Here is a 69,418-nt window from a genome sequence, read left to right on the forward strand (position 1 = left end):
TATTTCAGTCTGGCATTGCGATCTGTAAAGCGAACTCAGTAAACTGGACTCTGGTCGTCTAGGTCGTCTAAGGGACCAGCTCCTGGTGTATAATTGTTGGCCGTTAGGGGCCGAGACAACGAGCAGTGTGACAGAAATTCAGTAAAGAACACAGAGCTGAAAGGTGAAGGAACAAACCGTTTCCTCCGCTTCTGAGCCCACATTCTTTGTGCCTCTCCCGTACTGAAAATATCGCCTTCCTCTCCAAGGTGATGACGAGGGGTCAAGCCTTTAAAAACGGTTTCAAAGGTGACTTGTTGGAGCTGGACTGCGTCATGCGAAGGACCAATCAAAGCCAGTCTCCTGTTGTTCCCACATAAACTGAAAATAAGCTAGCATACTGACTGTTTGTGAGCTCCTGGTCGACCTCAGGGCCGCAGTTTACGCTCCACTGGCTTTGTGGCTTCGACATACACCCAAAACTCTGCGAATCAAATTACAGAACAATTCATACGGATTGGAATTTCGGTGCTGCCACACAGCCATAACTCAAACAGACAACCCCTCACAGACCGGCAGGGATGGCGCGGGACACAGTTTACAGTATGTACCTGCCCTGTTTCCTGTGCAATCACAGGAAACGAAGAGGGCTCATCAGCGGTCGGCAAGGCCATGTGTTTCCTGAACTGCTTTTAAATGATGAGCAAACACACATCCTTCTGCAGGCATTTTATCTGCTCCCAGGGCCCAACATGAAGGCCTCCGACTGTCCCCCAAAACAATGGGCTCAGGAATCCCGCTCTCTGCTCGACAAGAAAGCAGGCCGTAATTTAGATAGTTGTATCTCTCCGTCTAGACACACAAGGCACGTCAACGGTATCACTTGGTGAAACAATGCAGCGTTAATTGCTATCTGAGTGACTCCGGGGCAAAACGACAAATACAGAGCAGGGACGGGAATTTGAACATTGTTTAAAGGGGATTAAACCTCTGATTGCTGGTGTTTACTCTCCACTATGTCTGATGATCTCTAACCAGTTGTCTGTGTAGAAGGTGAAACATTTACGTCTTCTAGTGAAAAGAACCCGAGGCAGACAGAGAGAGAAGCAGAAAGGACCAAACTATTCTGGCTTCTGTCATCAGGAGGATTTCTTTTTGGGATCAAATGTATCAGCACTCAAAATCTAGCAGGTCAGGAGTCACCCACGCCATTCCGGCCCCCTCACAGGCAGAACGAAAGTAGTAAATAATGACTTCCTGAGAAAACACAGCGCTACCACTTCCTTCCATTTTCCTTCTCATCCTTCATCTAGATTTGGAAGAATCCCAAGTGGACGATGTTTCAAAAAATCCCAAGCCGAGCCGCGTTTTTTGGGTCATAATTAGTTGAAGGAGACGTTAGACGAGGGGGTGTGGTGGGTGGGGGAGGTCAAAACTGGGCCCTCTGTGAGGAGAGGCTATTTTTGAGTCGTGTTGTGCAGGGTGGGTAATTCTAAGGTTCGCTGCTTTGCTGTAATCTTTTGCAGAGTGAGAACCCCTATGTAGTTAACCACCCATTACCGTCTGCTGCTGCTGACACAAACCGGTCTGCAGAGCAGCAAAGAGAACGTCTGGCCTTTTGGTATAACTTTACATTAGTTACATTTGTACCTTATATGCAGTAAAGCGGGGGGAAGAAAGAGAACTAATTTTGGTGGTTGTTAAGATACGCAAACATATTGAAAGTAAAGGAAAACCAGCGTGAGGTTCTACATGTGCAACCAAGCACGACTCTTCATTTGGTTTCATGCCTGCATAGTAAATATTTTATACGTAAAACAATACAATCAGGTATCCATTAATCACCCACACGCTATATATAGGCGTAGAGTACAGCCAGTTTTCCTGCAGTCATGCAACTTGTTGTTCAGATGGGGACAGCCCTTCAAAACAGCAGGACGACGACGACAACGACGACGACAGAAAACAGTGAAGTCATGGGAAAAAGAAACAAAACACACACACTCACCTCAGAGTGGAGCGGAGCAATGGCAGAGGGGATGCTATTAACGGGTCTGTTCCTTCAGGAGAAAGGCATGCAGGGCCAGGAAAACTTCACTCACGGCTGCGACACTGGAGTTCTCACACAGAAAGAAAACAGCTGTGAGAATGTGAGGCAGAGGCTTTTTTTACGAGGTATTTTAATTTCTACAGTATTTCCGCTTCGTTAGGAAATGAAGGGGAAAGTTGAGAGAGAGAGAGAGAGGTCATTTAAAAAAAAAAGTTCAAGTAAGTTTATAGAATGTGATGTTGCGCAATGGGAAAAAAATAGTTGATGATTTTCTGTCACAATGCGAGATTGGTTGGACTGCAGGGTTATGACCTAAGCCAGTCCAGGGGGGAGTAGAAAAAAAAGCATGTTGTGTTTGAGATGGCCAACGACAGTGTGTAGGAGGGAGCAACGGGTTTCTGCCCATAATGACTATGATGTTTTAGGATTTTTACATTTGACAGATTAGAGATGAATTAAAGATGTAAAAAAACAACCAAAAAAAGCTCACAAATCAACGTGTTACATCGCGTTCTGGAGTAGTCGCAATGCAACCAGGGGAGACTACAGGAAGTAACTGTTTTAAGCCAATAAATAGTCCGGTACATAAACCCCATGGATGTATTAAGGATTATGGATACGCCGTTCCAAAGACAGAGTCCCATTAATTTCTATGAAAGCTGCTAACTGGAAAAAAAAAAAGTCTCTGTGGGTTTCTCACAGTTTCCAATTGTGGACTGAATAGATCAAATCATTTTGGGATGTTTGTGACTCGTAGAAAAAAAACAATCCACATTTTACAGCCGATCATTTTTCAATGATCATGCATGAGAAACGTTGGATTATTTGAAAAAAAAAACAACGTAAACGGGAAGGTAGATTCTGTTACCTTCGGACAGAGCCAGCCTGGCTGTTTCCTGTTTGTTTTTATGCTAAGCTAAGTTAGCCTGCTACTGACTGTAGCTCCATATTTACTGCACAGACATGAAAGTGGTATCTCTTCTTATCATGAAGTGAATGACCGTGTTTCCCAAAATGTCAAACTATTTCTTTGAAGTTGTTATTTGTCCCTGCACTTTTTAGCTCCTGGCGGGGAGCCATGGCTCTGCCCTTTGTTGTTGGTTAACAGGCTAGTCAGTTAGCAGTTTTTGAGAGGGATTGCCATAAATTTATCACTGTCATAACAACACCACCCTACCTCAATTATCTGCAGCTAGCAATAAATGGCTAGCAAAATCCAAGGTAGCATCCAGCAGTTTTGTGGTTGATGGATCCACACACATGAAGGTAGTGAGCCAAACATTACAAATATGATATTAACACATCTTTTTACAGATTTTGTTGCAGTAATACATCACATTATGTTTCCAACAAAGCTTTGTGCAGCTATTAGCTAAATTAGACAATATTAGTGCCTTCTGATGAAAATTAGCTTATCTTGTGACATTTTGCTTATCTCGTGCATTCTTCTTCTTTGAGGTTTATTGGTGGTTGACACACCTCATGCATTGCAGGGTCAACTTCCTGTTTGATGCTTGCCCCACCCACCTACATCATGTCACACCAATGAGGTCATGCTTGAGTTTGTGGTTTCGCAGCTAGGGCTAAAAAAATAAAAGTTTTCATTTACACTGTAGTTCTACAGTCCATTTTGTCCTTACATCCCAATTCATCCCTTAGTTCATTAATATTCTCATCCTTCAGTTGTTGTTAGCCACCTATCTGCCAGGTTAGCCATGTTAGCTTCTTGCTTTATTACTCTTGCAAACTTGTAGGCTATTTTCCGTCTGTGTTTATGATCCCCTCGTCTTCTCTTCAGTTTTCTCCATTTTTTTTATTTGGTTTGTATTTTATTTGAGAGCTAATGTGAAAAATGTCTGATCAATTCTCTGTGTGTGTGTGTGTGTGTGTGTGTGTGTGTGTGTGTGTGTGTGTCTTTATACACATTTACAATATCAAAAAAAATAATCACACATTAATAATCCACACTTTTTGATTGTTCTTTGTCTTGAGATACCGCATATTAACTATTCATATTTGGGTGATTTTACTACAACTTAACTGTAACAGCTACTTCTTTTGGACTGTTCATGTAGATTTCACTAAACAACATCGAGGATGGAATCACTATTATCGAGACACAACAGCTCAAAAAGAACAAGCATGCATTGTCTGCAGGAAACGGGGTTCTCGTGGGAAAAATCTCCAACATGATGGGCAGAGAGGAAATCCATGAAATGGGTGAAACAACAGGAAACTTTGACTTGATAAAGCTGAGTGTTTGGTGGCCTCCTATATATATATGGTTGCTTACATTCTGCTGGTATAACCTGCTGATATTGGCTTATCACAAGATAAGCAGAAGCTCTGAGAGAGAAGTGGTTGTTTTCTGCTTTTTAAAAGGTTCTCACAGCTCATACTTATTTAGCTTTACCCGCGTGCAAACTCTTTAAAAATCATATGACATCGTTCATTGTTTCAAACAAAACTTGAACCACTTATTAACCAGTCCCTCAGAATGGAAAGTGCATTATCTGGAAACACGTCTTGTGTTTCTCTCTCCGGTGTCCTTACATGGCTGCAGGCAAAAGGGCCTTGACACATTTTCACGAGAACACGAACGCAGGCTTAAAGTGTGATGTGAATGTGTTTTGTGGTGTGCAAACACCTGCTCCACCCAGAAAAGCTCAGAAGGGCTCTGTCAAGTTGAATTATTATCATTATAGAGCCATATGGCCTCCACAACTTGCAGAAAGCATTAATACACATCTGTTCTTACATGCAGTATATATGCACATGTGTTATTTTAAAGGGTACAGGGGAATGCAATCGACTGCAATGTCATTGACTTCCTAATTTTTGTTTCAAACCATGCCATTAGCTTTAAAGCTCTGAAGCTAATGCATGAGACTTGGTTAAGTGTCTCTGCATCCATGATTCTGCTGCCTAGTGGCTTTTTAACCCGCTCTGTTTTTCTTTGTGGCCCGAGCAAGTGAAAGCATCGGTAAAGGTACTACACATGCACCTTGACCTACTGGAAAGACCAGGAGTCCCACACTGGGAAATCTGTGGTTGAGGAGGAAACCGGAGCATTAAGGGCTGCAGCATGGCCAGCCACAGCTGCTGCACAGTGTAAATATCTCACCCTTCATCCAAATACTCACCCTTGTTTTTTACTGGTGCAAAGACAAATTGAAAAAAAAAAATCCTCTCTTTGTTTTGCGCCAGAGGCCTTGTCGGCGTCGCTCTCTGCCTTTTCTTTTCGCAGGTGTGCCTGCATTTGACATTTCAGCCCAATATTTGTAACTGTGCTTTTGTCTGTGCTCACCGCTCCGACAGGGACACCAGTTTGTGACTCAGCGGCAATTAATGGAGTCCGTCTGGGAAAAGAAAGTGTCTGCATGCATTTATGTTTGTGTGTGTGTGTGTGTGTGTGTGTGTGTGTGTGTATAGGCTTCTGTGTGAGTCAGACACTTTGGTTTTCATTCTTCAAGACTTGCACCTCACTTGTGCAGATAAAGGGAGAAATGTGTTAACCATTAGTCGTAGGTCTACAACATGGTGTCTTCGTGTCAAGGTGTGAACAAAAAGAAAGTTTCACAAATGGATTATAAATGTGTGAAAGTGATAAGATATGTAACATGAGAAAGAGGTGTTGTTTTATGAAAAAAAAAAAAAACTTTGGAAAACCTGTTTGTTGTGTTTCCTTCCATTTACAGAAATTGCACAGAGAAGGGTAAATAAGTGTAAAACCAAAAAGAACAGAGTAGGGCCACCCTCAGACTCTGGCTGCTGTAGTTTCCTGAGGAAATGCCCATGACACAGCTTGCAAACCTCCCGAAATGTTTGGCCGGTCTGAGACCAGAGGGTTCACTGCTTCCCTCACAGCATCTCTAAACAGAGGAGTTGACAGCTTTCTATAGCTGAAGAGGAAGGGTGGGTTCTTCTCCAGCCGAGGCATTTAAATGTTCCTACTGGCATCATTTCTAAATCCATGTCACATATTAATGTTTGTTTAACTTAGACACCGACAACTGCCAGACCTGTGAATCACAAGGTAGCTCCACCCTAAAGCATACCCTGCTTTATGGTCTGTTTTACTGTAAATGTGTCCATATTTACTAAATGAACATCATGCTGTATTGAAGAAGACTTGAAACTAGAGATTGAGACATAAACTCATGTTTACAATGTTTACTGAGGTAATAAATCAAGAGAGAAGTAGAGTCATTTTCTCATAGACTTCTATACAACCAGACTTCTTTTAGCAACCAGGGGAGTCGCCCCTGATGGCCATTAGAAAGAATGCAGGTTAAAGGCACTTCAGCATTGGCTTCGCTTTTCAGAACAGGAGGTTCTGTTCAACATGTACTCAGAGAAGCGACCACATCAAACCGATCCTTGCTACCCTTCAGTGGTTACCTGTCATTGATTTTTAAGATATTACTGCTTGTTTTTAAGGCCTTGATTAATCTGGCTCCATATCTGTGATCTGCTAACTACCCATGAGCCTGTTCGCTGCTTGAGATCCTCTAGCAAGGCCCTACTAATGGTTACTAAATCCTGACTTGTCAACAAAGTTGATCGGGCCTTTTGTTGTCCGAGCCCTTAATCCATGAACTCCCTGTCTGAGGATTTTAGGTACGGCAAACCCAGTCTTCCTTTAAGACTCTTTATCTTTACCTTTTTTATAACTGTTGGTATATTGTTGTAACTTTTTAAATTATTTTTATCTTGCTTACATGCTTTCACTTTGTAACTTAGATACATGCTTTCACTTTGTAACTTAGATTCTGAATGGTTTTCTATAAATTATCCGAGAGAAAAGCAGTGACGCATCTTTATTACACACTCTCTCACCTACAGTATCATGAGACACTCCGTCACACTGATTTACGGATTTAATGACTACTCTGACAAGCCGCAGTGAACAACATTAATCACCAAGCTGCTCATTTCCTACCACAGATACCGAGTAATATGACAGGAGGAGCATACAAAGTAAGTGCTTCAAATATATTATAGAGCTGGACATTGAGGTGGAGCTCACTGGGGAACCAAAATCTGTGTGTGGGACGCAGTCTTGGGAGAATCAGTGACTGATGACCTGCGTACGTCAAAGACAAGATGTCCTGCCTGGACAGAGCTGGATAGATTTCTCCAGGAGAGGCTACATGTGCCGCCCAGACGCTCTCTGTTGTCGACCACAATACTTAAATGCTAACAACACACACATGGCAGCGGGGGCTTTGACTGACTGAGCCGGTTGGAGGCAGGATCATCTCATTAAAGCCGCGGGTATCCAAACAGATCCCACAACCCAGCACCCCATCCTTCCTGCTCCGCTCAACCATCTCCCTCATGAGCTTTCCAACCAAACCTTGTATTTAAAAAATAAAAAACCCTCCATCTGATCTTTAAACCTCATTGAACTTGAACGCAGCAATGATCTGTTTATACCGATTAAGTGCTGAATCTGCTTAAAACCGGCGAGAGAATCATGCGTAAACATGTGACTCACGGCGAGGACAGCGGCAAAGGGGTTGGGGAATAATTGGATTGAATTGATACAAGACGAGGACACCGGAGCCGTTTTCCAGCAGATCAGACTAAAGAACGTGGAATCTCAAAGGGTAATCATGATGATAGTAACAACAACCATGTGTTCAAATAAATTACCATCTCCAGCATTCACTGTAGACAGCTCATCATAACAATGTAATAGGATGCGACTGTTTCCAAAGAACATAATAAAAAAAAAAAAGTAACGCAATCTGATTCCTCGTAGCTGCTGTGACTCGTCACTGTGAGAGTGTCCAGGTGATGAGGTGGGTTTCGGAGAGTTTCGGCGAAAGCAGAGGCGTGTAGCCGCAAGCGTTTTCATGCGAGTCTACGGTTACTCAGGCCCCGAAAGGGTCCGACGCTCGGCTGGAAATAATACACTCCTTGTCTTCTGGTTGAAGTTTTACAGTGGAATACCTCACATAACTACACAGCCAACAGCAACACAGCACTATGCTCCACACAGCGGGGTGCTCGGGTACCCTGGCTGCCATGTGCCGGGGGGCCCCTATACGGCCCAGAAGTCACACAACATACGGTCATTCACAGCAACTGGGGTCCCGCAACTGTTTCGTACCTACTGCTGGAAGCTATACATCATCAGACAGCGACAGGCCAACAGCCAAGACAGCTGGCCTGATGACAAGGTGTCCTTTTATTCCTGTTCTCTCTAAAAAACTAAAAAAAGATCTCATAAAACTACGACTTATGACCTCACAGTGCTGACCTTTGAAGGAGCCAGAGAGTCCAACATGGAGGAACCTCTCTTGCTACCTGAGAGCTAGCAAGCTTGTTAGGTCAGACAGCTTTTGACCTCTGCAATATCTCTTTATTAAATGAAATGATGTAGAATCCCAAGGAAAAATGTCAGGAGGAAGTAAACAGCCCAGTACACAGAACAGAGAAAAGCTATCACGACTCAAAAGAGTTAGCATGTTTCAAACAGTCTAGGGAGTTAGCGGTTAGCTCGCCAACTACAGTAGTTCACCAACTAATCCTGCAGGTAATAGAGTGCTGCAGGAACCCGTCCTAAAACCCAGAAATGAGCCAGCATTTGGTTCCCTCGTCAATGTGTGTTTTTAATGTGTTTTTGGTTAGGTCTGGAGGGAACCAGTGCGATGCTAACTTCCTGGTTGGCCCCGCAAAAACACGTCATCCCTGCAGCGCTATAACTACGTTTTAAAACACAATTAAATTTTGCTGTGACACTTTCTGGTGTAACGTGGTCTTAACGATGCTGTTTTTTGGTTGCTTTATTGTCAACAAATCACTTGAAAAACGATGACAACAATGAGTTTCTCTTAATACTTTCCAAGTCCCTAACCCGATCTGTTGCTCTCAGCCAGTGGTGCCAACTCCTCAGTAAGGAAAGTAGCTATTGGCTGTCATAAAAGTCGTTAGAAGTCGCTAAATGACGTCATCGCCTAATTTGCATAATTGTAATGAGCGCTGTAGGAGAGAGGCGGGAACAGCGGCGGCTTTGCGCATGCACGATTCATTTGCAGTCTGGACACGGAGAGTGTGGGTCTCCTCTTTCTGCAGCTGGGACTGCTGCGCGAGGGGCTACTGTGAGACTAACTGCCTTTGAGTGCTTTGGGGCGGCGGAGGGGCTCACGGCAGCTCCCGCTGCTCCTTCATGGCAGCTCCCGCGTGCCAAACGGTACGTGCTTTCACGTCAGAGTCAAAACACCAGAAAAGTCTCCAACAACACCAGAAAAAGTAGCTAGATTTGTCGCTAGTAGCTTTTGACAAAAAAAGTCGCCATGAGGGTTTGGAAAGTCGCCAGATTTAGCGAGAAAGTCGCCAAGTTGGCAACACTGCTCTCAGCCTTAAGCCCACTTGTTCCTGCTTTTTAAAATGCGGTTAACGAATAGTTTCATTTTTAAAAATAGGTTCAGTAATTTCTGATAAGATCAGGGTGCTGTCGTTTTCTAGCATTCTGCAGAAGCGTGCCTGTTGCTGCACCTAAATCACACATGTCAGCGTGAGGTGAGCGCGCAGCCTGCTAACGAGCTCAATAACTCCGCTTTCACATCATGACACATGGTGTGTTTTGTTACGCGTATACAGTATGTGTGATCCTGTGAGCATTCACACTTTATGATTATGTGTGTGTAGGTGTGTGTGTGTGTGTGTGTGTGTGTGTGTGTGTGTGTGTGTATGCACCAGGCTAAGCTGGTTTTAATAGGTTCCATAGGTTGGCCGTGTGTCAGCCAACAAAAACACAAGAACCCTACAAAATGTTAAGTAATTCACTTCCTGTACCAGTGGGTTTATCGGCGCTACGGGTGCCAAAGAATGTGTGCACCATGGTTATTGTGTTGCCTTCACACACATTTCTTAGTCCAGCCACAGGAAATGGCATAGGAAAGGGAGAGCCGGTGCAACAAAACACACAGTTAGAAATGATCCCAAACCCTGCAACCACAAAGAAAGAGCCCCAACTGCAAGCTAGTAATCAAAAAGCCACCCTTATCTTTTCCTTATTACAGTCATTGGACCGACTGAAAACACTTCACATGTTTCAAAGTGAAGCTTCGAAGCCCAGAGACATTTGAAATCCATCCAATAAGCCCCCCCGGATTCCCCTCTCTTTCTCTTCTTTTTTATGACAGACAGACATGAAACCAGAGCAGGACTAACAATACTTTTGGTTTCAGTTAAGTACAGGATCAGTGAAACATAGCCAGCCAGGCCTCTGTGATGGTCTGGGTGAGCTAAACAGCCTGCTGGTTTCCCCACATGGGCCCACACCACACTCACAGAGCACGCTCGTAATGAAGGGTTCCTGCTCAGCACTTTTATGGAACCACTGCGGAACAATGTACGGAATTATATTTACTTCACAAAATGTGCCTCAAATATAAGCAGAGAGACGGGGACGAGGGGAGGAAGTCGGATTCTAGGGTCTTTTTGAGTTTCGGAAAGTCACAATAAAATAGTTCGTCTTTCTGCACTGTAATAGAAAATATGTGTGAAGATGGTTAATAATATTCCCATTATATATAACGAATGACTTTCACGACAGCATTAGACAAACGGCACCAAGTAAACAGACATAATGTACCAAGAATAGCCTATTAAAGTGGTCAATTGCAGCTGTTTATTTATAAACTGTAGAGCTCTGAGTAATCCCGAAAATACATTTCATAAATGGCCAGGAAATGATTTCACCACGGTATCATGAAATAGAGCCAAGTTCAATCTTGAAAATAAATAAATAAATGAATAAATCATGTAAAATCATCTCATGCGGACAAGCCAGCCTCGCTATGCCTGTCAAACTTTGTGTTTACACACTGAGGTTTACGATAACGTGACAGACTTAGCTCTCAAAATGCAAAGTGATGTTTCAAACAGTGGTACCTTGATTTCAGACAGAGGTAGACAAAAGTAGGCTTCTCTTGGCGACCATTAATTTACTCTCTGAAACTACGAATGTCACTGTGTGATTTGATCAGCTGTAGCTGAGCTGTCATTGGCTCCATGAGTTGGTTTAAACAAGTATGATGAAGAAAAATGTAAAACTGTTTTTTTGTTCTCACACACACACACACACACACACATTGGTTACACACCTAAACCTCATATTTTGAATTAGTACGTTTTCAGTTTCAATAGTTCAAAAGAAAAGGCTTCGAGTATGAGGACTAACACATGTGTTTGGCAAACGTAACGCTATCTTGTGTATTGTTGGCGAGGGTTGCTGGAGTGTAAACTTCCCCAAATTAAAAAATATGTACAGTGGATGCTAATCCGTGTGCCAGCAGGCGGCAACCTCCGGGTCTGAAAAATGAAGCCAATGCTCAAGTGCCTTAAAATTGAATTTTTTTCTAATGGCCATCAGGGGACGACTCCTCTAGTTGCAAGAAGAAGTCTGATTGTATGGAAGTCTATTAGAAAATGACTCTACTTCTCTCATTGATTTATTCCCTCAGTAAACATTGTGAACTTGAGTTTATGGTCTCAATCTCTAGTTTCAAGTCTTCTTCAATGCAGCATGATGTTCATTTAGTAAATTATGGAGTAAAATAAAATAAACGATAAAGCAGGCTATGCTTTAGGGTGTGGCTACCGTGTGATTGACAGGTCGCTAACTGGTTGAGGAGTTTTCGTCTCACAACTTTAACCCTTTCAGTGTGTTTCTAGTTCATGAAAGTTATTTGTAACATTCCTGGTTTCCTAAAAATGTCTTATTCAGTGCTGTACTTCCTCTCCTGTCACTTCTGGTTGCAAAAAACCAACATGGCGACGGCCAAAATGTGAAACTCAAGGCTTCGTAACTTTAGTCTGCATACCAATGGGTGACGTCACAGTAACTCTGTCCACTTCTTATATACAGTCAAAGGATGCAAGTCATGAACACAAGCTTTTTTTTTATATGAATTGTTTTTAGCTTGACAGACCTACCGTGCCTATGTACGGTTGCTAAGCTATGACTATACAATCACCTTTCGCAAGAGAGGTTTAGTGAACACTCCATTCTTTCTAAAGGTTAATGTAATCTACATACAACATCTTGCATGGAGTACTTTTATGCTACAACCGACTGAATAAGGCAAAACCTGTGACAAGGGTCCGCTAATAGAGAAAGCATCATTTTAAGGGGCGACAAGCCAAAAAGATTGTGATTTTCTGTTTTAGATAAAAAGAACGAGAGCATGATTAAAGTGTAATCTCCCCAGTATGGCCGTGCTATTCACCTTATCGTCCTTCTTGCATTTGTCATAGAAAAGCCTTCCTGACAGGAAGCCGGCCTCTCGAGTTCGGCCAGTGAAATTTACAGCCTTATTTTCATTGGAGGGGAAATGCTTATACAGTCGTCTAGTGAATAGAAATGTGTGTGAGGTGACTGGCCAGTGTGTGCTGAAAGGTACAGCTATTGAACTGAGACAATGGAGTGTTGTAATAGGGTATTTTTAACCACCACGCTAAGTGCCCTAAAATCACTTTTACCTCATTCGCCATAGCAGTGATGCAGACTCCATTTATAATCCTTCTGTCTGCCTGATATCTGTGGCATTTCCTGAATACATATTAGATTAGCTATTGTATTACTAATCTGCCCCTACCTGTTTGCTGCCTGGCTTCCTTTATATACAGCTATGAAGCAGTTCATTCACTGATTAACACCCTGGTGAAAGTCATTCATTACTTTATCCTGGGAAATAAACAACACGAGACTTCAGCGTAACACATCCCACATTTGATCCTTTCTAACTTGCATCACGAGGGACCTGAAACCCAGACAAAGACCAAGGATCAATCCTGGAAAGAGATGTGGAATTTTTCCCCCAACATCATCATTAAACAAAAAAGGTTCTGTTGATGACTTTTATTCCCCCGTGCCGAATGCCCACGCTGTGTGGAAGTGAAGAGAGCTCTTCCGAGAATCTGACCCCCCAACCGAGAGTGCTGGCGGGTTGTTGGCGTGTCGGTTATTGAAGCAGTTTGAATAAATCTCACAGAGGCCGGTTACTAATTCTCATGACTCACCCCCACCGTGCAGCCCGTCACACATCCCGCCCACACTTCCCCTCTCCCCTTTTCTTCCCCCCGTTTTGTGGGAACGCTCTTTTGCTCTTTCTTCCATTCTATCCTCCAAGATGAACTCATCCCAAACCGCTGCTATGAACAAAACAAGCTTTCATGAAAACTGCCCATTCACATCTCACCCCCCTAACAGCCAATGCGGAAAAAAATACATATGTATTAAAGCATGCGTTAAGCCGTCAGTGACCAACACATGGCAGCCAATGAATTGTAAATGACGGTCTCTGTGGAGGATGTTGTCACTGTGGAAACCTCTCAAATGTCAACCTTTTAGGAACTAGGAGACGTTTTCCGATTGGCCATCATACATGTCTGACTTTACCCAGTTTGGTTTTGTAACCGACATATCATCATGATGATGTGACCCTTTGATGTAAGTTAAGACATGAAAATCACCACGACTGGAGTTTTGACTCTGACAGTATTAGGAAAGAATGCCTCTTTATCGAGGGTGACCTGGTGCCTTTTTGGGGTTTATCAGCGAATGTATGACGGGGAGAGGGTGAAGGGTGGAGGGTTAAATGTTAAAAATGTGGGAATGTGGAGACAGAGTGAACAAAACGTCTGAGAAACTGGAGCCCAACATGAAGTGAAACAAAGCCTCCATGGTTTGCAGACGATAAGAGGAGCGTAATTGTCATCAGTGTGATCTGCAAAAAATTTAAACTTTAAACGAATAGTGTGACATTTAGAGAAATAAATACTGTTTGCTTTCTTGCTGAGAGTAGATGTGGAGATTGATACACATGACTGTACGCTAAATATGGAGTTACAGCCAGGGGACGATTAGCTTAGCTTAGCATATAGACTGGAAACAGGAGGAAACCGCTAGCCTGGCTCTGATTAAAGGGAAAGAAATACGTCAACTATCACCTCTTAAGCGCTCTTAAGTTGTGGTTTTATGTTGGTGTTATGTGCTATTATCCGAGAGCGATAACTTCTTGAAGTCGCTGTAGCCTCACCGTGACAACTCTGTAGCTTCATTGGTTAACATTGTCTTTATCGTGATACGGTCAATACCAATCTTTTGTCTTTATAGTAAATAATAATGCTGAGTTTTATTTATAATGACGACAAACACGAGTTCCAGTACAACAGGTCGGAAAACTTAATGGAGTTTGCTCCGGCCAAGTTAGCCATCGTTAGCAATACCTTGATAACAACGTATTACGCCTGTATTCTGCACATACAAACAACGAATATCCAAATGTAGAAGTTCGACAGTACTGTATCTACGACAGATTTAATGAGACACAAATAAGACAGAAGTGATAATAAAAAGTATATTACTACTTACTTTACTGATGAAGGAGCAGCCATCTTGGATTTGGAGGTAGGTGGTTGGTGAGGTTTCCAAGCTGAAAATCCGATTTCAGGCGGCATCCAATTTGGAATTTGAGTCTGGGAACTCATAAATTCCAACTTCCCGGTTCAATTGGAACGCAGCAGAAGCTATCACCAACAGACACTTAGCTTAGCTTAGCATTAAGAACGGAAACAGATACAAAGAAGGCTCTGTCTAAAGGTAATAAAATCTGCAACTAATTGAATGTATAACAAATAAGTTGGCCAGGCGCAGTAACTTATGGAGTAACAGTATGGAGTCTCATCAACACCATCTGGTCGCCATTGCACACTCAAAGACTGAAGAGGTCACAGTGCCCGTCCAAGAAATAATCTGTGACAATTTAACGTTTTTACATTTTGTTTAAACAAATGAGAAACAACATTTCAATTAGTGAGGCGGTGGTTTGTTTGCTGTCTCACCCGTTTCCATACTTTCTGCTTTCAAAGCTAACCGGCTGCTGGCTGAAGCTTCATAGTTAGCATGCAGATATGATAGTGATATAAATTTACTCAGGCAAATAAGCACATTTCCCCAAAATATCAAAATGTTCCTTTAACAGACAGATGATACAGATTTTTTTCACATTTTCCACGTTGTTGAGCGAGAAAAACTCCTGAGGGCCTTACAAAGAATCACCACGAACAAAAGGAAAAAAAGTCAATGTGTCATTATGTGACTAAAGCAATTAAAATCAACTGGTAGAACCAGTGGCTTTTGACTAATGAGGTAAAATGCTTGTTGCCAGCAATGCTGACTGAGACATCTTCCTCTAATAACAATTACAAAGTTGGTTTCCTCTCTTTGCAGGCCAAGAGAGCTTGGTGGTCAACCTAAAACACAGCTCAGCGAAACTTGTGGGATTCAATTTCAGTGATGCCATGGTGGATTGTCATAAACACAGCTGGAAGCGAGCGGAGAGAAAACTCACGAATAAGCAGAAAAGGACTAAACAATCATCTATCTGCCGTATGGAAACGGCATAGCCGGGGTCAAACGCAGGGACTCGCCAGCTTGAGAGTGAAAACTGGTGAGAGGTTTACATAGAAAATGAGGATGTTTGTCTTTGCATATAGACACAACTGACCTCCACATATGCTCGGCTTAAGTCTAATCAAAAATGGCCCGGAATAGCAGCATCTTCCTGTGTTTATCTGTGCCAGAAAAATCCCCACTTACTTTAGCTACGTCAACCAACAAGGTTTTTATTTCCCCGCCTCCGGATTTTTATGAAAAATATCTACTTGGGAGTAGAATCAAAAAATAAATCTTTGTTTTAAAAGGGAAATAAATGAGTGTCTGGCTTCGACACAAACAACAAACTTCAAGTGTGTTTTCCTTGTAAAAACATGAGGCCTGGATCAGAGCAAAACACTGGCAAGAGAGTTTGCCATTCGACAAACCGACTACATAAAGCATTCGGTATGTAAATGTCAAAAAAAAGGAAAAAAAGAAAACACAAATATATGAGAAGCAGAAGAAACGGTGGAGCCATGCTCTCGCTCGGGTCTGAACTTAAGGTTGTGGACGCAATCGGATCTGAAATTCGAATGCTTTGACTGAGAGGCTTTTTGAGTGCTGTTGGATAAGAGAAGAAGGGACACCAAACATGCAGACAGAGGAGCTGGAGACCCGTAGACTACAGCGGGGCAGAGTTAGGTACAGTAAATCTGTTCCTGATGGAAATACATGGAAGCAATGGAAAAGAAACACATCCAACATTAACGTGTGTTCTTCCCATTTCCCCTCATTAGGAGCTCGAAGTGAGGTCGCTGCCCGGCACACAGCTGCACATGAAACAGGGTGGCAAGAAAAGCAACAAAAGGGCCGGCTATTTCTGGGCGTCCCATAAAGCTCTGGCAGCCACAACAGTACTGGACACTACATTAGACTCCCTGTGTTTCTCTCTTTTTAAACTTGGGGCTCTGGTGTAGCATGTTTTTCTAATCACGTAGGGATCCTCTCTCTCTCTCTCTCTCTCTCTAATACACAAACAAATATCATGACCTCGGGGTAACTTTCAAAGTCAAGACATCAAACATTTCCTAAATGAGGAATGACCACACCTTTATGTGACTGCTAATTTATGCTCAACGCCTCGTCCTAGATGTTCCTTCCTCAAGACTTTCCTGGCGTAAGAAAATAAGAGTCAAAGCCCACCATGTGAGTCTATATTCAAACCGTCTAAAAAGCATTAACAAGTGATTATCATGAGTGAATTAGAGAGGTGTGATTTCTTTCTACTGTCCTTGTGGACTAACTTTAAACAGAGAGGCCGTGTATTTTTGAAGCTGTTAGCGAGAGGTGAAAATCTCATTTTGAGGTGTGATTTTGTGTAACAACTCAGAGCGGTTTTCGTGTGAATTGAAACCAAACGGGCTCTTGTAATGTTTTGAGTTTTTTTTTTGTTTTTTTCCCATCATAGGAGGATACATGACTCATCAGCCCCTGTGTCCCCAAAAGGAAAAGCAGTCAATCACCTCAGGATTACTTACTGAAACAGCTCATCAGTCACTGACAAAACAGCAGCCGGACAACGAGTAAAGGACACGACAAGCGGGCTATCATGACAAAAGCAGGAGTGACTTGACTTCCTTTCTGCAAGAACATGAACGTCACAGGGAAAAACCCGAGCCAGGAGTGTTGGACAGAACAACCCCCCCCCCTCACACACACACACCCCAGGCAGTGTGTGTGGGTAGTGTGGCTCGTGGCCCGAGGGGGTAAAGAGGCAGTGACGGAGCAGATCTCCACTGCGGGAAGACAGAAAAGACAGCAGAGGAGTCCTACTGTCGTGTCTTTGTGTGTTAACTAACCAGAGGCGGCACATTGGGGAGCCTGTCACGGTGTCACTGCAGAGGGGGGGGATAGAGGAGCAGTTCAACCACGGTTATCACTTTGGGTGGGCCTTCGCCTTCGGGGGAGCAAGTCAGGGAGCAGCAGCACTGGTCCATGATGACCGGGCAGACACTTACAAAGGGGGACGATCCCAGACAAGCAGGTGTGGTGGAGGTGCGGAGCTGTTGAAGCTAAAATAAGAACAGTTCAGTGGAAGAAAACAAAACTATTTTGAAAAAGACCACCAAGGAAGAGCAAGCGCTCAATAACATGACGTGGCCATATGTAGTAAAACCCCCCATTAATTGCTACCTGCAGTGGAAATGAGTAAGTCGTTAATTATGTGTGTGTGAAATTTTGTCTGCACGTCACAGCTCCGCCCCTGTGTGTCAATTCCTACCAGTGACCTCATCTGTATTTTTTCTCAAGGATATCCCCCCTCCTCTCTAGGCACAATGAGGCAGCTTCCTGTTTAGAGAAAGGCCGAGTCCGGCCATACCATACGTAACTTCCCCGTCGATTCGGCCGGCACGCCAGCAGTGGAAATGTGCATTGTTTTTGCTTTTTTTCTGTGTTGTTGTTGTTGTTGTTGTTGTTGCTGCTAATTTCCTGGAGAATTCCTTTAAAAAAATTGCTTTACATTTGAGTAGGAACTTGGATTGAGAAAAGCAGCGACACACGCTCGTGGAAAGCAGTAATCTAAGGCTGGCGGGTGAAGAAATAGCAGGTTTGGTGATAAGACTTTGGCTGTGATGTGGATCTCTCCTCCAGCTGTGTTTGCTAATGTGATTGTGGATTTCAGTGGAGACTGTAAGGAGATAGAAAGGGTGTTTAAAAATCATTAGTAACTTGTTTAGCACTTTTCACACCATGAATCAGTTAAGAAGGAAGTCAGATAATCACAATCCAGAGCTTTGAGTAGTAAAGGCTGGCTGCGTTAAGGTCCCTTCACTCAACAGTGTCACTGTTAAACTGAACTCTGAGGACGTAGGAGCACGACTTTGTTTACAGCACAACTATAGAAACTAATCGTGGTCTCATACGAAACTGAGAATGAACTTTTCAGTGCAGCAGGAGACATCTTGAGTTCATCTGTAGTCACTTTTAAAATGAAATATATCTGATTCTGGGAGGACGAGAAGATTTCCTTTAAGTTTTCTTTTTAACGAGGCAGTTGAAGTTTTTGTTCACTATTATTCAAAGCAGAGCATATTTATCTCTCACACGTCTGAAGTGGGGAAAAGATCTACAAATGGCACGTCTGCCAAAAAAATAATGTTTTTTTTAAAAATAAATAAAAAGTGAGCTGAAAGATAATTACAGATGACGCCTATCTGAGTTACTTATGCTCTGAAATCTGGGGTTCCTGGCCCGCAAAGCGGATTCAGCTGCACCTGCCTCGCAAATTGCTATTTTTCCACTGACAAGTTAACTTGTGGTTTTTAGTTTAGAGTTTGATTCTGAGTGTGATGTTTCTCATGTATGGACTGTGTGTGGGAGAGAGGGAGAGAGAGAGGGAGAGAGAGAGAGAGAGAGAGAGAGAGAGAGAGAGAGATTTCCACATAATCTGACAAACCTGAAGAGCAACATATAATTACACTGCAGGAGCATATTGAACACGCACACATACAAGAGGGGCTACACTCATTTAAACAGTACCTGTGGGATGGAAATCTCACTTTCTTCCTCTTATTCAACACAATCTGTCATCGATCTCTAATTCCTCCTGAGGGCAAATCAGTTAAAAAAAAAAAAAAAAAAGAAACTCCAGGAGTCAGGGAAGGAGGGAGGGAAATCGTTGAAGTTAGACAACATCATAGACCAAACCCACTGCGTGTTCAGTCCTGCCCTGCTTTGCTCTGCTCCACACATCGCACTCTCATGTGGCTGTGGCGCAGTGATCCACTCAAGACCGCGTCCTCCTCGTCTCCGGCTGTGGGATCACTACTTCTGCCGCTGCTGTTGAGGGTTCCACTGGATATTTACACGTATTTTCTGCAGGTGCGTTTCTTAAAAGTTATACGTTTTAACCATGTTGTGTCCGGTATGATGCGTAAAGGGTCGTGAACCGCGTCCGTGCTGCTCGGGGATGTAATTATATTTTATATTTAGGACTTTTCTGTGCGCTAGAGGTCATTTTTTAACTCTTGCGGCATCATTAACGTGGATATTTATTTGACTTTATACTGCATACAGAGCCGCAGATTTGATTTTGTTGTATGCATACCAATTAGGCTACAACAGGATTTATATGTAGAGTAATGATTCATCAGTAAACTACATCTAATTGTCTGCGAGTTAAATTAGTCAATTCGGACAAATAAAGCGTATTTACGCGTTATGACACACAAATAGCTCCGAATTAATTTGTATTAATTGTGTCCCACACGATTAATACTGGAAACAAAAAGTGGGTTTAAATTTCGATTGGCAGGAAAACACTGGCACTAAGTTGAAGCAAAAATAATAATTAAAACTTTGCTTGGGATTTTGAAAGTGTTTTTCTGAATTTACCCTCATTGTCGCCTAAAGTTATTACTTCAAGTGGTCATGCAGTAATAACCCCCCCTATTTATCATGTAGACATCATCGCTATTAGAAGTGTAATCCTCTGCATGTATTCTGGATATTAGAGATTGTTTTGCACATTAATCCAATAATTATGTCGTTTATTTGTTTGTCATCGGCACTAACGCTCTCCTCCTCTTGTGTCTCATGCAGGTTAGCTCTCATCGCCTCCTAGTGGGCAGCCCGGGCATTACAACAAAAAAGAGGTGATTTTTGGAGGAGAAAACCACAGGAAATCCTATTTGATAGCATTTAAACGGAACACGTTTTCCTCTGCGTCGAACAGCTTTTTGAATAACCAAAAGAAGAATGCACAACCAGAGGACTGTATGACACCTTGGATCTAATCTTGAAATTCAAAAAAAAAGGTGAAGAAAAGAAGTTGGAAAAAAGCATCTACTTGTGGAAGTACCAAAAACAATGGCCACAGAGTCTTTCCATGCTGCCTATGCTGTTGTGGCCCCATCCGCCATCCCCATGTCCCCCTCCTCAGGAAACCTGCTCCACATGTTCCGCGAGTACCAGAGCAACTCGGTCATCTTGGAGCACTACAACTTCACGGGCAAGCTGCAGGACAACAAGTACAAGGAGGGACTCAAACCCGAGGCCATCGCTTTCCTGCTGGTCTGCCTGCTCATTGTCGCCGAGAACGCCGTGGTGCTTCTGGCCATCTGGAAGAACAAGAAATTCCATGTGCCCATGTACTACCTACTGGGCAACCTGACTCTCTCTGACCTGCTGGCGGGCTTCACCTACATGGTGAACATCATAACATCCGGCCCCAACACGATGAGCTTGACCCCGGTGCTGTGGTTCCTGCGGGAGGGCGGCGTGTTCATCATGCTGGCCGCCTCGGTCATCAGCCTGCTGGCCATCGCCATCGAGCGCCACGTCACCATGGTGAGGATGAAGCCGTACCAGGGGGACAAGCAGGGCCGGATGTTCGCCCTGATCGGAGCCAGCTGGGTGCTGTCCGTGTTCCTGGGCATCCTGCCCGTCCTGGGCTGGAACTGCATGGGACACCTAGACCAGTGCTCCACGGTGCTCCCGCTCTACGCCAAGAGCTACATCCTCTTCTGCATCACCGTGTTCAGCGCCATCCTCATGTCCATCGTGGTGCTGTACGTCCGCATCTTCCGCATCGTCAAGTCCAACACCCAGCACCTGGCCTCGGTCCCACAGCGCAAGGGCCTCTACCGCAAGTCCCAGAAGTACATGGCCCTGCTGAAGACGGTCACCATAGTCCTGGGGGTCTTCATCGCGTGCTGGCTGCCCCTCTTCATCCTCCTGCTGCTGGACTTCTGCTGCCCAGCCAACAGCTGCTGGGTGCTCTTCAAGGCGGACTATTTCCTGGGCATCGCCATGTTCAACTCCCTCCTCAACCCCATCATCTACACCCTGACCAGCAAGGACATGAGGAGGGCCATCCTCAGGCTGCTCTGCCAACACTGCCTGCTGACTAAAGACGGGCAGGTGAAGAAGATCGGGATGCCCTTCCTGGAGTGCAGCACCAGCAAGACCGACGCGGCCTCCCACCGACTGGAGGGACTGGATACGACAGTGTCCTCTGGGAACTTCACGACGCCCTCGACCATCAAAGCCATTTACCCCCGGATGTCTAAAGCATGACACAGCGGACCTCTTGAGAGGAAGCATTCGGACTGAGACTTCCCTCTAGACGGAGTCGCGCTCCGGTCGAGTGAACATTTTGTGTCAGGAGCTGAAGTTTTTTGGGTTGCACTCTGCTTTGGTATTAAGCTGAATAAGCTCGATGTGATGTGTGATTGAAGTTTTGGGAGAAAGACTAACTTTTAAAGTTTTCTATAGTCACGAAAAACTGAAAGGTCAGCGCCTTAATAGTAGGGGGCAGTTTCTTGTGAAAAACTAGCATTACTTTTAGTTTTTTCCTTCTGGAAAACATTTCATTTTTTTTATCAGTGTCAGTTTCCCACATGAAACGAAATCAAAGGAACGTGCGTGCAGACGTTTTCACATAAATACGAACCAATCGTGCCACACATCTGACAGACCGAGGCCAAAGCCCAAGGCGGGAGGTTTCCCCTTATCTCCTCTCCCTGCGTAGCGTTGTAATGATACGTTGTTACGAACACGGAGCGTCCACGCCCAAAATCTGCTGCCAAACCCATGTAATTTCTGCCATGCGAGTTTTGGTCAGCAGCAGTGCGGTCCCCCCCACACCCCCCTCGGCCCCAGATCAGAGGCTCGGCGGCCCTGGGGCCCGCTGAAGACGTCATGCGGAATGGCCGGTTTGCAGCTTTGGAGGTCCCCCTCAACATATGTAGCGACATACGATGAAGGACTAGAAGGCAATAAAGCCCGACATGGGGGGGGCTCGTTGGAGCCTTCTTGGTTTCAATAGAATATGGCGGTGATCCGTCGAGTGGACGAACAAAGGTTGTTTTTCTCGCTGGAGAACGTTCACCATGAAATGATACGAATCTGTTTTCTTCGTGATGAGCGCAGATATAGTCAGAGTGCGTGGGCTTCAAAGTGCTGTCTGGCGGAATTTCAATTGTGGTCACGAAACATTAAAATTGATACTTAGATGCCAACTGTAATATTGTGTATAAATGTAAAGAGAAAAAAACAACATATATTAACTGATTTGTATACTTTGTAAATATATATATACTTTTCTGAGCTTATCAGAGCTGCATTTTGTATTGTAAAAAACCTCTCTTAAGTTATGTCACTTTTTTTAATATGTGCACTGAATAAAACATATGTGAATGAAGTTCACATGGAGCCTCGTGTATATTCTTTACTGCTACGAGTGGCCTTTATGTCAGTGGTTCATGTCAGAGATGTCAGCTCTCTCACCGAGCGACATGCTTCCCGTTACTTACTGCTGAACAAAACGTGAAATATATATATGCAGTAATCACTGTTGTGGTTATAAATACTGAGTAGAATAAACTGCAGAAAAATCCAAATAATATAAATGACATTAAAATAGATAAAGTACATCTATTCGTACATTCAGACAAAAAAAGGTTGTGTGTGATATCACCTCATGATATCTTAGTTACTGCTCGCTTACATGAAACAAAATGCTCTGCAGATACCGACACTACGTGAGCTGTTAAGAGATGTGAATCTGCCTCATCATTTTAACATAAAGAGATGGACTTGTATTAATGTATAAGTACAATGTGGATAAACACTAAGTGAGCAGAACCCCTGCAGTAAAAGAAAAAGGTGAAAAGTTTGTTGACAGTCTTGATTCAACTCAATGAGGGTTTCAGAATATGGTTGCACCACAGCTTACTGAGGCCAACCTTCAGTTATACCACGTCACAAGTTAGCTGATGTTTAGTACTAGAAGTAAAGTAAGTAAAGTATCAATACTGAAACTAGTCAAATCCAAGTGATAGCCATGTGCGATGTTACGATGTTGAATATTAACGTGAAATAAAGTACAAAGGTTATTGAAACACGAGGGACTTCTACAAGAGAGATGAAAGGAAAGTAGAGACTGACAACAGGCTTGACTTAAGAAAACCCCTCCTTCCGCTCCAACCACGTGTTACCCGCTCGGTAAGATGTGCGATGCGTGTGGCTGAGGTTTAGACGAGGCTGTAGGAGCAGCTAGCCGTCGCCCCGTTTACCGTAAGGAAACCACACGTCGGTGCGTGGGCCTTCAGAGCTATGGTACGTGTGAGAACGAGCCACCCCGACACAGCATGTTGTCCTGCCCACTCCCGAAAACCAAAAAGCACCACGCTGCAAGTGGTGCACAGTGGTGAGAGTGACTCCTTTTCAAAGAAGGAAGGAGTTTCAGTTCTCGGTAGAGCGGGCCTACGGGTAAACTATACGACGCACGGTGTTTCACCAAAGTGGGCACGACCAGTGATGCCTGGATAGATTTCAGCATTTGGTCTCATTGCGGATATATTATCGTGCCTCTCTGTTTTGCTAACTCATCACTATCATGCCTGGATTTTGACACATCATAGTGGAACACTTAAAGGTGTGTATGGAAATAACTATATATATATATATATATATATAGTTATATCCAGATATTTGTGTGAGGGCCGATAATAAACAACAGTGAAAAGGGCTAACAAATCTGTGTGTGCGTTTCCTTCAGTACATTTATAATCAGTCAGCCGCTTATCAATCTGAGTCCGTTGTCACCACATGTTGCAGCTGACAAGCAGGGAGAGCAGTTGAAAAAGCCCCCTAAAAGTGAACAAATGACTGAAATGGATAACTGAAAGTAAGGCTGAAATTGATTTAAGTGATGAATAAACATGTAAAATAGCTGATGGTGTTGTTGAAATAGGTGAAACAATGAAAAAGCAGTTGCCTAGTGAGCTAAATGTTTGGATAGCTCCTGCCTGTGGTGGTGCAAAGGCAACCTAAACAATGACAGTTCAACTGTATGAAAAATAGATAATATCCACATTGTATGTAATTTAAAGTGATAAACACACAGTTTGTAAGCCATTAATGAGAAGACACTTGGAGCGGGACTGGTGGTGGAATGATAAAACCAGTAGTGAACCACTGGTTTAAACTATAGTAAACTAGTCTGACTAATCCACCTACATGCCTCTTCTAAAGCTTTTAACAGCATCTCAGTTTTCCTCATCTTGTAACCCAATTATGGAACAAAACTCTTATTAAAAAAAAAAAAAAAAAACTGCATAAAAAGCAGTCCATCACTGCAAAACCATGTAGGTGCTTACAAAAACACAACAAGGTAGTTCTGCAGCGATATCTAGTGGCCCACACCCCACCCAGCCTCGTCCAAGACTACAAAAGGTTCCGACGAGTCCCTGTTGCTCAAAAAACACTTAGAGAATAACTACTAAAGACATATTTCATTTTTTTTTTTAAACAGTATATGTTTTGTATAGGACAGAAGAAAACAAATACATTTACAGACAAAACATAAATAACGTACACATCATTTCTGACAACACGGCCGTCCTTCGGCTACCACTCGGTGCTGACGAAGCCCCACAGCTGGTCGCTCACGTCACTCCGAGATCGCGTGGAGGTGTCGATGTTGATGGGGGTCGCCAGGTCTGCCCCGTAGTGCACTGCAGGAGGAGAAGACAGACTGACGACCTGGAGGCAGCTTCAGGTACAGGCGGGGAAAAAAATGACAGACAGAAAACGAAAGCGTACCTCCTTTCAGGACATTGGGCTGTGTGTCGTATTCCCACTTGATCTTGGTGATGAGGTAGTACACCTGAGCCACATATCTGTGGACAAAATATACTGTACATCAAACAACTTGCAACTGCCGTCACATCAAAGCAGTGTAGTGAAACAATTCAAAGTTAAAAATAGTCAGTTTTCATTGGTGTATAATCACCTGGAACTTAGAATTGATGTATTTTGGTCAGCTTAGAATGAGCCCTTCATATCTACACAGGCAGCTGGTTTCACAGAGGCCTCCATGTTTCTACAGCAGCCCAGAGCGGACAAACCAAACACTGGCTCTAGAGAGAGCCTTTTACTTTTTAGCGTTAACCGAAGGCCACCGTAGTTCTTCGAAACTGCTGCCACGTCAGCCGCAGAGTGAAAAAAAAGTGTATCGCCCAGCCCCCATGTCGCTCCTAAAGAAGTTGTTGTTATGGTGAAGGTGGATGTCCTGATTGAGGCCAACGGCGTTGCCACGTTTTTCGCACTCTGCATCTCACGTTACGGCAGAATTGGAAAGGGCCGAGTGAGCGGCGGGGTACTCGGTTGATTCCACACACTGTCCCTTTAACGTCAGGATTTATTTTTCAAAAAGACGGTTGCTCAATATTTTATGTGCCAACTAATTTTCTGTGTCTGTGGAGGAGTAGTTCACTGCTGTCTACAGGAGTAATACACGTTTTATGATGATTTGACGACATGAACTTAAGGGCTGCAACCAACTATTGTTTTTATTATCCATTTTCTTAATTAACGGATTAACAGTTTTGTCTACAAAATAGTGAAAAATGTCCATTATATGATGTCACCAGATCTGAATGTAATGTCTTTAAATGTCTTGTTTTGTCCGACAAAGAAATTCAGTTCACAATGATATGTGATGGACAAAAGCAGCAAACATTTAGAAGATATGTGCCAGTTCATTCTCTGCTGATCATCGGATTGTTTCAGCTCTAAGCCTCTCATACAGCCAACAGCTACTTTCAAAGCATACACGTGTAGAAACATCCCATTAACTAGAAAATCAGGTCACTGTATTTACAATTTTTTTTTTTTGTTTACGACTTTTCCGAATCATTCTTCTGGTAAATAAACTGTTTAAAAAAATTCAGTCCCAGGGTGGGGAAATTGTTACATCGTGGCACAAAAACAGTTTCAATCGATTAGATACTGGAACTATTGAACAGAAGGTACAGCTAAAATAACTTATACGAGTAAAACTTTAAATTTCTAAAGTCCTCATGATTTCTATCCAACGGCGTATGAAGAAAGGGGACACAACAGCGTGTGACATCCCTCGTACATAATATCCCAGCAGAAAATAAATATGAATACAACATTTTTCAAAGTCAGAAGCACACTAAAATGTGCAGAGGGAAATATAAAATGTTAGAATCTCTTGTGGGTTCGTTTTAATTGTATACATGGGGACTGAAGGTAGCAACAGCAGTGATGACGACTCCTTTGACAAGAGACCCTTTCATTAATAATTCATATCTGAGACTCACATTGCTGAAGGGATGACCTCGGTCGTGTCTTCGTCCACCTCGCTCTGAAGAGTCTCAAGCTCGTGCTCGGTGTTTCTCAGACTCTCCAACTCTCTCTGCAGAAATCTGGAGGAGGATTAAGGACGCCAACAAAGAAAAGAAAGGGGCAAATAAAGCAAGACAGAATTCATAGTGACGCTGAACAGATTTGGACTCTTTTCATTGCATTTATAAAAAGATACTGTAATTCTGAGTCGCTCATCTGGCTCTTGGCGGTGGCCTGCCTCAGCTGTTCCCCCAGGCTCTCCAGCTCCCTCTCCCTTCTGGTCTTCTCCTCCTCCATGTCCACCAGCATCTGGCCCGTCCTCTCCTCAATCTGAGCCACATCTGGGGGACGGAGGACGGAGACAGAGAGATAACAGAGGAGTGAAAGATGGAGAGAACATTGCAGATGGAAATCAGAAGGACTGGATCCAAGTCTGAAACATTTGTATTATTAGTTGGAAAGTTAAATGGATGCAGATAAAGTGTAAATTCATAATTGTTGCTGATGTTAGATTATATCCAGGATCACACGATCTCATATATACTGTAAGTGAGATATAATGTCCAATTATTTATTTGGCAGCAATAATACATAAAGTAGAGCACATTGACAGCTGAGACACAATAGAGCATTGAATGTCCGATCACTTGCCTTTTAAAATCTGTGTCACAATCTTTTTAGTTTCTAAGTGATGGTCAAAAAGAGCCAGATGTTCATCTTTCACTTGTCTCAGTGTCTCCGGTTGGCTGCTGTTGATGAAGGCCACCAGCACCTCCCCCGTCTCCTCCAAGTCCTGGAATTTATGCCCTTGAGCCATTGTGGTGACGCCTGCAGCTAGGAAGCACACAAGAGGAGAGATCCTACTGAAAAACAAACGCTGTGTGTGTTTCTATGAAGGGGCACTGAGTGAGACGTCATCAAGGCTTAACAGTTTCATATCGTCATCAGCAATAAACAACCAAACATAAACAGCAGAGCCCCCAGTGGTACATTGGAAGTATAAAAAATACTCAAGTTAAGTGTTGACTTCTTGATTGATATTTTATATAAAGCCTGGTAGTTTGAACTAACAAAAAAAGCATAGTAATATTTTAGTATACTAACATCAAGTTACAAAACGTATCTTTAACTTAAGATAAATTAACTTAAATCCAACAAAAAGTGATTTCCGTGTTGTACCACAAAACTGCACTTGAAAAACATTTATTTTTAACGTTAAATGTAGCGTTATATTACGTTCCAACACTGACCCCTATGCTGGATCTTTGATCTAACAGTGAAAGCAACATAGACAGGTAGAGAACACATCGGCTAAAATGCATGAAACCCTCGCTGTGTGTTTGTTTATCTTGTTTACAACTAACGTTATAGTTAAACGAGCAGTGTAAACGTTAGCTCCGCGGCTAGCTTAGCTATGATAACATGCTACTGACATGCAATACAAGTTACAAACAATAACGTCGACGCTATAAGTAACTAGTGAGCACAATGTTTATGAGGAAAAGATAAGCTATTACGTTAAAGTCAGACAGAAAAAGTACCGTACAGCTCTTTCCCGTGATGATTCAAATTCAGATCCTGAGCGCGCCTCTTCTTCTTCTTCTTCTTTGGTCATTGGCGGACGCTCATACCGCCACCTACTGTACAGGAAGTAGCTGTCCTATTGTAACGGTTCATGTAGTACTAAGACAGTTTTCCTTTTCTAGCTTGACATTTAAAACAAAGTGGTTATTTTATCTGCAGATTGTATAGTTTAGATTAAGAATACTCCATTTTTTATAGAGTAAAATAATTCAATATTTAATTTCTTTAATGAGTCAACTTTAAGTTTCCACATTGTGTAGAAATATCTATGAATAATATATAAACAAAATGCTGAACATAGCAGTAGAAGGTTAGCACCACCAGTGTGAATAGTTTCTCAGTCTTTCCCTGGAAACATCTGTTAAGGCACACCGCCTCTTATTGTGACATTAAACATGGCTTTCCTTTAAATTTGGAAGCATAATCACAGATTCTGATTTATGATCCAGGTAGCACTCGAATCTTAAAATGTTCAGTGTAGTCCAAACACAGGTACAACTTTTACGCTGTGGTGTTTAAGTCATGAACTTATTTTTGCATAAGAATTTAATGAAACAATTATACTCATGTACTGTTCCAAGTTTATTGCTTTCAACCACCTGGTTGAATACATGTAGAACAGTTTATTCACACACCTGCACAAGGATCAGACGACCAATGATTTTGCTGATGTGGATTCAATTTGATAGAATAAAATAGACATCTGTTTATTACAATCTAAACACAATATGAATGTAGCAGGAGAAATAGGTCGAATGTATCAATCCCATAATCTATTTTATTGCATACTCAACTAAGTATAAACAACTTTAGGTAAAAATTAGAGTCACCAATTTAACATTTAAAACTTTTTAATAAAAAAAAAAAAAAATAAAGTAAATTTGAGGCTGTAATACAACAAAGTACATTTCTATAATGTGTTTAATTCTCAGACCATAAACATCTATAGATTGTATTGTCGGCAGTTATCTCAGAGATGGTGCTCACGCCTTGTTTTTCTGCTTCTCCATCTTCAGCTGTTCTTTTCGTTTCTGTCTGCCGAGCTGTCTGAAGAACAGTCTCTTGGGGTTCAGCCCGTAGGCCTTCAGTCTCTGTCTGCTGAACTCCCGGCCGCCTATCTTCACCCCGTGGCTTCCCAATACGAGGTGTCCACCGGTGTGGCTGTGCTGCTTCTTGGACCATTTTGGCCTCTCAGTCCTGTTTTTCACCTCAGCAGCTTTGTCTGCTGCCTCCACAGCAGTAACCACCATCTGGACTTCCTCTTCCACCTTTTTCTTGGGTATCAGAATCTCTTCCTCCTCCTCCTCCTCCTCCCCTGCCTCTCTGAGAGCTTGTGCTATTGTCTCTCCTGTAGAGTCCGTGATGGAGGTGGCGTCTCCGTCCTCTGCTGCTCCGTCTTGCTTCTCGGCGTCCTTCAGATGATCGCGCCGCTTCTTCCCCACCTTGTTCTTACCGTCTGCCAGCTCTTTAGCTTCCCTGTAGATTAAATTCAGATAAAAAAAAAAACGTTACTTACTGCTCCAGTAATGGTGGATTTCTCATGAGGGGGTGCAGCTGATAGCACTATACTCACTCAGAATACATAGAACTCAGGATCTCCTTCTTCCTCTTTTCATTCTGGGCCTTGATTTGATAGTTCTTCAAATCACTCATCTCCTCCTTGTCGGACCTGAGACAAAAAATGAAAAAAAAAAAAAAAAAATGGTCTTAGTGTCGGAGAAAATGAGCCGAACAGAGGGGCCACTTTAACATTTAGGACAGAGCCAGTACCTGAACATGCAGGTCTTCTTCAGAGAGCACCACTGGTTCAGCTCCTTATCGTTGGCGGTTAAAATCTGAGGGAAGAACCAGAGTATTTCATTTAGTTCAAAACAACTCAGTCCGTAACACCTCCGGTCATCATTTCTAACACCAACACAGGCGTAGCCTTCTTAGAGTGTACGTCTGTGTCACAAGTGTTCACGTTGGCCGCTGTGTGGTCTGCTCAGAGAGAAGATTAAGTCGAGATCATTCCCTGGTCAGAGATCTCCCCGAAAGGAAAAGCAATACCAGATCAGTCACTCAAGGCTCATCACTGCAGCGTTACCAACCAACATACATTATAGCCATTGTTCCAGTTTGGTTCTTAACCGCATTAAGATTGACTGTTCTCTAGAGCCCGCCTCCAAAATGCAATCGTCCAATTATGGCTTAGCAGCTGTAACTAGGCATAGCCTCACCGTGGAGCTTTGGACTTCTCTACATGAGGTCGTAGGAGGAGAGATAATAGATTTTTCTAACTGGCCCCGTATGCCATCAAGAGATTAAGCTAACGTTAGCAGCTCCTTCCTGCTATTAGCTATATTGTACATTGGGTTGTGTGCTGTGAGAGAGCTCAAAGCTGGACAGGCATGGCAACCATAACTAAGGGAGGCGGGACTTAGCGAACGGACAATTGCTCAGAGCAGGACGCTCTCACCTCGTTGGTGCTCAGGCCGAAGTCGTTGGCCAGGACCTGCCGGTAGCGGAACCTGCACGGGAGGTCGTCTATGATGTCCTCGTAGTCCAGTTTATAGTACTCGTCCAAGTACTGCTCGAAGCTTTTCTCCTCTGAAACACAAACAGCCTGCAGTTACATGACTGGATGTCAGAGGACCCATGAGAGTTCTGTTTTATTGGCAGGAGGTTTTTGGCGACACCTACGTGGGTCAAACACAGGCTTGTTTTTGGTGAGGGCTTCTGCGAAGTGAGACTTTTTCTTCTTTTTGCCCATCTGTGGCAAATCCTCTTTCTTCATCTTCTTCCTCTCCTTTTGCTTCTTCTTCCTGGAGGCGGTCTGCTGGTTGGGGTCGTAGTCCGCGTCCATCTGTTTCAACGGGATGACTTTTTGTCAAACAGTTTATTTTTACCAGAACATTGTCTGGCACATCTCATGCTGTCAGTTATAAAAAAAATAAGAAGGTGTACTCACAACGAAGTTGTCATCTTCGCAGTGAGGCCCAGAGGCATCATACTCGTCTTCGTCCTCCTCTCGGTCCTCCCCCGTCCATACGTCCCAGTTCCAGGGCTCTGATGCACAAACAAGCCATGAGTTACATCTCCCATCATGCATTAATGCAGTGAACTGAACATTTCTTTGCTACACAACTACTCAAATCCTCTGAATCTTCTCTGCAGGATTCCTTTCAGAGTTCGAGAAGAAACTTTGAATCTTAAGGTGACGTAGAGGCACCACCGCATTCAAATAAAACATGCAGGTTTCAACACTGTTGCATCAGCCAACATGAAGAAAACGCAGGCTTACCTTCAACTTCGTCATCGTCAAACTGAGGCTTCTCCTCCTCTTCTCCTCCGTAGTATTCATTACCGAAGAATTTCTGCAAAACAAGTCGCAGATGAGTTTAAATGTGACTAGAAAAAGGACAAATTAAGTGCGCTTTCTTGGTAAAAGACGGTGGGGGTGGTCACCTTTGGCTTAAAACCTCTAAACTGAGAGGAAGCTACATACTGACTTCCCTGAAGACAAGTCCAATCAGCCAAACACAGCACACCTGGGTGAGTGTGGCAGCCACACGTGTCTTTGTCAACCGAGTGGAGAGACAAACCAGAGACCTTCTTATTGTGAGGGAACCAGGACACACACACCTTCCTGAGAAGGCTAATTAGTTACTAATTAGTTAAACACAATGCACCCATGTGAGCTGGAAAATGGCCGCCCTCATTCAGACATTAATTGGCCCAAAACTGTGGCTCTTGTAGATTTTTTTTTTTTTACAGTGAGAACAGCTGCAGCGTGATGGTACTCAATAGTGTTTGTTTAACTCAGATTAATGGAGAATCTGCAAGTTTAAAAAAAAGAGAAAAATTAAGTTTCACTTGAGTTTGTCGGTGCTCACTCTATCATTGGAGCATCTGCTAAGCCCCGCCCCCTTAGTTACCATTGCTATGCCTGTCAAGCTGTCTGTTCTCACACAGCACACGTGTAGTTCACACTGATAATGGAGGCAGATCGACCGTTCAAAATTGTTTTATAGGCTGTAACGTTAGCTTCATGAGTTTGTAGAAAAGGCTTTTGTTTTAAAAGAACAATTCTGTAAAAGAGTTATTTGATGGTTACATACATGCTAATGCTACACGTCCCATGCAAAAAGTCCGCCTCCTCACCAGCTGATGACTGTCAACAAAACTTTTTTTCCCCCTTATATATTGAACTATAACCTGTTCAGATGATTAGCTTCAATACGTGGACATGGACGACAAGACAATAGATTCTCTTTTTGTGTGTTTTGTAAGCATGTCTCCCTTTTATTGTCAAAAAAAACATGACTTAATCCATTCCTTATTCTTTTGCTCTTGTGTTTTCAGTTTTGAGAAGGCTAAAACAAAAGACACAGACCTCAAAACTCTTTAAATACTGCCGCACACGCACCGCTTCAACATGCATAGTAATCCAAAACTTGACAGTTACGATTGCTGAGCTGTGATTGGACAATCAGTGTTAGGGGGTTTAGCTATTGGTCAATTGAGCGAGCACACAAAACCCAAGAAAAACTGAGACTGTCTTGCAAAAAAACTGTGTGTCCATGTGTTTGTAGCAGTGTGTGTGTGTTTATGCACCCACCTGCATTAGCTGGTCGTGTTGCTGTGGATCAAACTCTCCCTCCAGGTCAGTCTGACTGAAGGCGAGCTCCTCGTTGCCCGTCAGCTCCTTGAGCTTCTTCAGCTTCTCCACGATCTCGTTCCGCTTCAGGTTCTTCAGCTGCTTCAGCTGTTCCCGCTTCTGCTCTTTCTCCTGAAATAGTTGTTGGGAAAGGGAAGCAGCAGGGAGAGAGGTAGGTTCGTATTAGCTAATGAATGAAGGCATTTCATACTTGGAAGCAGAGAGAGAAAAGGTTAATACTCGAGGGATCAAGGGCGTGTTTTTTTTATATGAACGTGATTCACACCTTATCCTTCCTTTCTTTCACTTCGTCCCTTTTGAGTTTCCTGCGGTCGTCTTTGGAGCGCACAGACGTGGCGATGCTGCGGGGGTAGGTCTTGATCTGCTGAGCGTCGGGCTCTTCGAAGCGGAAGTTGTAGCTCCTCTCGAAGTCCTCCTGCCGCTTCAAGAAAGTATCCCCTTCCTCCTCCGAGTCGTCCACGTCATCCTGGACCACCTCGTCGTACGTCGGGATCCTTTAGCCGTCGGGAGAGTTTGTATGTTAGGCTTTCTTCACTTCAGAGATCACCGGGAAAATAAAGCCTGACATCCACACAGGCGGGTAACGTACCGTTCGTCATCGTTGGCGTTCTCGTCTAGGTAGCCCTTGTTGAGGACATAGTCTCTCAGGAAACGCTCCTTCTCCTCCAACTCCGGGTCATTCCAGTAGTCCCTTAAGTATTTCTGTCCCAGCACAAACCAGTCTCATTACTAAGAAAGACCAAAGTTAGCTGTCTTACATTCTCTCTGATTGTTTTCCAGACACACACTCACCATGTCCTTCACCTCCTCCGGACCCTCGAGGTCATCCTGGCCTTTCAGCCACTCCACATAGTCCGACTCCTCTTTATCCTACAGACAGACACGGGGGCAGAGAAAGGTTTTATCCTGATCTGTGGTGCTTTCGTCTCAATATCACGACGGGAAGCAACAGCTTCTGACCTTCTCCTCCTGCGTTTTGATCCTCCTGGTGAGAAACTCGGATCGTCCAGCTCCCTCGCTGGCCTCCTCCTCCTCCTCCTCCTCGTGGTCATCGTCATCGCTGTCCTGGATGAATTTACGGAAGCTGAGGAGAGGTTTTAGTTTCTGTTAATAGTCTGTTATACAGCCAGACGCCTTCAGATGGTTTGAGTCCTACCTGTCTTTCAGCTCCCGCTGCTCCTGAATGTAGCTCGGAGAGGCAGCTCTCTTTGACAGAAAACAATGATGATTAATAAAAACACTGATAAGTATCTCCACATTCCAGAAGGAACTAAATGATCAGGTGACAGGGTCTACCTCCATTCTCCTGGCGGCCTCCTCATAGTCACTGTCGTCATCATCCTCATATTTGCTGTGAAGAAAAGAAAGAAGTAAAAGATCAGAGATTATTACAGTATAAAAGATAAAAAAGGAAAATAGGATTAGCCGGCTTTATGTGTAAATAATACAAGTGATAAAGTAATCTATGTGACACATTCAAAACAATATGGATATCTCATCATATCTATCTATAAGACATTTACAATATGTTGAAAGTAAACACTGACTTTGTGGATTTAACAACAAAAAATGTGTTTAATACAAAAAGAAGACATATTCTAGTCATTAAAATACAACTATATTTATGAATGGGATCAAATCTTGCACATATGGACAGGCAGTGATTCATTTACTTTTACTTAAATTTTCAGCTGTGACAAACCCAAAGCATCAAAGTTTCAAAACTGTATTCCCCTGTAGCTGTGTAGTTGATCGGGTAGAAAGTCAGTTAAAAAACAAACACGTAATCGCTTTTCAACAAGCTCATCGTGTCTGCAGTGAAACAGTAAATGCTGGCACATCAGCAGCTCACTCACCCCTCTTTTTCCAGTATGACTTTACGCTCATAGTCCTTCAGATACATGGGCTTTACTGCCTTCTTTGAGCTCGAAGGCTTCTCATCACTGGTGGATGCAACTGAAAGAGCGAGACGTCTTGTTTAGGAAGATGTCCCGGAGACAGTGAAGGCAACACCAACGACAGCAATACTCAACATTCACCTTCCGAGTAGAACTTCGCGTCCGTCTGATAGATCTTGGGGTCTTTCTTCTTCAGCAGTGACAGTGTTCTGTAGAAGTCTCTCTCAACTTCCGGGTCCAGCTCCTGTGAGGACGAATAACAGGCAGCACTGGTCAACATATTTTAACACAGCGGCACGTTGCCGACACGCCGTTATCTGTTGCTGGAAAGAGGAGAAGCGGCGATGCTAACCACTTCACTGTCTTCGGAGCTGGACTCAGACGACTCGCTCTCATCGTCTTGGTCTCCGTATCGATCCTTCACTGAACAACAACACAGGACACACAGATATTACCTACTAATAACACGGCGTCCTAGAAACACAACTTAAAGCTAGCTGACGCTACGCTTTCCCCCACGCTGGGTTGTTAGCTTCGGTAGCTAGCGGTGACACACTTACGTCTCTGTAGCTCTTCTTTCTGTCGGTATTTATCATATTTCTGCGCGAACTGGGAGTTGATTTTCAACTCTGACTTGCCTGACATGGTTTTAATGAAGGATATAGCTTTATGTTATCACTAAAAAAACTACACTCTACTAACGGGAAGTCATTCCAGGCGCTCCACGCGCGTGTGGAAAGCTGAACCACGTGGTTTCCGGTGCACAGGTCACAGATTACACACGTTGTCCTTCAGGGGGCGCGCTAATACTGATTTCTACGAGTCAACGTTTGTTCGTGTTGTTTACCTCTTTTGCTTTTAATATGTTATTTCCTACTGTGGCAGACGGAAGCAGATCTATAGAATATGTTCTTAATTGTCTTCTTTCATTGTGGAAATAGTTTAATTTCTGACATTCACAATATTTTGGCTACTTTCTTTTCTACTTTTTATATTCGATTGAAACTCACTCTTGCTCTTAGAAACAGTAAAACAAACTGGTTCTTTAAAGTAACCTATGAGACAAATTCCCCTTCACTTTGATCTTTTTCTAATCTTTTCTTATTGTCTAAAAATGCCTATTTTTAATTATTATTTCATTTCAACTTTCTTATTGTATTTATTATAATGTTGTATTTAAAGAATACTATTGAATAATACCTAAACAAAAGAATGGTATCTATTATAACAGAAACAGGCATTGATGGAGCGATCTTCGAAAACATAAACCCACATACAGTACAGAGTTTACATTGACATGCACACTTACTCTAAAAGTTTACAAATAATCACAATTTAGACATTTTAATAAAGTCAACATAGAAATGTTACTTTTTGTTCAATTAGCAGCCAGCATGCCAGACTGTGTTTGCTTGTTTTACATCCCACAAAGGGTAAATAATATTACTGATTATTAAATTGAGTCAGCTTGCGTAATCACTGATTGGATGTTTGCTCGACATCATATCCCGTCAGAGTAGTGTGGGATGAACAAGATCCAGAACAAACCTGACATGACTGATGTGACTCAGATATGTGGCTGGTGACGACATCGATATAAACCAAAGACATCAAGAACCCCTGAGGCAGAATACAACTCGCACATTATGAAACAACAGTAAAGTACAAAACATGATTGTGACTCAGAAAGACAAAGTAGTCCATCTCATATCCCTTGTAATGTCCCTCTAATGTCCAACACTGAACCACATTATTGTCACTCCGCCACAAAGCCAGTAACCCATTTGTGTCCCACCATTATACTTTTAAAAGTTGCATATAAAGTCATTGAACAACTGACAACTTATCTTAACACAAGCATTTTTTGTTTTCAGCTATACAGAATGCAGTTTGGCTTGAGAGCAAAACACCCCACCAAAACAGGCACCTTTCACCTAATGTAGCAAACAAAATCTAGGCTTCATAACGGAGGAGTGCTGATTTGTTCTCATGCAATTTCCATCTAAACCCCTTTGGTGTTACTGTTATCTAACAGGGTGCAGTGCTTTAAAGTTGTTGATGCAGGAACATAGAATGAACAATGGGTGTACCTCAAGGATCAGTGTCAAGCCCCCTATTATTTAGCCAGTTTTATTTTATTAATGATCTTTCAGAACAGTGTCACAAATGAAAAATGTATGCAGATGACGCTGTTGTACACACATCCAAAAACAGATAAGCTAGCAGCTGTAAAGCTGTATGCTATTACATGGTGGCTTAGTTTGAGTATTGGCGAGACAAAATGTATGATTTTTTCATCAAGCACAAAACAAGTGATGTAGTTAGACAAGTTTAATAGCTTTGCGTAATCATGGATCCAAACCCGAATATATTAAATTAAATATTTCCAAAACAATGGCAAAAGCAACAAAGTGACAGAGCACGTTTGAGACAAATTAGGATAATTCAGATAAAAGAGGATAAATCATTCAATTCCATTATTTTGCAGGATTCTCCCATTCGTTTTTTTGCATGTCATTCCCCACTGCACTCTTTTAATTTCCTATAAAATAAAAGCATGAAATGACATCCCAAGCATCATGAGATTTGATCAAACTAGAGGATTTTATGAGGGGATATGATCAACTTCTCATAAGAGTGGGTGGAGAGTAAAATCTAAAACACCCTATGAGCAGCTTTGATCAAATATTATTATTGGCACAGATTTTGTCAAAAAACGTAGTCTGAGCAAAGGTCAGCGACGGACCAGCTGATGGTTTTGTTTATCAGGTGAGCAGTGACGCCGTATCCCCACACTTTGGGAGCTCACGCGTCTTAAACATCAGGTAAAAAGTCACTAGAACCTAAAAGTAAATATGCTGTAATCAGAAAGAACCGTGTTCAGAAAGCTGAATGTTACGGATTCCTCTCTGAAATGAATACGTCATGAGAAGAAAACACTCCATGACTTCTTCAGCAGTATTTTTGTTCCATTCATCTGTGATTGTAACTGGAATGATCCAGCTAGTGCGTGACCTTTGTGTTTGAATTAATGATTGATTATGAAACTTTTCTTTGAAAAACAGATATTTTCTGCGGCTGTGCAATCAAGAACAAAATGTCTCGATTACTGCTTCGACAAAGAATGTCGAAAGTCGGTGAGGAATCAGGAAATGCTCACGCTGATTGATGGTGCCCTGGACATAGCTGTATTAATAATCAGCATTTTCTCCAGAGAGTGTTCTGAGAGTCGCCATGAGCTGCTTGTTTTCTTGTCTGCATGTTTGCCCACATGTGTCACTGCATCTTTTACTATACTTTTCAGCTCAGCACTTCCACTCTTCCACAGCCTTGAACTTTGCACGTGTCATGCCTGTTGGTGGGTATGAGCACAGATCTGCAGTCACAAAGCAGCTTGTTATCCCTCTCTGCTCAGACAGCTGTTGTTGTGGCTTACTTTTAAAGCTACTGCAGAAATGGATTTCAAATGAGAAATAAAACATTGCTTTTTAAAGCTAGCCACAAGGTGGTGTGTAAACACATTACAAAATATCCATGGACATGTTTACTAAGCTTTACTACACTGTTGGCATATAAGAAGCACATCTTTTTAAAATAATTTCCAGATGAGTTGAATTATTTTGTAATTTGTTGCAAAACTATTTTATAAAACAGAGACCTTCTGCCACTCACAGTGTTGTTGCTTTTCCTTTCTGTGGGCTCACGTTGTTGGGGGATTTCTAAGAAACTCTGGTTTTGCCTTTCACTGTGACGACATGACTTTCTAGGAAGAAGGTCTCGTTTCCGTAGAACTACAAAAACACATGTGGCCCCCCTTTTAAAAAGAGTGGGAGAGAGAGAGAGAGAGAAAAAATAACACAAACCCTCACTTCACGTTTCCTGCCATGTCTACATACCAAAGATGTTGGAAGAAAACAGTGGAACATGCTGCTGTACATTATTCAAAACCTTTTATCTGCCACATACAGTAAGCTGCATTTCAGCCACACATGATAAAAAAAACAGAGAGGGAAAGTATGGCTTTGCACAATCTAGTATTAAAGGGAAAAAAGTGCCAATAATATCCAAACAGTACGGCAAAGACATTTCTGAACAATTGACAAATAGATCCCAACCATATCTCATGTAGTTTTTACTTCAGATGAGATCTGCTAAACTGAAATGGATAGAAAAAAATACTGTAGGTTCAAATAAACAACCAGTCTCTTACCCTGCACACTGTTACATTATATAAGGCAGTACTTCCCAACAACAGGTACTTGAACCCCAGAGGGTACTGCTGCAGGCATTTGTTGAGGAGATAAACGGTCACAACAGTTAGATACAAGAAATTGAAAACAGTCAAAATAGTTAGCTTAAAGTAATTGATATAAAGTTGAAATAGTTAAAGTAATTGATATAAAGTTGAAATAGTTAGCTTAAAGTAATTGATATAAAGTTGAAATAGTTAGCTTAAAGTAATTGATATAAAGTTGGAATAGTTAGCTTAAAGTAATTGATATAAAGTTGGAATAGTTAGCTTAAAGTAATTGATATAAAGTTGGAATAGTTAGCAAAAACTAATGAATAAATTGTTGAAACATCCAGCTTGTGCTCCTCCGAGTAGCCTAAAATGCCGACTTGACCAAATCAAGGTAAACGGAGAGTTTCTATTGGTATTGCATTTTGCTGTTGAATTTGGGGGAGAAGAGGAAACGTGGGGGGGAATTCACAAGAACATTTAGTTCAGTAACTCAACTGTCAACAAGTTATGCATTTATGTAACTTCAGGAATGAGTCTTCAAAAACCGAACCCAGACAGTAGTGATTCTAAAATAAATAGAAGCATTTATTTATGTACAGAAAATGTTTAAAGTTTACAACAAAGTTTAAAACATTGACATTACCAAAAAAAGCAACAACAAAAAAAACAGTTAAGAACAAATATTTACATTTATGAACACTATATTTATACACTTAATCTGCACTGTGAGTCGGTGACTGTGAAACGACACTATATACAGCTTCACTTGGGAAAGACTTCTATGAATCCATTAATTAATCCACATCACATGGTGGCTGTGACTAAGTGGAGAGCGGGGTCGTCCTTCAATCAGAGGAATCGGCGGTTCGATCCCCACTGCTAGTCGCATGTCGATGTGTCCTGGAGCGAGACACTTAACCACAGAATTGCTCCCGTAGCTGAACCTACGGTGTGAATGTAGATAGTCTGATGGGCAGGTGGCATGTACCCCTTCCCTCAGTGAATGATGACAAGTAGTGTGCAAGCGCTTTGATACAATACAATAACCTGAATGTAACACTCACACATTCCTCGATTAATGCACTGTAAACAGATGAGGATATTATACAAATCCACTGAGTTCAATAGCACCGACATGAATATGTGAACATAATATGGCATAAAAGGCACACATTTGTCAGCGATGAAGTGAAGGAGCTTAAAAAGCTGGTGAAAACTGTGTTTTTAAAACCACGATAGGGCACATGGCTTTCTTTCGTCAGGAATGCTGGAGGCAAGTTCAAGATGTGGTCCTGAGGGAGGTTGTAAATGTACACGTGCCACGGCACGGAGCATAAGACACGGCCCCACTGTAAACATGTGGTTGCAGCAAAGCCTTTTAGTCTTTCGAGGAATGCACTAGTCCCCCCCCCCAGAGGGGCATAGGGGTGGAAAATTTAACAGATGATCACAAATCAAGAGAATGCTGAAAAAGTGTTCGGAAGAACTCTCAAAACAACAAGACAGGTGCTGAGGAACGTTGTGTTGTGACCACATTGTGGTATGTGAAGTCTGAGGGCGATCACAGAGCACAGTGTAGATCAAGGCACTGACAGAGTGTGCATTCTTTGTGGCTAACAAAGAAGCATTGTCTTTAGGTCACTTTGGGTGATATTTTCGCTGTACTACTGAGGCAAAGACTGGTGTTAAAGTCAAAGTTATTGAGACTTATCAAGGTCACACTGGTTGAACTGGCTCGGAGATTTGTCGCTAGTATCAGCTGATATTCTCCTTCTGTTTGCTCAACTCTGAATCCGCTCTCGTGTTGTGTTTGTCATGTTCTAGTTTTCTTGTTCCAGACAAACAAAGAGACATTTGAGGAAATATATTTGCCTTCCCGGCAGGACAGTTCAATGAAAAGATTGATTCCGCGCTCTTAGTTTAGATTAGCTTAGCTTGGTTTAGCTTAGCATAAAGACTGGAAAAAGAGGTAAACAGCTAGCCTGGCTCTGTGCACAGCTAACAAAATCCACCTCTGAAGCTCACTAAATGCTGTTTGTTGGTCCGTACAGAAAACGAAAGAGTATAAGCAACAAGTCCTACTGCTAAGGTGAGTTAATCGCCTCCTGGCTCAAGCTTCATCATTTAAGGAGTTGTAAAAAAATGTGGGGAATACACTTATTTGCCTTCTTGTGGAGAGTTGGATAAGAAGATTGATACTACTCTCGTATCTGTTTGTTAAATCTGTGAATGAAGCCAGCTGCTGGTTAGCTTAGCTTAGCACAAAAACAAGGGTAAACAGCTAGCCTGGCTCTGTCCAAAAGTGATACAATCTGCCAACCAGCATCTCTACAGTTCCCTAATAAACATGTTATATCTCGTTTATTTATTCTGTGCAAAAAAACACCTCAGCAAAAAAGCGTAAAAACTACAATTCTCACATGCTAGCTAGCTGTTTCCCCACTGCTTACAGTCTATCAGCTAATCTAAGCCAACCATCTGCTTGTGGTAGCTTTATATTTACCACACAGATATGAGTGGCCCAAAAAAAAGCAAATAAGTCATATTTACAAGACTCGTGTGTGTACCTTACACACATTAGAGGGAATTATAAGAAATGAGCTCAGTGATGCATGAAAAACAAGACATTGTGTGTCAGTGACACAGTTCTGTAGCTGCATCATCAGAGTCACACTTACGGGATAACGGGTAAAAAAAACACATTCGATTGAGGAATCCATCAACTGCTGATTTGGTATGATTTGGTTAATGGATTGTCAACCTAATGGGGGAAAAAACTGCAACCTGAAAATAATGTTTCTCCCTGTTTGTTTCCTACTGTAGAGCGCTTGCTGTCTGTGAGGATATAGTGGTTCTGATCCTGGCTTTGACTTCCATATCTTTGTGCTGTGTGAGGTAAAAATAAAACATACAAAAAGGACATCCAAGGTAGCTTATCATTGAGGCTCTTCTTTCCACTCCGACATTTCTTCAGTTTTCTGTGAAGGTTGGATTGTCTGCCTCTTCATCCAAGCTCACAACTTGTCTCTGAAAGGACAGCAAATAAGAAGGATGTCAGATGCAACACTGTAGCCCGTTTGTGCTGATTGCAACAAAATGTACTAAATTCAAACAGGCTGAACTGTAGACTGTGAGACTGGACTCACTTTTGGGTAGGAGTAACCGTCAGGGCTGTGGCTCCTCCAAATGTGCACTTGGTCCTCGGTGGTTTTCTGATAGACAGGGTTGTCAAAGTGAATGGTGTTGGTGTTCTTCAGCCTGTAGTTCCTCCACAGCAGCACGCCACCAACAGCCACCAGGCAAACGATCGCTACATGAGGCAGATATAGGGAGAGAGGTGAGACATGACGCTCAACGCTGACTGTATTTACTGCGAGGGAGCCGCCTTCGCAGCAGCTGACAAAAGCAACTCACCCAGAGGCAATGCAATATACAGAGCTATCGGGGCAGGCGAGGCAGTGTTGGGGACAGCTGCAGCAAAGCCATGTCTGAAATCTGAGGGCGTAAACACCAGAAGAGGAGTTAATGATACACAGAGCTGACCTGCACTATACACATTCTATGTCAGAGCTGAGGGCAATGAACTCAAACATAACAAACTCTGTGAAATGGTCAATGGTCATTTAATGGTCACCATTATGGTACTTGCCTGGAGAGGTGACCGGAGCCCCCGTGGTGGTCTTGGGTATTTTAGGGTTTGCCGGCTGGGGTGACGGGGTCCTTGGTTCAGGTGTGGTGGTCCTTACAGGAGGCTTGGTGCTGCGTGGCACTGGCCTGGCCGCAGTGCTGGTGATAACTATGGGCACTGTGGTGGTACGGACCTGGGGCTTCGGTGTGGTGTGGACCTGGGGCTTAGGTGTGGTGTGGACCTGGGGCTTCGGTGTGGTGTGGACACGGGGCTTAGGTGTGGTGCTGGATGGCTCAGGTGGCTGAGGAGGGGGGTCGGTATCTGGCACTTGAGGCTGCACGGGAGCTGCAGGTGTTGGCACAGCTGGTGAACAAAAACAATGGAGGAGGAGTGAGTGCTTGAACTTAACGAAAATGTCTAATTTAATGACACAAATTAAGATTTTACATACCAGGTACACATGTCCTCATATCCCTGGCTAACATCATGTTATCTGGACAGACACAGGTGTATTTGGGGGGATGTCTACCCACTTGAGGAGCTGCCAGGCACAAGAATTCACAGCCGGATACCTGGCACCAATCCCTCCCTGCAATGGAAAAGAAGATAACAATTTTACTATAATTTAACCGCTTTACATGTCATGAAGCCATTATCAGCGATTGAGAGTGCTATCCATCTTCTCATCAAACTTTCAGCAAGAATAAGTCTATTTCACAAAACTTTGAACTCTTCCTTCAAAGCCACTGATTTGATCTCTGATACTTTCACGGTTATTTCCCAGATACAGTCTAGTGACCATTATGGGTTCGGACATCCATATATCTTGCCACTGTAACCCAAACCAGTGCAATTAAGTAGGATTAGAGCACAGGTTGACAACCAACCCAATGCAAAATTAGCCTATATAATATTTTATCATATGTCATAATGATAATAACATAATAATTATTATTTTTTCCCCAAACAATATTGTTTCCCAGTAGCAAATGCTCTGAGGCCTGGGGGTTGGGAACTTGTTGGTGAGAGGGATCTAAGCATGCAATACCTGGGTGTGTTCTGGTTTTGGTGCTTTTCCATTAAGTGATACTTACAACAGAAATTATAACGCAATCTAATTAATAATACCAGTGAATGAATAATAAACATTACTGCAGGTGTTTCGACACCAATGTTATACAGCTGTGGCCAGGGACGAACCTCCGTCACATTGGCAGCAAATGACAATGTTCGGCCAAAATTCAATATTCAATAAATATTCAACAATGATCTGATATGTGAACACATTCCTGAACAGTGTGTGGGCAGTGGTGTCTCTTACCAGCGGGTTGTTTGAGGTTATGGTAGAGAATAATGTCATCCGGTGATGAGAGGTGCTCTGCCACTGGTGTGATGTCATCACCCGTCAGCCTGTTCGCACTGAAGATGGCATTGTTACTGGCGTCTGTCCAGAACACTCTCTCCTAAAAGAAATTTAAAAAACAAAACAAAGCTTGAGCATTTTAAGAGACTACGGGGACGGAGTAGTAGTGGTGAGGCTCCGGGTTTGTGTGTTACAGAGTTTATCGGGTGGTAAACGTCTACCTCAAACAAAGTGAGGCTCAGTGGGTGAGCCAGCTTGTGTTCGTCGATGATGAGGGTGCGTCGGCCACCGCCCTGCGCGTCGATACTGGAGAGGGTGTGCAGCTTAGAGTCCACCCAGTAGAGCCGCTGGTTCAACAGGTCTGGGGGAGGAAGCAGGCAGGGGGGAGGGGGGTCAACCGGTCAGACCACTGTTATTCATGTGAATAGTTTAAAAAAAAAAACTTGCAACCGGAGGCTTTACCAAGTGTAATTCCATTTGGCCACTCAATGTTGTCAGTGACCAGAGCGGTGCGGTCTACTCCGTTAAGACCCGCCTTCTCAATCTTAGCGGGATTCCCCCAGTCAGTCCAGTACATGAAGCTGGGAGGACATGTTGCAAATGAAACGTTGTGAGTCAAAATGCAGCCATAAATACATAAATTAAGTCCGTACAAAGCATGGGAAAAAGAGAGTCTAGGAAGGATTTAGGCATTACTGAACTTTCTATTAGTGCTATTAGACTTACTTGCTGTGGGAGTCGAGCACAATAGCGCGAGGTTTGGACAAGTCTTGGTGGAAGAGAGTCTTGCGGCGGCCGCCGTCAGCAGTTACGACGGAGATGGTGCTGCGAATGCTGTCGGTCCAGTACAGGTTACCGTGGATCCAGTCGAAAGCGATGCCTTCCGGAGCCTCAATGTCGCTGCCGATCACCACGCTGTGCTGAGCGGGGTCTTCGGCCGAGTCCACCGGAGCTCTGGAATGACAGTGGAGAGCTGGCGTCAAGCCGGAGCAGAGGACACAGAAACGCTACCTTCATTCTGGTGTCATTGTCGCGCACCTGTAGATCTTCTTCTGGGAGATGTCCGACCAGTAGATCTCTTTGGCGGCCATGTTCATGTCCAGAGCCACAGCGTTCTTTAGACGTGGGATTACTCTGGTGTACTCACTTTTGTCCAAAGTCATCTTTCTGACTTCATGGCGGTTGGTGAAGTAAAGGTAGGCTATTGTACCTACAAAAGGTGACAGGTGATTTGTTAGTCATTTCATGGAAATGTTTTCAACTGCTAACAGCTGATAGCTAACACCATCAAGGGAACCATCTTGTTTCATCATTTCTAGGCTCTACAGATCTGAGACGTGCCCCTGTTAGTCGAGCACCATGGAAGCTTAGAGCTTGGCTCCTAGCAATGCCGGGTCTCAAATGTCAGTCAACCTTTGCCGCGGGAAACACCCACTCTGAGGCCTAAAGCTAAGACACTACGACCACAAATAGGGGTCCATAATTGGTTCATCCTCTTTTGAAAAATGATTTATTTCATTCTGCTACAGTGGAGAATAATCCACACTATGAACATATTATCTTCATGCACGTAAGGCTATTCATGTAACGAACACTGTTGAAAGAACACTGAGCGCTGATATTCACCGATGGCCTTGCAGGCTTTGGTTGCTGGGTCGACTTGGTAACCCTCCTCGCACTGGCATTTGTAACTGCCGATCTGGTTGATGCAAATCTGGCTGCAGGTGTCAGGGTTGGCGCACTCGTCGATATCTGGATTCAAAGAAGAGGGGGAACATTTTTTTAAACAACAAAAAAAAGGATGCTGAATCATTGTGTCCGTAAGAATTATGGGATCCCTCTTGATCTGGCAGCACAGACGGTGACATGGAAAAGGTTGTGTCAGAGTAACCTCCATCAACATCTAGCAACATCCTAATCTAACCGAAGTGTGGACATAAATCAAGTGACTATTTATTTTTTGTTTGGCAGGGTATTACCTTCACAGTGCTTTTTCTCAAGCAGACGATACCCAGCGGGACACAGGCACTCGTAGCCGATCTTCAGGTCATTGCAAATATGAGAGCAGCCGCCGTTGTTGTACAGGCACTCGTTGGAGCCTGCAGGGGACAACATGACAAATCATTATTTTCTGATGCTGCAGACACCCTCATTAAATACATAAAAGTAGTAATTAAACTGAGAGTGTTGGATGAGAGGCCTCTGTACTCACCACAATCCCTAAGAGGCTCATCTGACCAATCCCTGCAATCACGCTGCCTGTCACACACCTTCTCCATGCTTATGCATTCCCCACTGCGGCACTTGAACCTGCTCGGGCCATCACAGTGGGTCGCTGTGGAACAAAAGATTCAGTTATACAGACCACACAGACTAGAGGTTTTGCGTTCGGCTGCTGGGCAGCCAGGATCAGAAGGGTGAGGGAGGAGATTGGTACCATTGACGCAGCCCGTTTCGTCGCTCATGTCCAGGCAGTCGTACTGATGGTTGCACTGGTGGCTGCCGTGGATGCAAGTGCCATCGCCGCATTCGAACTCATCGGGGCGGCAGGTGGAATGTACTGGAGAGCAAAAGGCCGACATGTGAGCACAAGAGGCGATGACTCGAAAAGCAACAGCCAAGAGGAGGAGACGAATCCGCACGCTTACCACAGTCGGCTTCGTCTGATCGATCGGAGCAGTCGGCTCCACCGTCGCACTTCCAGCTGCTGTGGATGCACTCCCCACTGCCGCTGCATCGGAACTCCAGGGATGAGCACTCATGAGCGGGAGCAGAGTCGGGCGCCGTCGTGCCGCAGTTCTGGGGCCACTCGTCGGAGCCATCGGAGCAGTCGGTATCACCGTCGCAGGCCCACAGGCGGGGTACGCAGACGCTGTTGTTGCACTGGAAGGACGCAGCACTGCACGTGACGGGCGGGCAGGAGGCCTCGTCGCTGCCGTCGTCGCAGTCCGTCTCGTCATCGCACACGAAGGAGGACGACACGCACTGGCCACTCCCGCAGCGGAACTCGCCGTCCGTGCACCGCTTCTGTGCTGAGGGAGTGAGGAGACACAACAGGGCGTGGGAAATCACTTCAGAGCAGGATAGGAAGGAAGTGGAAGGAAATGATGAAGGCTCTGGATTCCAGAGCGCAATAGAAGAAGACAAAGCACATATGATTAAGGAAGCAGAAAGACAGCCTGTAGTTAACTCGGCTTACCACAGCTCTCTTCATCAGCTCCATTCTCGCAGTCAGATTTTCCATCACAGCGCCAGGTGCTCGGTATGCACTGGTTCAGGCGATCCGCGCAGCTGAACTCTGTCGGCCTACACGTTTTGGCCACTGGAAGTGACATACGCAGAAAAGGTTAACTGAAGACTATGCAATCGTCACACTGAGGGATTGAAAGGTACGCAAAGCGATCACAAGTCCATCCTCGCGTCGTGATACTCACTGCAGGTACCAGGAAGTTCATCGGTGCCGTCTCCGCAGTCGTCTGTGCCGTCACACACCCATCTGACCGTGATGCATTTCCCGTTCCCACACTGGAACTGGTTGGTTCCACATGTTGCCCATGCGTCTACGACAGACAGATATAAACACACAGCTCAGCTAAAAGGGCCAATGTTTTAGTTATCATCTATCAGGGGCCAATACAGGAAGACTCCACACAAACAAAGACGTGGCTGCAAATTAAATCACGTGGAATAATACTTCTGCATAACGCTATTGAACAAGACTATGAGTCTAACATTTGCTACTTAGAACTAACCCATGCACTGTTTATAAGACTAAACAAAGTACAGCTGAGGCTGATGGGAATTTGGGTCATTGTCGTTATACTCTGGCATGACACACACAGGTGCCTGTTGGTACTTGTGTAACTAGGGCAGATGAATGGTTAAACCGCGAGTCAAACAAGGACACTCTATTCGTAAGCCTGCATTTATCAGCATTTATCAGGGCGCTGCCGATATGCCAAGTAATACACAATAGAAATCTCATTTTCCAGTCTGCTGGTTAGAAAACACCTCCTTAGGAGTGAATTTGAACACTGAAGACATAGAGTGGCCCTCCCAACCCCCTATCTTCTATGGACCAGATGAAGCCACTGAACCAGAAGGAGCGATTAATTAGACTGTACATCAGAGAGACAGCGCGTCATGAAAAGGTACTCGGGCCATTTCTACCCCTCTGGCCCCTGGGGGTGGCTCCAAACCCCTGAATGGCCACCTGTTTCTGAAATCGGGCGGAGGGAGGTGTTTACCGGCAGCAGCACACACCAGCAGCACCTGGGCATTTAGCAGCCATCAGAGTAGATTTTTCTTTTAAATTCGAATTACGTATTTACATTTTCATAAGTCAGTGCCCTATAAGATTGGTTGGGGGAGAAGACAAATCATGAATCATGCATGGCCATGAATGGCTGACAGCACAATAAATCTTAGCAGCTTTCCAGTGAAGTCAAACATGTGGTGCCATCGGTCATAGTTGATGCTTTATTTAAACAAGGAGAGGCTTTATTTCTTCCACTAAAGCTTGAGGAAATGTTGTAGTATTTTTATATGACTCCAAATGACTTTGGACGGTCGGATTACAGCGGCTGTGAAGTAAATCTACTACTAGCTGTTAAGCCAATCATGTCTTTATGGCTCCTTGTGAAAGGGCTTCGCCATAAAGATAGTCGTCGGTTTCACATTGACAAACCTGGTCTTATCACAGGGATATCCTTGTGGGTAAAACAATAGAAAACACTCGAAAGGTTTAACTCTCAGCTCTTTTTCCCTGAACGGTGAAGCTTTTTACTTTATAGATAAGCCCGCTTATCCCGAAACCGATGACACGTCACCCAGACCCAAGTTCACGTTGGTTGTTTACTTAAAATGTTCAGTAGAGGTCAGTCCTTGATTCGTTATTGATTGAGTCCAAATCCACGCTGGGTGAAACAACAAATGTGCCCAGTTTGCGTGTTTTATTGATTGGACATGACGTGATTGGCAGAAAGAGCGACAGGAAACTGCTCATACTAAATAATTTTGGAGCAATATCTCGCGGCCAGAAAGTTGACCCCCCACCACCATTGGAGCGAGATTAAAACCATTAACAGAAATAAGGGATCATTTTGAATTTTTCCTCAAATAAAGTAATGTCTTTTCCAAAAAGCGTGTGGGAGGCCAACTATTTGCCAACACGGGGGACAGGACACGTTCCAGTTCCAACATGTCTCACCATTTTCCCAGAACCGACACACATGGGGAAACAGGTCTGACGGTGACTTCACATCGGCTCAGGCCTGCAACCAAAAGTGGAGGAATGCTGGCGGAAGACAATGTTTGCATTGGAGGATGAGTTGGATGGCTTCCCATTCGTTTCAACCAGGGCGTTTAAGGTGAAGCACAATGGGAGACAGAGCCTCGTGCAAACAGGCTGGATTATTGCATCATGTAGGGGTAATAATGCTGGTAAAAAAAAATGTTCCCATGATGCTTCTTTTTTTTTTTACAGTGATTAAAATGCAAGCTGCGCCAAATCCCACATTATGAATGGCAACAGCTTCCAAACAACTGGCTTTTCAGAAACCCTGCTTGACATCTACACACACAGACAGTCTTCACACTGCTCGAACCTCATTGGCTGCAGGAACCTGCTGCGAGTTGAGCGCCACTGAATGAAAGGCACAACAACAAAAAACATGCAGCTTCATTCAAAAGCCGGCGAGGATCAAATAAATGAAAAAATATATAAAATATACAACTGTAAGTCATCTAAAAAAAATAAAAATAAAAAATCATGACGACTAATAGATAGAGGATTTTAAATTATAGGAAAATACGAGGCCGAGGTCGGGTGAAACATTCATAGTTGGAGCGGAGAGATTTGACCTACATTCTGTGAATATTTGCGTCTCCCCCCCCATCACCTTGCACGAGGTGCTGTCAGAGGAGTGGGCATTTTAAACACACACGGACTATTTTTTTTTTACATGTGTTTCAGGCAAAAAAAAATACAACTATAAATGCTGAAGTTAAAAACATTAAACTTACTTGTCTGAACAAGGGAGCAGAGGAGAAACAATAACAGTGGCATGTTTTCCAGCCGCACTGGAAGACGCTTCTACACCTGACGCCTGCTGGCTGTCTCCGGAGAGTTATTGTAACGCGGTCAGGGATGTGGAGTGCTGTTTGGACACCGGTGGAGATACAAAAAAAAAAAAAAAAAAAAAAAAAAAAAAGAAAAGGCTCTCGTCGTCGCCTCCTGCTGTAATTTAGAGATGCTCGCGCTGGAAGATCAGGGGAGGGATGCTCAGGCACACTGTTCTGTTTGACAATAACTTCGGAGCCATTTCAATGTGGTCCATCGGTGGGCGGGGCCAAGCGGGGGGCCCCGGGGATGGGAAGGAGGGTCGGGGGAAGGCGGGGTCCGGAGTGGTGTGATTTCTGGGGCAAACAGCCAGAACAATCGGAAGGCGGGGCCTCTGCGGAGAAGGATTTACTATGAAGTTTAACCCTTTCCTGGAGGCACCCGGGGGGGGGGACGCCACGCGCGCACATGTTTGGAGGCTGGAGACGTTACATAAGTATCATTCCCTGAAGGCTAGCCAACCACACCGCTATACATACAGGGGCGGGGGGCCAGGGGTTTAGGAGACCTGGATGAGTGTTTGTCCGGGCTCAATCAAGATCAAGATGATTTTGAGAACGAAGTCGAACTATTCTGAGAGAAAATGAGAGAGTAAAGTCGAAAATTTGCTGTAGAAATATATATATTATATATCAGCTTTTATGTGGGGGATGTGATGACCTGAAGTTAGACCAATAAGAACCGTATTACTAAAGATTTTACGGATTTTACCTTTGGAAGAGCAGCGGGAAAGTACTATACTATCAGGAACACGGAAGGAAATATTGTGTGAGTATAGGAAGAGAAAATAAATTATAATAATTACAAATAAATAAAAATAATGATGGGTCTTTTTCTCTCATAATACTATGAGCTAATTCACATGATATAATGATATCATAATATTACAACTCGTTTATTAAAACATGATGACTTTTTCCTAGCAACCATTTGACTTTTTGTCAAAAAGAAAAGAAAACAGCTTTTTCTTAATCTATTTTGTTTTTCTTGGCACCCCCCGAGCCCCCGCCAAGTAAATAAGATGTTCCCAATAAACTGGTTTGAAGTCCAGTAGTTGTCCCCAGATGTGTCCTGGGACAGTCCATCAGCGTGCCAACTCGTTCAATATGTAAATAATAGCAAACAACCCGGTCAACACAAAGCGGTGGCCCCGTTCGTAAGAAGATAATTGACTTATTCTTATCTTTGTGTAATTCTTTATGTAATACCTTTAAAATCAACTAACAAACAAAAGGTGTACCGGTGAGTGAAAACTTTCTAATACGATACTAACAACAGCCCATAAAGTCATTAGCGCAGCTTTTATCTTCATATCACCAACTTCCGGAATTGAGGTTAGTGACCTCTCATAAAAAGAATTTAAAAAAATAAAAACACATGTTATTTCAGGTTCAAAGTCTCAAACTCTGCCGGTTCCATAAGATAGTTTACAGTGAGGTTTGCATCAGAGGAGGAGATAAAGTACAAACAGCCTTGAACCAAGCACAGAGCGCCATATAGTTCAAGAATACGCCTGTGAGTAGTTAGTGATCGGACACAGATCAATAATAATCCAGATGTTTCTTTTGAGGAAAACAATGGAAGAGGCGCTTGACAGTCAACGCTGTTGAAATAAAGCACTTTAGGGGAAATATGATGTTGGTCACAGTGTGTCGACCCTGTTACTATCACAGGAAGGGATATACATTCCTTTAGTGTTGAGCAGGTCCAGTGTATCATGCGCGACCTTCAGTGTCCAACGTGCACAGAAACTATTAAAGTTGTAAAGACAGTATGTGTGCTGCTCTGAGCACGTGAGACATCCTCACGTTGGTCTGTCAGCGGTGCGTCTCCCTTCACCTCGGAGCTGAAGATCTACGTCACAGAGGCTGCTGACGGACATCAAGGATCAAGGCCGAGTACCCAGGTGCTGAAAATGTACTGAATGAGCAAACGCGGATGTATACAAAGCAAAAGTGCTGATTCTGCAGAAAAGCTACGAGAAATGTTGTGTTTTTTTGGTCATGACACCACAGCAATGTATTGTATCATCACGTGTTTCTTGTGTAACATTTCCACCTGCTGCAAGTCTGTCACATATAGGTAGTGGGGTACAATCTACAATGTTTCATAGATGTGGAAAGTAACAAAGTACATTTATTCAAGAGCTGTACTTAAGTACAAACTTGAGGTACTTTACTTTGTACTTCAACAGAAGGAAACATTGTAACTTTTATTGCACATCAGAGGTAGCCAACACGGTGCCAGCGGGCACCCTGTCGCCCGCAGGGACCACGTGAGTCGCCCGCAAGGCATGTTCTAAAAATAGCACTAGTCACCATGGAGCTCCGTCTAAAATTGTAGTTGCTGTTCTTTTTTAATCAAAAACGCTTGCATTAGTGTAGATTTTAAAATGACAATATTTCTTGTCATAAGAAAGTTGGGTACCCGGAGGCGCACGGCGGACAGCCAGGACGAGGCCTCCGCACCGCACTAGGTTTTCAGGTTCCGAATGGCGGGCGCTTCCCGTTAGCGCCAGACGCGCACCGCGAGCGAACCCCGTCGTCAGGTCCGTAAATCCTCGGAACAGGCCGCGGGGCAATCCGAGCGAAAAGGCCCAGACTAGAGGTTTGAACGCGGGCGCCCGAAGACGCTCGCGCGCCTCGGAGGGTTGGATCCCCCGCTCGGCTATAGACGAGACTGGTTACTAGTTTCTTCGTGGAGAAAAAGGTACCGTTGGAAAAGCTGGTGTCGGTGACAACAGACAGGACTCCCGCGATGACGGGCCGGCAACATTACTGATCCAATAATATAACACTGAGGTGGTGCATGATGAATACTTGTGTGTGATACTTTAAGTACTTTTAGATGGCAATACGTCGGCTCTTTTACTGATATTGGAGCGTTTTCCACATGATGATGTGCGTTTTCTTGATGATGTTTCCTTCTGAAATCTAGTAAAGTATTAAGTATAGAAAGACGTAAATACTGAAGTACAACTACCTCTAATCTGCATCTCGGTACTGTATTTGAGTAAATGCACTTTGTTACTTCCCAACACTGGTGCACACATTGACCTCCCATGGACTCAATGTTGCTGTTACATTGATGAACACCAGAACCATGCGCTGTACAAGACACATTTTCCGTCCAATGTTCGGCCTCTCAGAGGGCGAGCCCGCCCACCTCCAGGCCCACAGTACTGCACATCGGGCTGCAATTTAATAAGATGTGACAAGGAATTTTCAGGCCTCTGCTAAAACTGGGTCCTTTGGGTGACCGACTGTGACACAGGAAAGGTTTTCAAAACTGTGCCGGAGTTAACCTCTAACTTCCCGATGAGATGTTGGCGGTTTGTTGTCCACATTCTCCTCTCTTTCATGCCCGATTGAAAACAGAGCAAGGTAGAAACTCCTGATGTTTCCCTTGATAAAGAAACAAAAGTACATGCGAGGTAAAGCTCCTCTCACACCCCTCCACTATAACTCTCCCTCTCTTTCATCATGCACAGTCTCAACCTCCTCACCTCAGCGTTCTGTCGGGTGAGAGGGGAAGAGAGTTTTGTTTCTATGGTAGAATCAAAGCACAAAAAGAGATTTTGGGGCTGAAATTTAATATTTCAGACATTACTTTTGTGTTTAGCTATCAATCATCCCCATGGAAATGCCACTGGCCAGCTGGGGGACACATTTCAACTGTGGCCCCTGGATAGGGAATGTTGCTCCTAAGAAATCGGCTTCATCAACTTGGCCCTGGAAAGGAAGATAAGACTTACACTGTGATGCAAGGGGATGACAACAATAAAAGGCTGTGAGGGGAAAGTTGTTGAAAAGCCTCCTGTCTTTCTTACTTCTATTACTTTTCAGAAGGACAAGTCAGGTTTATTTCAGATTCAGCGAAAATATCCCGGCTCCTAATCTTTTATGTTATATAGAAAAAGATCTAAACAGAGGATATTCATAGTGGAAACAGCCAATGAATCTTGGCTTAATGACAACTGTACAAACACATATTCACACGGAAAAATGAGTCTGCTGGGGGAGTCATGCTGGGATAACTGTTCCTCTAAAACTCAGCCGAGGCAGGAGAAGTCACTCACACGGCAAAATCATAGCAGATAAACCTTCATGTTTGTTCAGGTGCTGAAACAATCATGCAAAGAGGAGGAGGATCAGAGAGTGTGTGTGTGTGTGTGTGAGGGTCAAGATGTAACCTGTGAGGAGTGAGGACGGAGTTGGGAAACTAAGATCAGATCCTGGGTGAAAGTTACCCCTGGAGATGCAGTTCCGCTGTTCTTCTGTAATTGTCATGCAGAGTTGTTTGGAATCTGCAGCCTCGCTGCTGGATGCCATTACATCTTAAAAAGCAGATACATTGTGAAATAGATCAATGGTTGAACATGTCAGCTAAATTGAATAGCTGAAATAGTTAGCTAAAATAAGCTAATGGTTTAAATAATTAAATTTGATTTATTTGTACGGCCAAATTTGCCTCAGAGGGCTTGGAAAAGAAAGAACTCACTGAAAAGCCTTTTAATGGAAAAATTATATAAAAAACAAGTAATAATAGAATAGAAAAAGTATTACCACTAATAGCAGCAGTGGAAATAGATGTTAGCTAAAAGTAATGCATAAACAGTTAAAATAGTTAGCTAAAAGTAGCTAGTGGATAAATTGTTGGAATTGATAACGTTAGCAAAATATGATGTATAGGCCTCTACGCTAGTTAGCTAAAAGTAATAGATTTAGGGTTGAAACAGTTAACTTACCTAAAGTAACAATAATGCATACATGGTTAAAATAGTTTACTAATAACCACAGCAGTGTAAATAAATATTAGCTAAAATTAATGCATAAACAGTTAAAATAGTTAGCTAAAAGTAGCTAGTGGATAAATTGTTGGAATAGATAACGTTATCTTAAAGTAATGTGAAGGCCTCTAAAGTATTTTGCTTAAAAGTAATCGATTTGGTGGTGGAAGCAGTTAGCTAAAAGTAACATTGTATAAATGGTTGAAACACTAAACTAGCATTAAAAGGTAATAGATGCCCTGTTCAAACAGAGAAACAACTAGCCTGCGTGTAGTATAGAGGAGAACTTTACCAAAACATATACAGTTCAGGTTTATGACTGAATAAAATAAAAAAAATGTATAGTGAATACTGCATTAGGAAAAAAAATGTATAGTGAATACTGCATTAGGAAAATAGATGCACTAATTTAGTCTGTAATATGTCATGGTCATGGTGACATTATAAAAACCTAGTTCTGTTGAGTTAGTTATTTTTAAAAATATTCAATGCAAATGAACACATTTGGAGCACACTGGTGGCGTTGATGTAGCTTTACTTGAGTTTTTTTGACAACTTTGGTGCTATTTATACACAGTGTATGGGTATGTCCAAATATATATAAAGATATCAATCATAGCCCAAACCCAAAATAAATACCACAGGAACCAGTAGTAAAAGTGAAAAATGAATGTGACTTCAGTGAAAACTATTTACTACGACCTGAAACATGACACCGACTGAAAAAAAATGATGGTAGCAGATGTAAACAAGCAGCTGCATGTTCTCAGGAGGCCATCTAGTGTACAGATGTGATGAGTGCAGTGCATGCAACTGTGTCAGGGTGCATTTTCTGTTTTGGGGGCAAACAAAAGCAAAGAGCAGCTTTAATTATGAGATGCCTTTATTGTACTTTTTGGAATCCAGTGACACCGACACGAGAAAATGGTCCTATCCCTTCCTCCCCCTTTACATACACAACCTGAGAGGGAGGGGCTGTAGGGTGGGATGCACCGTGATCCCGCTTGTAGTCTTAAATTAAACACAGAGATAATAGCAAAGACACACCCAGGTGCTTTTCCACAGACACGCACGACATGCATTCAAAAAAAAAAAAAAAAAAAAAAAAAAAAAAAAAAAAAAAAAAAAAAAAGGACTTCAGGGAACGCGGTGACTCCTGGTTCACATGTACGCTTTGTCTTAAAGTAAAAAAGACAACAAAATGAATACCACTTAAAAAAACCAGTTAGCTGTCTGTATGGCCCACGATCAATCTATAATTCAGGCTCTGTCAATTTTCCACTTACAGGAGAAAACAAAAAAAAGGCAAAGAGACACTACTATTCATACAGGGGAAATGGTTTAAATATGGAAGTGAATGGTTCATAGCTTTCATATTTTAATCTTTTTTCAATTAAGGGTATACCTTTAATGAGAATACAATTGTCTCACTAAAAATCAGCTCATCTAGTAAAACTAAGCCACCGACTGTCTCCCTGCTGTATCTAAGTAAAATATATAAAGTCCAGCCAAGGGGCTCAGTAGGCCGTTGGTCCAATGGGGAGTGGGTTCACTTCAGTCCTCCTCGCTGCCGCTGGCTGAACGCTCCTGAAACACAGATTCACTTACGTTATCTAGCAGAAGTACACAGAGGCTACACGAGAGCGTAGTGTCCGCTCACACTGCGACACGTTTAAATATTACGATCTAATTTCTGGTCAATAAAGAAGTTATTGATATAATACAAAATAGCTGTATTTAACACTGAGCGCTAGCTTTCATTAAGCTCTATATTTACATCATTACACAAAAAAGCAAAGGGAGCATCTTCACACTATCACTGTCAGCGTTTGCCTCTCAGAGGGATGTTGCGCCTGTGTTGGAACGTCTCGTCTCACCTCTTCCTGTTCCTCCTCGCTGTCATCGTCGCTCACCACAGGTTTAGCCCGGGCACCGCGGCCCCTCCGTCGTGTTCCTTTTCCCCCTCGGTCCCCCTTTTCTTTCCGGCTCAGCTTGATCTTCACTTTCACCGAACGAGCTGACAGAAAACAAAAAAAAAAAAAAAAAAAGAAAAAAAAAAGAAAGATCACAAACACGGTCGCGTTCAATGCGCCTCCCCCGGCCTCCTGCGTCAACGCTTCGGTGTTCGGTGTGTGAAACACTTCCGTTTCCGATACTTACATTCAGACTCGGAGCCTTCGTCTAGGTCGTCGTCGTCGTCCTCACTTTCCTCTCCTTCGCTCTCGTCCTCCTTCTCAATCTTCTGTCTCACACTGGTGAAGACGGACTGCAGCACAATGGAGTCCTCATAGATCTGAAGGAGTTACGCAAAGAGATTACTACAACATTGAGGTTCAGCTTACTTCCCTATAGCACTTATTTTGACTGAGAAACGCTCTGTCGACGTTAATTTACTCAGATATATTAAACAGTGGTGAGTGTGCGCTTGTGGCTTAACTCACCAGAGACCCCTCCAGGTTGAAAGTCTGGGCATTTTGACACAGCAGCATCACGTCCTTCTCCAGGTCGTTCAGGCTGCGGTACTTGTGGCTCCGGATCCTCTCCTGGTGGCGGGAAGGGGACAAAAGGAAGGCAGCCGTCAGACAAACAGAAGATACAGCTGTACACATTCTTAAAGGGATAGTCTGGATAAGTGGGGCTGTATGAGGCACTCATGCATAGTCGGTGTATCACCTACAGGAGATACTGGTCGGAACGCCCCCAGTTTGGAGAAACAGGCAGAAGTTACCGCACGGAAACAAAGTAACGCAACGCTGTGGACGGGGTGGGGGCAGCAAAACGTTTTTTTAGACACCAAAAAGAATCAACATCTATACACTACATTTACACTATTTTCAGCGCTTTACGTTGGGGAATAGAAGCTGTTATCTATGCTTTCTTCAAAGCCACCAGATTCCTTTGGCAAAAACATACATTGTACTGGCAGTACGCTGTAGTTTAGTCTACGGCTGCCTCAATCTGTTAGTTTGTGTTATTGTGTGACTTTGGTGAAACCGAATTAACCCTTTAAAAAAACCAAAAACAAAGTCACACAATGACACAAACCAACTAATTGAAGTAGATCCTACTCCTGTGTTCTGAGAGGTAAGATTATTTTTTTTGAAGAGAGCACAGATGAGTTTCAGTTCTGCTTCAGAATGGGCTGTCTGACAGCGGTGAAAATACACTAAATATATTGTACACTTAAACAGATTTTTTAGGTGCTGCTGCCCCCCCCCCCCCCGTCCACAGCAGCACATTTCTTTGCTTCCCCACCGGTACTCCCGTCTGTTTCTCCAAACTGGGGGCGTGCCGACCGTCATCCACTGTAGGTAATACATATATACACATAATACTATGGATAAGTACCTCATACAACCCCACTTTAAAAACATCTGAACTGCCCCTTTAACACGAAGAGCAGATCGAGCTTCCTCCTCACCTTGATCTTTCTGAAGTCCACTGGTTTGCGGATGAGCTCGTAGTACTCGGGCAGCTCCTTGCGCGAAGGCAGCTGGATGAAGACTTCGCTCAGCTGTCGCCCGTTAGTACTGAAACAAGGCAGCAAGGTCTCTTAGTATGCATCACTGTTAGTCAATGCTGAATCTAAAACTACCACTTAATGACGCTTCTTTTCTTCAGATTACATAAATATTATTTCCGACAACCTCTCAGTGCGGTCATATTCTAGCATGCTTGAGGATCTACGCTGCCGTCCTCACCCGTCCTTGTATTTGATGACGGCGTCGACGATCTTCTTCATCTTCTTCGTGAGGGACGAGGGGTTTGGGGAGAGCTTCTCGGCGGGCGGGCGGCCGCGTTTCTTCGCCTTCTTCACCTCCTCGTCCTTGTCTCGCCCGCGGCCGCTGCTGGAGCTGGGCGTGGCCGGGCCGCCGTCGTGGTGGTCGCGGTCCCTCTTGCGCTTTCTGGTCGTTTTTTTGTGGCGCACCTCCTCTTCGATGTCCTCTAGATTTCCCTCCTCTATGGCCTGCGGGGGAGGAGAAATTAGAATGCTCCGAAGACGCAAAGTAAAAATCTTTCCTAACAACTAAACGTGACGACGTCTCACCTTGAGCCACTGCTTCTCAGTGAGCGAGTCGCTGTAGTCCACCTCCTTACGCTGGCGGGATCCTCTGCCGAACAGCTTCTCCTCCTCCTCCTCGCAAGTTAGCCTCTCGACCTCGGCGTCGTCTTTCAAAATCCAGCTGGGCATATCGATCTCCTCCATCAGACGGGGTTTCCTCTTAGGGTTGCGGGCGTCCTCGCGGCGCCTGTCTAGATCCATGCGCTGGAATGAACACAAACAACAACAAAACAAAAAAACATTTAGTGGATTCAGATTATAAAGTTAAGAAGTATTTTGAAAAAAAATGTATAAGGACGTGGGATTAACCATGAACAGTTCAAACTCCTCTTCACTTCTGGCGATCATCTGATTGACCGTTTCATCATCGGGCACTTCGTCTTCCTCCTGCAGACAAATAAGACAAAAAGTGAACAACAGGAGACTAAGGGCAGATCTCTGTGGCACCTCAGAGCCACTTTATAGAACTAATGACCCTCACCTGGGAAAAAATGTATCAATTCATATTGCTTTTTACGATACGTACGAGTGTAAATAGCGGTTATCAGTAGAACTACATTTGAATGTTGGGATTAAGAAAGAAAAAAGGGAAAAACAGCAGAGAAAAGAGACAAAAGAGTCAGAAGGGAAACGCTAGAAGAGAAGTCTGTATTGATGAAAGCTCACAAATCGTAAGAAAAGAGGGAAATAAAGAAGAGAGACGGGAGAAGGAGAGAAAGAGAGTGGGCGGGTGAGGTACAGTGTAACAGGTTCAGATTTCACTCACCCACGCCCCCCGAGGACGGCAGCCTTCTTGAGCCCCGACCTCGTCCTGCTCCTCGTGCTCCAGGATGGCCTGCAGGAAGGCCCGGCGCTCACAGCCGGAGGACTTCTGGTCGAACATGCCGGCCTGGATGACCTTCTGGTCCACGTTCAGCTTGTACTTGGCCGCCGCCAGGATCTTCTCCTCCACGCTGTTGACAGTGCAGAGGCGGAGCACGCGCACCTCGTTCTGCTGACCGATGCGGTGGGCTCGGTCCTGGGCCTGCAGGTCCTGTAGGGGGTACGCACATGGTGGTTAGTTTAGACGGAATGATACAAAAATGAGTAATAGTGTAACATAATAATAACCCTGAGATGCTGAAGGAGATATTAGAGAAAGCCAACAGCTTAGGTGGTATGGACTCATCTTGTGTTTTACTATTGGGCGATATATTGAACCAGACATCCCCACAACTCACTGTTTCATATTGAAGACTTTGTGCTAAAGTTCCCCTCTTCACATATTAATAACTCTTTTAGCCCTTTGGCCTTGATCCAACTGCATGTAACCCCATCCCTACATTTGAATGGGTTTGGCATATATACGTGTATATACCAGGAATTACGGTAAGAGATGACCTTCCAGTGAACCTCAATTTCACATTCAAGTCAGTCAGTCAATAATGAATAAATAAAAATACACAAATATATCAAACAAAATGAATAAATATTAAATGACTAAAATATAAAAAAATACCGCCTGCAAACTGTATTTTACAGAAAATTTGAATTCAGACAACACTCACATACTGAGCTGTGTTCCCTCTCAGATTAGCTTATCAGAATGATCACTATCATACGCATCAAATGGTTAAAACAGTGATATAAATATGGCATAGCCTGAAAGTACAGAGGTTATTTATAAGCCATATTGCACTGATGACCAGATACATGTGTGTGGGCGTACCTGATGTGGGTTCCAGTCGCTGTCATAGATGACGACCGTGTCAGCAGACTGCAGGTTGAGGCCCAGGCCTCCGGCCCTGGTGCTGAGCAGGAACACAAAGTACGTTGAGGCCGGGTCATTGAATGTCTTCAGCAGCATGCCGCGGTCCTCCGCCTTGGTGGTTCCTGTACGAGGAGGACAAGGATTGTTAAAGAGTGCACAGGAAGAGAGTCCTCGACTGAGGACTAATACAATTAGACCCACAAACACTTGAGCGGATGTCTCACCGTCCAGACGCAGGTACTTGAAGCCTCGGAAGGCAAAGTAGTCCTCCATGATGGTCATGAGGGTGGTCATTTGACAGAAGAGCAGCACTTTGTGGTTGGTGGCCCTCAGCTTGGGCAGGATGCGGTCCAGCAGCTCAAACTTCCCAGAGGAGCGGTACAGTTCAGCTCTGGAGCAGGCAGGAGGGAGAAACATATGAGCAGGACGAACGCAACCAGTGTGTGACATATATTTACCGTCACACGCGTTGCGCAAACACACAAGTTCAAGCTTTACGTACCCGCCCACGGTCCCGCCGGTGAAGCCGAGATGCTCGGAGAAAGACTCCTGTTAAAAAAAAACAAACAACAAAAAAAAAACGGTCACGTTCATTCCATCTGCAGCCGTTTCTACTCTCCTAGTGCGTTGAGGTTGGAGCCTCTGTTTCTTTACCTCAATGTGCTGGAACATGTAGGGGTGGTTGCAGATCTTTCTCAGTTGCATGATAGTGTTCATCAGGGTCTTCGTGCCACCTTTACCCTAGAACATGTAGAAGAGGAGAGAGCTTTTCAGTTTCGTTTAGCCATTCAAATGAGCTAAACTTTTGGTACAATACTAAAATGTCATCAAAATGATGTTTTCACCGATGAAATGTAAAAAGTCGTCATCTTCTTCTCCTTACCTTCTTGTCCTTTTCTGACCCGTCTGTGAGCAACACTCCCTTGGCCTGCATGTGTCTGTACAGAACCCTCTGCAGGGCCGACATGTCGCACTTAATCACGTACTCCACCTACAAACCAGCGACGAAGGACGAAAAGATTTTAAATATCAATTATTTGATTAAAAAACCCCCACTGATGTTGAGCTTAAACATTCATGAAGGAATGAAATGTCATCTCAACGAGCGCGAACAAGCTGACCTTCTCGGGCAGCTGAGCCTCGACTTCTTTCTTGAGTCGGCGCAGCAGGAACGGCCTGAGCACTTTGTGTAGACGTCGAATGATCAGAATGGTCTCCTCTTCGTTCAGGTCAACCTGGAGGGGACAGAAAGAGAAAACAACAACATTCAGCTCACTGTTATGTGGAGGTCTTTGTGAAAACACGACGCAACGGTGCACTCGATTCTGGAACCGCCACCCACCTTCTCTCCGGTCATGGCGAAGGGGGCGTTGAACCACTGCTCGAACGTGGTGCAGCTCTTGAAAATGGTGGGCAGGAGGAAGTTGAGCAGGGCCCAGAGCTCGGGCAGCTTGTTCTGCAGCGGAGTGCCGGTGAGCAGCACGCGGCGCGGGGCCAAGTAGTGAGTGTTCAGCACCTGGGTCAGCTTACAGTGGTGGTTCTTCATACGATGGCCCTCGTCCACGATCATGTACTTCCAGCGAAGCTTTGGGAGGAAACATAGGAGTTAGAGGGACATTTTTTTTCTTCTTGCATGCGACTTTAAAACCAATTACGAGGGTTGCTCCCTTACCTTTGCTAGCACCTGCTTGTCTTTGATAATGTACTCGTACGTGGTGAGCAGCACGTTGAACTTGCCGCTGCGCAAGATGGGAACGAACGCACGGCGAGCAGCTGGAGACCCCTGAGAATGAACGGAATTGCTTTCAAGTTATGTTCGACGACAAAAGCGCACAAAAAAACAAAAAAAAAACAGATGATTGAATGTGTCATTGACCTCTGATTTTAAACTCTTTTTGTCAAGGGACTGACCTTATAGGAGATTTTCACAACAGATGGGGCCCACTTATCAAACTCGTAGACCCAGTTTGATAGAGTTCTGAAAACAAAAGACAGAAACAGACAAAGAGGTGAACATAAGAACACAACTCGTGTTTTCTGTAAAAGTGCATCTTGTGATTTCACAGATGGAGGGGAGGGGCTTACGAGAGAGGTACGATGATGAGGAAGGGCCCGTTGAGGCGCTTCATCTCCATGAGGTAAGTGATGAGGGCGATGGTCTGGATGGTTTTCCCCAGACCCATCTCATCCGCCAGGATGCCATTCAAGTTGTTGTTGTAAAGAGACACCAGCCACTCCAAACCTTTGACCTGCACAGGGAAAACGGGGTCAACGTTGGCTTTGGGGTTTGGCTCGGCTCACTGAACGGAGATGGCTTCTTCTACTCTGTGCGGCGTGTTTTTCGGGCTGCGTACCTGGTATTGCTTGAGCTCCCCGTTGATCAGCAGTGTGGACTGCTTTTCCACCTTCTCGGTGACGGCGTGGGCCACGGCGTAGTACGACTGCAGGCCTCGGTTGAAACTCGCATTGCCGTACTCGTCGTCCACGTCCTGCTTGGCGTGTCTGGTGGAAGGAGATGGAAAATACAGTGAGGTTTGGGGAACAACTAGATTTAAAAACGTTAACATATAAATCCCAAAGGCATAAAAGATTTAAGAACACCAAAATCTCAGTGGTTCCATCTTACTCGATGATATGCAGGACATCCACTTCACCGGCTTCTGCGCTGTCAGGGTCGGGAATCATCTTCTTCTCCTCTAATGGAGCTAAAGAGGAATGAGGTAGCACCTCTTCTTCCTCCTGACGCAAAAAAAAGGAGGGGGGGGGGGGTTTAGACAACAGTTTGCCAGAAATCACAAAGTGACCATTTTGCTTTGACGTAGAGATCCCAGTGGCACACACACCTCCTCATCGTCGTCTTCTTCTTCTTCTGAACCGCTTTCTTCGCTGTCTGAGCGCGGCGCTACTTCGTATCTGCGAGAGAGGAACAACATTTTTTTTTGACAAGGTGAAGAAACATTTACGGAGACACGACGGGTTTACGTCTTTCACTATTTGTTCCAGAACGTCTGCCTCCAACATTGCCACTGAATTCAACAAAACAGTGAATATATATCTCCCTCGCTGAAGCTATCGTTAGGCAGACTTGACACTGACCCCGGGTTCATTTCCAGCCAGGTCTCCAGCTGGCCGGCCTTCGGCGCTTCCATCCCGGCTAGGACCTTCCCACTGTCCATGTGGATCACCCTCACCGGCAGGTCGCTCATTTGACTGGTCTCATCTAAAGGCTGCGAGGAGACAAAACATCAACGCTGGAGTAAATAAAAACCACGTCAGGTAGATCATTACGATTATAAACCTCTTGTTCAAGTAGACGTGTTCCTCACCTCTCCATCAGGTCCCAGGCCACCACCCTCCATAGTCACCGGCTTCTGGGGGGGAAAAAACAAACATTTAAAAATGTACATGGATAAAAACCCCCGCAATTTAAATGCATTAAATGCACGCCTGCATGTTCGAAACGTTCACCTTCTTTTTCTTCTTCTTCTTCTTCTCTCTGAGGGCTTGCACGGCTTTGTGGGCGCGCACCAGGTCGGTGAGGTTGGCCACGTACTCGTCCGTCTGCTGCAGCAGGTAGGCCAGACGCTTGTCTTTCTTCTGGTCGATAAGTTTACGGTAGCCTTCTTCATCTTCAGCCTGGGGAGGAGATTCAACAATGAACACACCCGCTAAAACTACAACGTCTAGATATTCCTGAAACGGTCGACGGCGAAAACAAGTGTGTGCGTGCGTGTGTCTCCTTGATAGATTTTTTTTGAGTCTCACCATCAGCCTCCGCATTCTCTCCTTCTCGATGCGCTCGTTCTCCTTCTTCTGCTCGCGCTCGGTGTTGGCATGGTAGGTGGCGACGGCCTTGGTGGCCTTCTGGAGCTTTGCGGTGATGGAGCGGTGGTACTCCTTGAAATCCTTGGCGTGCTGCAGGATGCTGTTGAGGTATTCCTGTCAACAGAAAGGACACACAAAGCCACAGCTGTTATATTATTTGACAAATAATAGTGAATAGAAACCTATTTTCCCTTTTGTTTCTTTAAACTTTTTGCTCTGTTGAGAAATAGTTTTTTTTTCTGCTGTCTTGAATAAATCTGTTCGTTTTTGGGAAAACTATCACAAGTCACAACTAGATAATAAAAAAAAAAAGCCCTGAAAACAGGAGGTTTAATTGAATACAATCTGGAATATTCATACAGACGGACAAATGAGCCCCTCTGCCCTTTAAACCGCCCCCACCCACAGAAGTCTTCTTCCCGAGGCGTACCTGGTGTTTCTGCCGACGTTTCCTTTCCTGTTCGATCTTCTGCTGTTTCTCAAGCTTCTCGGTGATGCGCGCTTCGCGCAGCGACTGCCGTTTGCTGCGCTTGTAGGCCTTGGCGTTGAGGGCCGTTTCCAAAGCGGTGTCCCGGCGCATGCAGACCACCACCTCCTGACGCAGCTGTGGGCACAACAAACAGGAGACGCATTGAACACTGCGTCTTCTCCACCTGGGAACGGAGGGTTCAATATGTGCTACAGTTGGCTGCACTTGAAGCGTTTCTTGCGCAGATCATTTCTTGGCTACCTGTCTTTGGAAGTTAAGCAGCCTCAGGGCCTTGAGCTCGATGGTGGCCTTGGTGCGCAGGTCACCGGCTAGAGAGCCAGGCAGGTTCTCCAGCTCCTGGATACGGTTAGCAATACGGGCCTGTAGCCTGCAGAATACATAGATTCATGCAAAATTCATGAAATTATGGTTTTTAAATGTATTTTGAGTGTTTAAGTTTAAATACCATGTTAGAAAGAAATATACATTGCACACTTCAGCGCGGCGTTTCGCCCACACCCTGTCCTCACCTGTACTCTCTCTCCTGGAGGATCTCCACCGGGTCCAGCCCGCGGGGCTTTTGGATGGGGGTTATGCGGTTCTGCTTCTGGTGGAGCATCATGGGAGGGGGCTGGGCGGGCTGCCCCGGGGAGTGCGTCTGAGGGGGCATCACCGGGGAGGCGGCGGGGGGAACGGGGGGGGGAGCGGGAGAGGGTCTGCCGGTGGGCTGAGGTGGGATCAGCTTCTGTGGAGGGTTTGAGGGGGCCGCGGCATTCACCATTGGTCCTGCAGGAGAGGAGTCAGGAGAGGTCAGATCCTGCCGCGTGTGCATGTGAAACACGCAACGTGATGACGGAGTTGAGCCGCAAGACTAAGTTTACCTTCAGGCCATGATTTAGGGGGTCCGTTGGTAGGTGGGCCTTGCATACCGGGGGGGACTCCTGCAGGTCCAGGAGGCACCATATTAGGACCTACCATGCCTAAAACAAGAAGAACAATTTCATTTAGTGAATATTATGAAAGCTAATAAATAATGAATTCACTTTCAGCCACCAGGTGTCTCTGCTGAGCTATCACACATTCTGCTTTCTTTGTTCAAAGCTCATGCTTGGATATCATTACAAAAACACACTAAACCGGCTTCCTGTGGGCCCAACTTAACTCACCGTGTGGTCGGTTGTAGTTGGCCTGAGCGGGTCCAGGAACAACTCCAGGCCCAACACCAGGCCCCGTGGAGGGCGGCATGTTGGGCATCGGCGGTTGCTGCATCCCCGGCATGGGCCTTTTCCCCTGCACGGCCATCTGCAGGTGGTCCGGTAAGGGCTGACTGCGGGCCAGCATCTTGTACGCCATAATCTGAGCCCTGAGTTGGTGCAACTGGTTCTGGTTGAAAGGCGCGGGACCAGCTGCACCGCTGGGTCCAACTCCTGCCACGCTGGGTCCGCCCGGACCCTGGGGACCCCCGCGGTTAGGTTGACCCATTACATGGTTCGGGTCCCCGCTGCCCTCCATGGGGCCGGCCCCAGGGCCGGGGGGACCGCCGGGCATCATGGGGCCGGGGGGACCGCCGGCCATCATGGGGCCGGGGGGACCGCCGGGCATCATGGGGCCGGGGGGAGGGCCGTTGGCTGGGACAGGGCTGGGTGCGTGCTCTGAGCCTCCCAGTGGAGAGGGGTAACCTGGGGAACACGGAACAGATGCATGATGGGTATGCGAAATGATTCATTACTCTGTTAGACATCGCACACTAACGTACTATTCATACTAAGTGTGACGTAACATTTAGTACGAGGTGCGTTCCGATTGACTCGGCTGTAGATTTATACTAGATTAGCAAGAATTTCTGAGTAGAGTGGATATACATAACCGCCCCAAAACCACGGACTGCGAGGAAGACGGTTTTAACAATTAACTGGTTGGATTAAATAATTAGGAATGATGGCGAGTTACATTGAGGCACAGCTAAGAGGGAAATACGCAGGATCTCACGTATAAAATGTACTGTGGAAAATGCTAAAACATGTAATAATCTTAATTTGCCTTAAATTAATACCGGAAAATATTGAAAGGAAGAGGTAATGTTGATTTGTGATTAACAATTTCCATTCAACGGTAGCTTTGACCGGTAACGTCGTGGTCGATACGGTCATGTGACGCAGAGAAGACGTATTGCTTGAGTTTACTTCAGTGTGAACGGTCTGCTGCTAATGGAATACTTCATCATTAATTTAGTAGGCAGTATGCAGTACATACTGATCCGAGTATGGAGCACGCAGTACGTTCGTATGCAATTCTGAACACAACTCTGTTATGAATCGGGTTCGGAAGCTTCAATTTATGTTAACTCAGCCAGATTTGACCTTAATAAAAGTTAAAATACTGAGTATAAGCTAAGTAACATGTAGTTTTATTCTCTTCCAAGACTGCCCAAGAAACAACTGAACAAAACACTCTTTACCTCCGTTAAACACGGAACTATCTACATATCAAAGACACCACTATTGGTTCACATCAGTGTTCTTCTGCGTCTCTTACTTCCTATCCTCTTCTGCTTACTGACTGTGTGCTTTTCGTAGACGCAGCTGCCTTTGTTGTTGTCTGACAGGGGAAGCCCCTCAGCCCCGCCCCTCCCGTTGTCCTGCCTACTGCTGTCTGCTCATGCTGCCAAATGAGCAGCAACACAAGAAGAGAAACCGGCTGGATGGGTTCTCTCACTCACTCACTCACTCACACACTCACACACACACACACACACACACACACACACACACACACACACACACACACACACACTACGTCTGCGTTATCCGTTCTGACTGTGCGGAGCTTTTCGAGGACAAAAAAGTTGATCCTTCATTCTAATCTTTTCTCCAACGACTACAGCGACTCAAGTAATCTGAGGATTCAAACTGGCAACCCTCGTGGCGCGTGCAGACTGCAGAGCACGCCACCAAAGACATTCGCAGGAGAAATGCATTTTCTCATGCTTCATCCGTCGACAAATTTCGACTCAGGACGCAACGTTCCTCAAACGCAACGTTGCGTGACGTTACCTTGGGAATGTTGGTCCATTGGGCTCGGAGGGGGTCCCATCCCACTGTGCCCCCCTGGTCTCATGGTCATGCCCTTCATCTGAGCATAGCGGGGGTCATCGGGCATCCCCTTCTCATGCATGGCTTCCATGGGCTGATTAAAAAGATCATCATACATGAAACGCATTTTGATGAGAGGTTGGAACATTCATTTTGAATGCTATATTGGAGGCAAATAGGTAAAAAAAAGTTAGTTCTTACTGCATAATCACAGAAACTTACAGAATCGTGTATTTTTTTACCAAAAAGGAAACAAATAAACAGCTTTTTACTTTGTGCATCTGGTGCATGTTGTCCTGAGGATATCCCGAGGGTCCCTGTGGAGGGTGCGGGTGTCCAGATCCGGGAGGTCCCGGGCTAGGCCCCATCATGCTGTGGGCCGAGCCGGGAGAGGGACCGGGGCTCGGGCCCATCATGCCTCCCGGAGACGGCCCTGGGCCTGGGGAGGGTCCCGGCCGAGGCGTCCCTCCCATTGGGGGGTCAGGAGTGGACATCTCTCAGGGGAACCTGGGAACGTGTGGCAGCAGAAAGTACCCCTGTGAGGAAGAGATGACAACAAGGCGCAGAATATTTTTCTATGTATTTACAGTGCAGTAGTTGTTCGAGTCCAAATGATGGAGGAGACTGAGCTACACAATCAACTGTGATCATTTTAGCAATGTACAAACTGTTTGAATTCAATATTAAAGACTGCAAAATGGAGATAATAAAACCCCTCATGGGAGCTTCTTTTTTTCTGAAGCACAAACTCACCAGACACGGTTGGGCTTGACCTGCTGAGGTCCGGCTCGCCGCAACCCGAACGAGCTCAATTCACCGTAATATTTACATATGAAAAACTCAACCATGACGACAATTACACTGTTAATCGCAATCATACGTAAATGGTGCAGTGAAACAGTACAGGACAGTTAGCGGCGTACTCGGAAAGCGTCTCTCTATAACCTCAGAGCGTGTTGAAGAACTATTTTGGAAAAGTCATGCTGCTGTTGTGTTTGTTAAGATGTATTGTTTGGTGCTTTGTCACGTGTAAACCACACTCAAATAGCAGATCTGCTGTTGTTGTGCGAACTTAAACCAAAACCTCCAAACCACAACTAATCACAACTCTTTTTATAAGGTTGTGGGGTGCACTGTGCTTTCAAATATATCCAATCATGAACCTTTGGGAACTCAAGTTGTAACAGATGGTCGGTTGCTGAATGGAAGAAGATCATTCACAACACTGATACCACACTTCTGATTTGGGAGCAATAAGTTAAGAGACTAAAGAGATGAAGCCATACATACAAATGATGAGCTTCATACACACAGTGATGTTCAAGAGGTCAACTAAACTGTCACTTTA

At 44.1% G+C, this 69,418-nt stretch overlaps 5 protein-coding genes and 1 non-coding gene across 7 annotated transcripts; 1 reads left to right on the forward strand and 5 right to left on the reverse strand.

Moving 5' to 3' along the window:
- The first annotated feature begins 19,160 nt into the window (after positions 1-19,160).
- s1pr5a (sphingosine-1-phosphate receptor 5a) lies at positions 19,161-22,634 on the forward strand. Its single transcript, XM_031870956.1, has 2 exons — positions 19,161-19,307; positions 20,028-22,634. Exon 2 carries the CDS (start codon positions 20,295-20,297, stop codon positions 21,501-21,503), a length of 1,209 nt encoding a protein of 402 aa, XP_031726816.1. The 5' UTR covers positions 19,161-19,307; positions 20,028-20,294; the 3' UTR covers positions 21,504-22,634.
- A 2,057-nt stretch (positions 22,635-24,691) lies between these two features.
- On the reverse strand, positions 24,692-27,405 carry spc24 (SPC24 component of NDC80 kinetochore complex). The gene is made up of 5 exons (XM_031871051.1): positions 27,237-27,405; positions 26,782-26,926; positions 26,561-26,665; positions 25,035-25,111; positions 24,692-24,946 (listed from the first exon to the last, which is right to left on the reverse strand). The coding sequence occupies exons 1-5, from the start codon at positions 27,400-27,402 to the stop codon at positions 24,840-24,842; spliced, it is 600 nt and encodes a 199-aa protein (XP_031726911.1). The 5' UTR covers positions 27,403-27,405; the 3' UTR covers positions 24,692-24,839.
- A 1,660-nt stretch (positions 27,406-29,065) lies between these two features.
- On the reverse strand, positions 29,066-35,441 carry kri1 (KRI1 homolog). Its single transcript, XM_031870776.1, has 18 exons — positions 35,288-35,441; positions 35,080-35,150; positions 34,869-34,971; positions 34,686-34,785; positions 34,126-34,180; positions 33,986-34,035; positions 33,790-33,913; positions 33,622-33,699; positions 33,419-33,531; positions 33,095-33,323; positions 32,770-32,940; positions 31,453-31,525; positions 31,120-31,217; positions 30,852-31,014; positions 30,628-30,758; positions 29,940-30,004; positions 29,743-29,838; positions 29,066-29,645 (listed from the first exon to the last, which is right to left on the reverse strand). Exons 1-18 carry the CDS (start codon positions 35,370-35,372, stop codon positions 29,153-29,155), a joined length of 2,298 nt encoding a protein of 765 aa, XP_031726636.1. The 5' UTR covers positions 35,373-35,441; the 3' UTR covers positions 29,066-29,152.
- On the reverse strand, positions 30,150-30,249 carry LOC116396455 (Z30 small nucleolar RNA). The gene has a single exon (XR_004213604.1). It is a non-coding gene; the product is annotated as a Z30 small nucleolar RNA (small nucleolar RNA).
- A 4,185-nt stretch (positions 35,442-39,626) lies between the features above and the next one.
- On the reverse strand, positions 39,627-50,229 carry ldlra (low density lipoprotein receptor a). 2 transcript variants are annotated; one of them, XR_004213593.1, is made up of 19 exons: positions 49,986-50,229; positions 47,396-47,521; positions 47,161-47,283; positions 46,610-46,993; positions 46,399-46,521; positions 46,174-46,296; positions 45,941-46,060; positions 45,588-45,713; positions 45,000-45,171; positions 44,688-44,915; positions 44,424-44,542; positions 44,183-44,322; positions 43,920-44,061; positions 43,050-43,187; positions 42,620-42,961; positions 42,385-42,465; positions 42,117-42,280; positions 41,521-41,997; positions 39,627-41,135 (listed from the first exon to the last, which is right to left on the reverse strand). XR_004213593.1 is itself a non-coding variant. In XM_031870981.1 (18 exons), the coding sequence occupies exons 1-18, from the start codon at positions 50,026-50,028 to the stop codon at positions 41,941-41,943; spliced, it is 2,751 nt and encodes a 916-aa protein (XP_031726841.1). In that variant the 5' UTR covers positions 50,029-50,229; the 3' UTR covers positions 39,627-41,940. The 2 variants fall into 2 exon arrangements, 1 of the variants encoding a protein (XP_031726841.1); XM_031870981.1 differs by having other exon boundaries at positions 39,627-41,997.
- A 6,196-nt stretch (positions 50,230-56,425) lies between these two features.
- Positions 56,426-68,564, reverse strand: smarca4a (SWI/SNF related BAF chromatin remodeling complex subunit ATPase 4a). The gene is made up of 33 exons (XM_031870965.1): positions 68,343-68,564; positions 68,032-68,164; positions 66,145-66,657; positions 65,860-65,958; positions 65,509-65,764; positions 65,240-65,366; positions 64,940-65,113; positions 64,450-64,623; positions 64,153-64,320; positions 64,011-64,055; positions 63,781-63,911; positions 63,528-63,597; positions 63,311-63,423; positions 63,039-63,186; positions 62,770-62,933; positions 62,596-62,662; positions 62,357-62,467; positions 62,027-62,269; positions 61,806-61,919; positions 61,568-61,675; positions 61,339-61,425; positions 61,187-61,233; positions 60,909-61,075; positions 60,643-60,806; positions 59,701-59,967; positions 59,244-59,321; positions 58,920-59,138; positions 58,573-58,838; positions 58,293-58,401; positions 57,313-57,414; positions 57,032-57,164; positions 56,749-56,888; positions 56,426-56,458 (listed from the first exon to the last, which is right to left on the reverse strand). Exons 1-33 carry the CDS (start codon positions 68,562-68,564, stop codon positions 56,426-56,428), a joined length of 4,992 nt encoding a protein of 1,663 aa, XP_031726825.1.
- Between the last annotated feature and the right edge of the window lie 854 nt (positions 68,565-69,418).

This window comes from Anarrhichthys ocellatus, unplaced genomic scaffold (assembly GCF_004355925.1).
Source record: "Anarrhichthys ocellatus isolate YVR2014 unplaced genomic scaffold, GSC_Weel_1.0 scaffold55, whole genome shotgun sequence".
In the NCBI taxonomy this organism is placed as follows: Eukaryota; Metazoa; Chordata; class Actinopteri; order Perciformes; family Anarhichadidae; genus Anarrhichthys; species Anarrhichthys ocellatus.

What these genes read in the sequence shown, in the direction of transcription:
- kri1 (XM_031870776.1), bottom strand. Translation starts at nt 35,372, where the DNA reads ATGTCAGGCAAGTCAGAGTTGAAAATCAACTCCCAGTTCGCGCAGAAA. An exon ending in GTCATACTGGAAAAAGAGGG is followed by an intron (nt 34,181 to 34,685) that starts GTGAGTGAGCTG and finishes TTTTCTTCACAG; the next exon opens with CAAATATGAGGATGATGACG. An exon ending in TCAAAACGCAGGAGGAGAAG is followed by an intron (nt 33,700 to 33,789) that starts GTCAGAAGCTGT and finishes GTCTGTCTGTAG; the next exon opens with GATAAAGAGGAGTCGGACTA.
- s1pr5a (XM_031870956.1), top strand. Translation starts at nt 20,295, where the DNA reads ATGGCCACAGAGTCTTTCCATGCTGCCTATGCTGTTGTGGCCCCATCC.
- spc24 (XM_031871051.1), bottom strand. Translation starts at nt 27,402, where the DNA reads ATGGCTCAAGGGCATAAATTCCAGGACTTGGAGGAGACGGGGGAGGTG. An exon ending in ATGAGCGACTCAGAATTACA is followed by an intron (nt 26,666 to 26,781) that starts GTATCTTTTTAT and finishes ATCCTCCTCCAG; the next exon opens with ATTTCTGCAGAGAGAGTTGG. An exon ending in GAGGTCATCCCTTCAGCAAT is followed by an intron (nt 25,112 to 26,560) that starts GTGAGTCTCAGA and finishes TTTTGTCCACAG; the next exon opens with ATATGTGGCTCAGGTGTACT.
- ldlra (XM_031870981.1), bottom strand. Translation starts at nt 50,028, where the DNA reads ATGCCACTGTTATTGTTTCTCCTCTGCTCCCTTGTTCAGACAA. An exon ending in GCCAAATGGAATTACACTTG is followed by an intron (nt 44,323 to 44,423) that starts GTAAAGCCTCCG and finishes TTCCTCCCCCAG; the next exon opens with ACCTGTTGAACCAGCGGCTC. An exon ending in GGCTCCGGTCACCTCTCCAG is followed by an intron (nt 42,466 to 42,619) that starts GCAAGTACCATA and finishes TTACGCCCTCAG; the next exon opens with ATTTCAGACATGGCTTTGCT.
- smarca4a (XM_031870965.1), bottom strand. Translation starts at nt 68,564, where the DNA reads ATGTCCACTCCTGACCCCCCAATGGGAGGGACGCCTCGGCCGGGACCC. An exon ending in TGCTTAACTTCCAAAGACAG is followed by an intron (nt 65,114 to 65,239) that starts GTAGCCAAGAAA and finishes TTGTGCCCACAG; the next exon opens with CTGCGTCAGGAGGTGGTGGT. An exon ending in AGAGAATGCGGAGGCTGATG is followed by an intron (nt 64,321 to 64,449) that starts GTGAGACTCAAA and finishes TCTCCTCCCCAG; the next exon opens with GCTGAAGATGAAGAAGGCTA.